Source organism: Populus euphratica, unplaced genomic scaffold (assembly GCF_000495115.2).
Source record: "Populus euphratica unplaced genomic scaffold, PopEup_1.0 scaffold23.1, whole genome shotgun sequence".
Lineage (NCBI taxonomy): Eukaryota > Viridiplantae > Streptophyta > Magnoliopsida > Malpighiales > Salicaceae > Populus > Populus euphratica.
This window is the reverse complement of record NW_011499892.1, coordinates 1,283,587-1,352,688: the sequence shown is the minus strand read 5'-3', so window position 1 is coordinate 1,352,688 and position 69,102 is coordinate 1,283,587. Positions and strand designations below refer to the sequence as shown.

The window sequence follows — 69,102 nt, the reverse complement described above, 5'->3', positions numbered from 1 at the left end:
CTTGTTTGTGTTTCAGGTTGGAAAAATTAAAAAAAAAAGGTTGTTACAATCATGGCTAAGAGATAATGTTTATAATAATGCTCTCTTCTCCCCCAAATTCTTTAATTTTTTTAACTGTTGGGTTAAGGTTTTTAAACTATTTTATATGAAAAAAGAAAAGGATTTAGAGTCTATAAGCTAGGATATCTTAAACCATTAATGTCTGGGAGGAGATCATGGCTATTAACATAAGCTAAGGATAAATGTTTGTTTAGCTCTATAGTTGGTAAATAGAGAACACCGTGCTATTTTTACAAGTGGGAGTAGTGTTTTTTGGGAAAAAATTTATAGGTGGTTTAGTATAATTAGAGATAGAATTTTTTGTGTAGAGTGAAGTACAAGTACTAAGATATAAGTTGACATAATATTTGTGTTATATGGTGAAGAGGTGAGGAAAAAATTAGGGCTGAAAGAAAAGCATTTAGGCATCATTTTCTTTTATTTTAATGAGAAAAAGACAATGAATAGTTAAATTATAGTCTTTTTTAATTTGATCATTAAACCTTTAAAACTTTTAAATTAAGCCCCTAATTAGGCCTTATCTTTCGTATTTTTTACAATTTTATCCATAATATTCTTTAATTAGACCCTTATATTTTTTCTTTATTTACAACGTGGTATTTGGTCTTGAAATTCTTCAATTTGACTCTTAATCAACCTTTAATTTTTAATTTTTTTTTCAATTGAATCCTTGATTGCAATAATTTGGCCTTTTCAAGTTTCAATTGTCTCTAATTTTTTAATTTTTGTAAATTGATGCAAATTAGACCTCCAAACTTTTTTTTTCAATTAAATCCTTAATTAAATAAAGTATACCTATCAAAACTTAAGTTTTTGATCTTAATTCTTTTGATTTTAGTCAAATTGACTTACTAACTGAATTTTACTTTTGATTAAGCCTTTGATTAAATCAATTATGCTCCTTAAAAGTTTGATCAAGTCCTTAAACTTAATGATTTTGCAAGTCTAACCCAATCTCCAATATCTTTCTTTAAATTGATCCCAAGTTCTCGTTGTTTTGTTCTATTATACTCTATATTATTGTAATTGGGCCCCCAACCTTAACCACTTAGTTCAATTTGATCCTTTAACCTTCGTTTAAGTCCCCCGTGTCCATTTTTCATTTTTTTTGGATAGTTTTGGGGAATCAAAAATTAGATTATGACAATAAATATCACTCATATATGATATTTTTGTTTCTTATTTAATCTTTTTTTAGACAAAGATTGTTCTTTGATGGTGTAATGCATATTTAATTTTTAAAAAGATTATTCTAATTCATCTATGAATTTTTTTTATCTTTTGTATACAAGAACTTTATTTTTTTAAATAAATTTTTTTTATTCTTATATAATATTTATGATATGTCCAACCTTGCATGATACTTTTTTCACTTTTATTTTATTTAATTAATTTAATATGTGTGTCTATTTTTAATATCATTTGATTGAATAAAAAATTAATTTTAATAAATAAATTCATTAAACACAACCGAGTAAATATTTCATCTTGATTTTTCCAGTTTTATTTTTAGTTAGCGTTAATACCTTGTTTTTCATTTACTAACTCATATAGTTTTCAATTTATTTTATTACATGCATACATGAGCTTTTCAATTTACATTTAATTTTTTTTTGTACAAAAATGTGTCAAAAAGCTTGCATGTATAATTCCTTTATAAGAGAAAAAAATATTTAGCCTGTGATGGAGTGTGGGTTAGGTGGCTAGAAAAGTAACTAAATCGAGAAGCAATTTACTGTGTAATCTATCACAATTCATTGTAGACTGGAGCAATGCATTTCTTTTTTTTTCTTTTCATTTTGATGTTATAACCTTTTTTCTCTTTAATTTGATCTTTTGATGGCCAAACTAGTCGTTATTTGCTTGTAATTTATAAATGAAAGGTAATATTAAAAGATAAAGGATTAAAGTGAAAAGCATAAAGAAACTAAGTGGTTGTTTCAAAATGTAGGTGAAAAGTTAACTTAGGTTCCCTTACTTTCTAGTTCATACATTTTCAATCCTTATGATTTAAAAATTCACTTTTAGTTAACAACTTCATTTATATTATTTTTCAATATCTAGTTTGAGAAAGGATAATTAGAGTTGTCGGATTCTAATTGAGGAGGAAGAAAATTGTTACTTAAAACTAATTATGACCATGAAAAAAATTGATCTTAGTGTTAATGCATTTTTTTTTATGAGAGTAGTCCCTAGTGTGTTCTATGGCTTTAGTTTTCCTGAAAGAATAAATATAGGCTCAAAAAAGTTTCAAAATTCAGGTTAATTTTTGTTACCTGATTTGCAAGTCGTTTATGTTGTTTTAAAAAAAATTAAAGAGACAAATGAAATGTCATTCATTGTTTATATATATATATGGTGGAGGACTTAAGGAGGCTAAGGTGGGCTATAGCCTAGGTGAGAAAAAATAAATTATAAAATTTTAATAACCCACCCATCTTGATTTTTAGTAATTAGCATAAACTTTCCAATAATCCAAAACTCAAAAAAAAAAAACAAAACTCAAAAAATAAAAAAATCTCTTTGTGTTTTATTAAAAACCATAGAAATCCTAAACATAAATAACTAAGTGGTCGTGAGATAATTAGATTCGCATACCTTTGTAAGTTGGGGTTTTAGCTACCGCAGAACACAAAACTGGTAAAAAAGCTAATCAAATCGATAATTTACATCAAAGTAGAATTATCTAGTGAAGTTTTCATTTTAATAGATATATATATAGTGCAATTATTATTATGCTTGAAAAGTATGGCTCATGAAGGATCTTCTAACTCTATGTAGAGAAGTTGGTGATTGTTTGATTGTAATGAAATCTTTTAAATTTATATTTATCTTATATTTGATGTATAAAATAATAAGGATTATTGATTTATTTTATTGAGCTTTATAGCAAAAATCTCTTGACATCTTAAATGCAATGAATCTTGTATCAACTATTTGCATACAATATGATATTGACATACTACATATGAATACTTTGTATAAAAAGGTTACAGGTCCTTTATGTCATCAATAAGGATCAGTGATAGTTTACTAATATTATCATTATGATATATCTTAACTCAATAATAATTTTTATTCTGAAGATTTCATGAATAAGAGATATAATTTGAGAGCTCAATGAGAGCATTATTAGATTGATATGTATTTGATTGATAAGTTAATTCGTTTTGTTTTGACTTTGTCTGTTCCACTACCACCACAAATGTTCCACTACCACCATAGAATAGATATTTTTAATTATAAAATATGTTAAAACCATGTTTCACAATAAAATTAAAGAGGAGTTCTTAACAAATTCTATAATGCTTTATATTGAATGATAGCTAGCTAAAAATATCAATTTGGATTCGATCATGAATGAATTTTATTTCGCAAAATATTAAAGGATATAATTTTAATAGTGTTTTTTTTTTCTAATTTTATATATTTTAATTTTTTATATCTTATATTATGTATTTAAATTGAAAGTTTATTGTTAACATATTAAATTTTTATATACAAGTGAATAATTAATTTTAAAAAATAATTTATGTATATTTATTTTATAACTTACTATAAAAAAATTCCTGGCTCGGAAAAAATTCCTGCATCGGCAATTGTATATATGAAGTGACATATCATGACTGATAGAATTTGGAACAGAGTAGGGCGTTTAGTCAAAAGATCATTAAAGATGAAATGAAAAGGAACGAATCAAATATATGTACTTTTACCAGCACACTCTTACACAGCAAGCATTGCTTTTCTCGAATTTACGGCCATAATCCATGCAGGAGGAGTCATGGGATTCGCCTTCCTGCTTTCCTTCAACGTTAATCTTCAAGATGTGAAATCACCCTAACATTGTTGACAAAATCAACAATGTTTGTCAACAATGTTAGGCACAAATTTGTCAACAATGTTAGGCACCAATTTGTCAACAATGTTAGGCATTAATTTGGTGCCACCTACCTTACTCTTGTCTTTTGCATGGATGTTTGCCTATAAATAGGCAATGCATTCAAGCATTATAGACACACCATAAGAGAGAAAGAAGAGAGGGTGAGAAGAGAGTAATCCCACAAAATTGTGAGGTATTTGTGAGATAGTAAGTGAGGTGTTTTCTCCTAATAATAGAGAGATTTTTGTTGTTCTCCTATTATTAGAGAGAAGTTGTATTCCCACATTACTTAGTAAAATTCTTCTATATTTGCCCGTGGACGTAGCCAAATTGGGTGAACCACGTAAATTCTTGTGTGTCATTTCTCATTTTATCTTGTCCCTTACCTTTTGTCTTGTCGGGTTTGCATGCCAGCATCCTAACAGTGGTATCAGAGCCTTCTGGTTGGTGTTGTTAATACACAAAATTTATTCGTGTATACGGTTACTATTCACGTATACGGCACTATTCACCTATACGACACTATTAATCCATACGGTACTGTTCACATACGTTGCTGTTGGCGTATATAGAAAGTCAGTGCGGTGATTAAATACAGTCTAGGAAGTTCTGTCTAAGGAGATTGGGTTTTAAGCGGGACCGTTTGTGACCCCTCCAATCTTTCCTGGGAACTTACTTAGTGAAGTATTATTCACACGATACTATTTCTATATACGTTACAGATCTGTGAAACGGTGATAGCTGAATAGATCTTGGTGAATACAATGGCAGCAAAGTACGAGATTGAGAGGTTTAATGGGAGCAATTTTCTCATTGTGGAAAATGAGAATCAAGGCAATTTTAAGGAAAGATAATTGCTTGGCAGCAATTGGGGATCGGCCCGCGGAGATCATTGATGATGCAAAATGGAATGAGATGGATGGCAATGTTATTGCTAACATATATTTAGCATTAGCCGATGAAGTATTATCAAGTGTGGCGGAGAAGAAAACAGCTAAGGAGATATGGGAGACTCTAACAAAGCTATATGAGTCCAAGTCTTTGCACAATAAGATTTTCTTAAAGCGGAGACTTTATACCCTTCGAATGGCAGAAACCACGTCGATGATTGACCACATCAACACAATAAGAACTCTATTTTCACAACTCACTACATTGGGCCAGCAAATAGAGGAAAATGAACGTGCAGAGCTTCTACTTCAAAGTCTTCCTGATTCGTATGATCAGCTCATTATCAACTTGACAAATAATATCCTCTCAGATTATCTAGTCTTCGATGATGTTGCAGCCGCTATCTTGGAAGAAGGAAATAGGCGCAAAAACAAAGGAGACAGAAACAGTTCAAACCAAGCAGAGGCATTATTGGTGTCAAGAGGAAGATCAACGGAGCGTGGCTCTAGTGGGAGTCAAAGGCAGGGGAGGTCCAAATCAAGAAGTAAGAAGGCTGTGAAATGCTACAACTGTGGCAAAAAGGGGCACTTCAAAAAGGATTGTTGGTTTAAAAAGGGTATAGAGAATTCTGCAGAGTCATCAAAATCTCAAGGGTGTGTTGCGAGTACCTTAGAAGATGAAGATGTTTTATATAGTGAAGCAGCGACAATCTCTACAGATACAGAAGAGCTCACTGAGGTCTGGCTAATGGATTCAGGAGCAACATGGCATATGACTCCTAATCGAGATTGGTTCCATACATATAAACCTATCTCTGGAGGCAAAGTGTTCATGGGTGATAATCATGCTTTAGAGATTGTCGGCATTGGCACCATCAAATTGAAGATGTATGATGGCTTAATTCGTACTATTTCAGAAGTGCGACATGTGAAAGACTTAAAGAAGAATCTTTTGTCTATAGGACAATTTGATAGTCTTGGCTGTAAGATCCGAACAGACAATGGAATCATGAAAATCATCAAAGGAGCGCTGGTGGTTTTAAAGGCAAGAAAGACAGTTGCAAATGTATTTGCATTAATGGGAGAAACACATCATGAGGCAGAAGCGTCAATCGCATCAGCCAGTCCTGCAGAAGAGAAGACGATGATGTGGCATCAAAAACTAGGTCACATGTCAGAAAAAGGTTTAAAGGTTCTCTCTGATCAGAAGTTACTCCCTGGGCTTACAAAGGTTACTTTACCTTTTTGTGAGCACTGTGTTACAAGTAAACAACACAGGTTGAAGTTTGGCACATCAACAACTAAGAGCAAATGCATCTTAGACCTGATTCACTCTGATGTATAGCAAGCACCGGTTATATCCTTGAGAGGAGCAAGATACTTTGTATCATTCATAGATGACTTCTCCAGGAGATGTTGGGTGTATCCAATTAGAAGGAAGGCAGATGTGCTTACAGTCTTTAAAACTTTCAAAGCGCGGGTGGAACTTGAATCTGAAAAGAAGATCAAGTGTTTGAGGACTGACAATGGAGGAGAATATACCAGTGATGAATTTGATAACTTCTGTCAATATGAAGGTATCAAAAGGCAGTTCACAACGGCATACACTCCACAACAAAATGGAGTGGCAGAGCGGATGAACAGAACTCTATTAGAAAGAACAAGAGCAATGTTGAAGGCTGCAGGTCTAGGAAAGTCATTCTAGGCTGAAGCAGTCAATACCGCCTGTTATGTGATAAATCGATCTCCATCAACCGCAATTGAGTTGAAGACACCGATGGAGATGTGGACTGGAAAACCAGCTGATTATTCTCGATTGCATATATTTGGAAGTCCTGTGTACGTGATGTACAATACACAAGAAGTTAGCAAGCTGGATTCAAAATCCAGAAAATGTGTATTCTTGGGATATGCTGATGGAGTGAAGGGGTATCGCTTATGGGATCCCACTGCCCACAAGATAGTGATCAACAGAGATGTCATATTTGCAGAAGGTAAAATGCAAATAGAAGAACATAATAGCATTCTAAAGGAGACTACAGCAGTCCATGTGGAAAATACTCAGAATCATGCTTTTTCTGAAGCTGTACCAGAGCATGAAGAGCAAGAACAAATAGAGTCTGAAACTCCTGAAGTTCGGCGGTCGACTCGTGAAAGAAGACCACCGGCTTGGCACTCAGAATATGTTACTGAAAGTAACATTGCATACTGTCTTCTAACAGAGGATGGAGAGCCATCAACTTTCCATGAGGCTATTAAAAGCACAGATGTGTCTATGTGGATGACAGCAATACAAGAGGAGATTGAAGCTCTGTACAAGAATAATACTTGGGATCTTGTTCCGCTACCACAAGGAAGAAAGGCCATTGGCAACAAATGGGTTTACAAGATAAAACGTGATGGCAATGATCAAGTGGAGCGGTATCGTGCAAGATTGGTGGTGAAAGGATATGCTCAGAAAGAAGGAATAGACTTCAATGAGATATTTTCTCCAGTGGTACGACTTACAACAATCAGAGTAGTCTTGGCAATGTGTGCTATATTTGATCTTCACTTGGAGCAGTTAGTCGTGAAAACTGCATTTCTTCATGGAGAACTTGAAGAAGAAATTTATATGCTCCAACCAGAGGGTTTTGCTGAAACAGGCAAGGAGAACTTGGTTTGCAGGTTGAACAAATCTCTATACGGTCTCAAACAGGCGCCGAGGTGTTGGTATAAGAGATTTGATTCCTTCATAATTAGCCTTGGGTACAATAGACTCAGTTCAGACCATTGTACGTATTACAAGAGGTTTGAAGAAGATTTCATCATTTTGTTGTTGTACGTGGATGACATGTTGGTGATAGGCCACAACAAAGATCGAGTCCAAGAATTGAAGGCACAGTTGGCTAGGGAATTTGATATGAAGGACTTGGGACCAGCAAACAAGATTCTAGGGATGCAAATTTATCGAGACAGAAGTAAGAGGAAGATTTGCCTTTCTCAAAAGAATTATTTGAAGAAGATCTTGCGACGCTTCAACATGCAAGATTGTAAGCCAATTTCCACCCCACTTCCTATTAACTTCAAATTATCCTTAAGTATGTCTCCTAGCAATGAAGCAGAGAGGATGGAGATGTCTCGAGTACCGTATGCATCAGCAGTGGGAAGTTTAATGTTTGCCATGATATGTACAAGACCAGACATTGCACAAGCAGTGGGAGCAGTTAGTCGATACATGGAAAATCCTGGTAGAGAGCATTGGAATACTATTAAGAGGATCTTGAGATACATCAAGGGTACCTCAGATGCTGCATTATGTTATGGAGGATCAGAATTTACTATCAGAGGTTATGTTAATTCAGATTTTGCTGGTGACCTTGAGAAAAGGAAGTCCACTACAGGCTATGTGTTCATAATTGCAGGAGGAGTTGTGAGTTGGGTTTCTAAACTTCAGACTGTTGTAGCATTATCCACAACAGAAGCTGAGTACATGGCAGCTACACAAGCTTGTAAAGAAGCAATATGGATGAAGAAACTTATGGAGGAGCTCAGGCACAAACAAGAGAATATTCTTTTGTATTGTGATAGTCAAAGTGCCTTGCATATTGCAAGGAATCCAGCATTTCATTCAAGAACAAAACACATAGATGTTCAGTATCACTTTGTTCGCGAAGTGGTGGAAGATGGAAGTGTGGATTTTCAGAAGATTCGCACAAAGGAAAACCCAGCAGATGCTTTAACGAAACCAGTTAACACTGATAAGTATATATGGTGCAGATCCTCTTACGGCCTAGCAGAAATGTAAGCAGCATGAAGATTGCAAGTATAGAAAGGATAGAAGAAGCACAAATAATCAAGTGTGAAGACTTGATTAACTCATCAAAGTCTTCAAGTGGGAGAATGTGAAATCACCCTAACATTGTTGACAAAATCAACAATGTTTGTCAACAATGTTAGGCACAAATTTGTCAACAATGTTAGGCACCAATTTGTCAACAATGTTAGGCATTAATTTGGTGCCACCTACCTTACTCTTGTCTTTTGCATGGATGTTTGCCTATAAATAGGCAATGCATTCAAGCATTATAGACACACCATAAGAGAGAAAGAAGAGAGGGTGAGAAGAGAGTAATCCCACAAAATTGTGAGGTATTTGTGAGATAGTAAGTGAGGTGTTTTCTCCTAATAATAGAGAGATTTTTGTTGTTCTCCTATTATTAGAGAGAAGTTGTATTCCCACATTACTTAGTAAAAACATTACTTAGTAAACTCTTCTATACTTGCCCGTGGACGTAGCCAAATTGGGTGAACCACGTAAATTCTTGTGTGTCATTTCTCATTTTATCTTGTCCCTTATCTTTTGTCTTGTCGGGTTTGCATGCCAGCATCCTAACACAAGATAATACAAAACGAGCCCCAAAGGCTCACACTGATGTTTGCTGTACAAGAAACAAATCAGACGCAGAAGATTTAAAATATATTATCTGACATGAATACAATCTAAGAGATAACCATAGGTTTTTCAAATCTAAATCTGAAGTTAGTGTTCCTGCAAGCCTTGAGGAAAAATAACATAAAATAAAAATAAAAATATGCAACAGACTGTGCCTCTCGGAGCACTGGAAGCATGTATATTCCTCACGAACAGTATGAATTTCGAGATTGGGTTGCTGAGAGATTATCTGATAAAGACCAAAAAAAAAAAAACAGTGATTTTACAATTTGTACTGAGAATCACAATAAACTAAAATTTTAAATTATGTACCTCGCTTACTAACGGCTAGGCGCAGGCCTTTGCCCATGGCCTGATATGTGTGTGTATTGATCATTCAAATAGATTATTTAAAAATTAATTTGATAATTTTTCTCATTGGATACCATTAAAGTTTTATTTTTTTTATATGATCGGAGCTTGTTTATTCAAAAGAAAAAACATGAAAAGAGAAATTATACTAGAAAATCATTTTGATTTAATAAAATTATATTTATTTCTCTTCTTACAAAAAAAATAATTTTTATGTAATTAAATAAAGAAAAATTAATTTATTTCATGTGACACAAATAAATATATTAATAAATATTTAACTTTTAACTTCTCGGGTGGTTTTTAGTTATAGTTAACAAATCTTTTTAATTTTTCATTTATTTTATTAAATGGATGGATAAAAATTTTAACTAACAATAAAAAATTTCTTTTAGTTTCAAAACATGACATGTTGGCAATGGCTACATCAAAAAATTTAATTTTAAATTTAAACTCAAAACTTATACTTACTATGTCTTTGGTTACACGATATATATATAAACAACTAAAATTTGTTATTCACGTACAAGAAACAATTGATCAAAATCTAATTTATTTCTTTTCTCTTCTCTAAGAAAACGATCGCCAAAAGCCCATTAAGCTTCACGCATCCACCACATTACTCTTTCGCTTTGGTGGCCTCGTTGAGAACTTGGGAATCGGCAAAGAACTAGGTGGTGGAGAACTCGAATACGCAGGATCAGCCCAACGCTCCGACAAAGGTAAATTCTCGTTCACAAAACCCAACTCCTCGTAAAAAGATGTCTCATGTCTAGGAACTTTAACATTAATGGTTATAGAAGAGCTTTTTGAAATGATCTGAAAGCGACCGCTGTCAACAGGATGAGAATTGAAATGAGACTTCACAGTTGGTGATGGTGTTTTTGAAGGGTTGGAAGTGGGAGGAACATGGTTGGTGTTTTTGGTTGCAATAGTAATGGAAGCCTGAAATGGGGTTGTGAGCGGACCCTCGCCGGATTGGCAGGTCCCAAATTTGACCTAACTCTGGTTGAGTACTGATTCCTGTGTTGAGTCACAACAACAGGAGTCTCCGTGATTTGAAATGCTCACTGATTCAGTTGCTGTACTCTTTCAACTGTACCCAATTCAACTAAAATTTCCATCACTTACCGGACTCTCTCTCTCTCCCTTACAACACATCCTCGTTCTCTCCCCAGTAAACATCAAACTCAAAAAAAAATCCATGAATTCCAGCCGGAAGATTCGTTGCTGATATAGGATGCAAGGACCATAGAAGTACAAGGAACCTTGGCTGACAGGTCCAGAAATACATTGAGATGACAGACAAATTGAGAATTGCCCGATCGAGAAATGGCAGTCTCATTATACTTGTGTTAAAAAGGAAATTATTTGACATTTCCTTAGAACTTAACAAAGATTGAGCCTCGCGATATTATGTGATTCTTTGTGCTTCTTGCATACAGATGATACCTCGCGATATTATGTGATTCTTTGTGCTTCTTGCATACAGATGATATGACTGAATTGGCTAGGGTTTCAAGTTTAGCCAAGAGAAGAAAGAGTTTTTTAACGGAAATTTCGTGATTTTAAAACAATATGGGTTTTTTAATCAATAAATTAAATATAATAGCCAACCTATAATTAATTAGATTTTTTTTGTCAGTGTTATATGAATTTATAAAGTTCAGAATATAAATTATAATTTTTAAAATAATCAAGGTAAAATGATAAAACTAAAATGTATGGTCATTTATCTATAACTACGCTATAGACCTGCACACAAAGAGGACAAGTGTCGATTGGAGGAGGGCCCCTAAGGTTAAAAGATAAAGGAGTGGCTTCAAATAAAACGGATCAAACCGTTGGAAATAATGAGGTTTGAGAGTAATTTCTTAAGGTTTTATCTTATATTATATTGTAAGGATACTACTTTAAAAAAAATATTGAAGCATTAATTAAGTCTAAAATATTTCAAAATCTTACATTAAAAAAAGAGCTTTCAATTCCACATTTAAAACATAAGATCTTTAGTGTTTATATATTTAATTTTTATATGAATTAGTAACTAAAAATAAATAAAGTGATAAACTCTTATATATAAAATTTGCCGTGTAAGATTTTTTTTAATTTTTTATTTATGTGTAAGGTAACAACTATGTTTTTTAAATCTTTTATCTTTAAAAACAATTTATTTTTTATTGACATCATGACAACAACTAATCACATAATAGCTCTTTAATTCTACTATTTATTTTTAAAATAATTGTTATATATTTCAATTTTTCTATTTATTTTTAAAATTTTTGATGTAACATATCAAATTTGGACAATAAACATTTCTCGATAACAAAAAAACTATTTTTTTCTTTTTCTTTATAAATTTCATCTGTTTTTGTTTTCAATTTTTAAATAAAAAATTGAAAAATATGTTTATTTATTAAAAAAATAATATCTCTATTCAAAAAATAAGAATACGTTAAGATTATATCTATTTTTTTTATAAAAATTCAAAATCATAGAATATTAATTTTATTTGATTCAAATTAAAAATCATTATGAAAGAAATTATATCGTTAGCTAAAACAAATTACATTAGATTTATAATAAAATTTAAATTTATAAAAATATGAGAATATAAAAAATAATAATTTTAATATTTCAAATTACTAAAAAGTGTTTTGTGTATAAAATAGAGAATTATAATGTTTAAGTTTTTTTATTTGAAAAACATTGAAACATTTATATTAGAAAATAGTGAAGAATCTTTAATTTTTTTTAAACTCGGTATAAATTTGAAAAACTAAAAAACTTTGTTTTGGTTTCTTGAATTTTATTTTTTAATAAAATATTACCTTGTTTATGAACAGTTGTAATATTTCTTTTCTTTTTCTCCCAAATTTTTGGGCAAGTACTTGCGCATCGTATTGGCTGGCCTGCTAATGCACTGTGATTGGGTATGGTCTCATCCATAGAACCTAGAATATGGATAAGGTGATAAGCCTACGTGGCAAAAACCCAGTCCCCTCCTCACAACTCCTCGGTAGAAAACAGAGACTCCCTATGCTCGCTCCTCTTCCCTCCCTTCCACCAAAAAACTCCATGGCTTCACCAACACTCCTAACCCCAACCTCCAGACTCAAACCCCTCTCTCCCATCAAACCCAAACCCACTCCCACCACCGCACTCCCACCGCCGACACCACCACAGCAACAAATCCGAAATCACCTTCTCCGCCGCCACTTCTTGTCCTCGGCAACCGGCATTCTGACTTCCCCGCTGATCCTCCCAGTCACTCCAGCTTTTGCAGCATCGGATGAAGAGTACGTGAAAGACACAGAAGAAGTGATCGACAAGGTCAGGACCACCATGAACATGGACAAGAGCGATCCTAACGTGGCCGATGCAGTTGCTGTTCTAAGAGAAACTTCCAACTCTTGGGTGGCTAAGTATAGAAGAGAGAAAGCTTTACTCGGTCGTGCCTCTTTTCGTGATATTTACTCGGCTTTGAATGCTGTTACGGGGCATTACATCAGCTTTGGGCCGACAGCTCCCATCCCATCCAAGCGGAAGGCCAGAATTCTCGAAGAGATGGACACTGCAGAGAAAGCATTGTTAAGGGGAAGATAAATTAATTTAGATTTTGCTTTTTGGGTTTTTATTTTGCTCCTATCTGAATTTTAATTACTTTATATTTGCTTGAGATCACATGACGAGAGCAAAGATTCGTGATCTTCTTCTTCTCTTCATAATTTCTTTTTTTGACAGATGCGCTCACCGATAATTACTGCTCACTATGAAGCTTCACGAACTGCAGATTAATTTCATTTTATCTTTTATCAATTACCTCTATGAGGTGATTAATCTTATTATACTTCATATATAAAAAATAAATGAAATGTTAGAAGAGTAAACTTTTTAATTAATTTTGATAAATTACAATATATTTTTAGAGATAAAATAAAATTAACCCATAATCTATTTGAAAAAAACAGAGAAAGGGAAATTTTTATTAAGAACATTTTTTAACAATCGGTCATTGTATAATTCAAATTATCATATCTGTATATTTCACGCTGTCTATTTGATTACATTTTTGTGTTATAAAATGTTCTTAAAATTATTTTTTATTTTAAAAAATATCATATTAAACAATTTTGATGTGATAATATTAAAAATATTATTTTAATATATTTAATTTGATTATTTTCTTATTCTTAAAAAGAAAATCGAATTAGAAGTAGCCGGGAAGAACAGAAGAGGTGTGTTCGAAATGTGTGGCCTAATGATCGGTTTTCCGATAGGGTGAAAGACTGGGAATGGGCTGGATGATGATGAGATGGTCAAAGTTCATCTCATTTTCAAATCATTACCGTTTAAATTTAACTTATTTATAGATGCAGCTTGTAATATTCATTAAAAAAATAGTTTTTATAAAATATTAATTCCTAAAAAATTAGTTTTTTATTTTATTTTTAACGGTGTTATGAAAACAATTTAAAAATATTTTTTATTATAAAAAATAAACAGAAAAATAATTTAGTTTTTTCTTTAAATTTATTAAAAGATTCATGATTAAAATAAAGAAAATGAATAAATTAAATTAAATTTATAAATTATTTAAAATAAAAAAAAATTAATTTTAACGAAGAAGTAATTACTGTGGGGGATGCTAACAACACATGGATAGACAATTGTTAAAGAACGTTTTTTATTGTTAAAAATAATTTTTAAAACTTAAAAAAATATTATTTTTATATTTTTTAAAATAAAAAAATACTTTTTAAAATAACCATAATTACACTACTACTAGTAATACAACAGTCCTGTAATAACCCTGACTTTCAAAGTGGAAACTGGGAACTGATAATTTCTGCAAACTCCCTGTCTCTCTAACATTAACATGAAATTAAGAATCTGCATCTCTTGAATGTTGTTTGTAGGCTGGGATATTGATTTACTTTACATCAGATTTTCCCCATTCTCTTCAACTCCTCATATAAGAAGTTTGATTTTCATCCAAAACCCTCACAGAATCCATGAATTTACACCAATTATAAGCTCAGATCTAATAGTTTCAATTTGTTATATGACTATCTTATTTTAATTCAATTATAAAAATTGGATGATAAAAGTAGAACCCCCTTCTTGTAAACAAGAAGATTACTCTACCATGTTTTAGAAAGAAAAAAAGTACGGTTTAATAACCTAGGTAGAAGGTGGTTTGAAATTACAGTTATAATTATTTTTTAAAATATTTTTATATTAATATATATTAAAATAATATTTTTTTTTAATTTTTTAAAATTATCGCATTAAGATGATCCAAAACATATAAAAAAATTACTTTTTAATAAAAATTTTAAATTTTTAAAAATAAATTATTTTATCATTTTATAAATTTAAAATTTAATTTAATTTGCATTTTAAAATACTGTTTGAAAATGAATATGATATGATATGATGAACTAATAACTCATAATCAGTGAAATCTGACATAATTTTTAATTTTTTCTTAAACGATATTATTTTAATTTTTAAAAAAGTTAATTTAACATCGGTTTGATTAAACTTTGAGCCGGGTGATGGGCCTGACCGGTTTCATTATTTTGAAAAAAAGTCCAGGGCAAGGGTCAATACTGTAATTCAAAACTAGAAATAGGGTTTAACGCCCTAATATAAAAACGTATTCTGCTACTGCCCCGACTTCTTTTATTTCCCTTCTCACGGAACCTCCTTCGCATCTCGCCGGCAAGGTAACGCTCTCTCTTACGCTAGCTTTCTCTTTGAGACATTTTTTTCAATATATGGACATTTTTTTCATTATTTTGGGATCTGAATTGTCTTTATTTTTCTTATACAGCTTAAGACTAATTTAAGTCTCCAGATTTAAAAAGAATCATCATCATGTCAGGGTATGCTTTTTCTATGATTTCTTTAAAGAAAGTTCAATGACAAAGGGTTTTGGGTTTTTGGCATGTTATAGTCTTTGCGGAATCCGAATCACTATTTTTCAATCTGTTGCATTTATTTTCAGTGAAGAAGGTGCTGTTCCTCAGAATGAGACTCCAGCTGTTGCTGATGCACCTCTCGGTGAGCCAATGGACTTGATGACAGCATTGCAGCTTGTTCTGAGAAAATCACTTGCTCATGGTGGGCTTTCTCGAGGGCTTCATGAAGGGGCCAAAATGATTGAGAAGCATACTGCTCAACTTTGTGTCTTGGCCGAGGATTGTAACCAACCTGACTATGTCAAACTTGTTAAGGCACTTTGTGCTGACCACAAAGTGAACTTGCTGTCTGTTCCAAGTGCGAAGACCCTGGGAGAGTGGGCTGGTGTGAGTATCTCTTCCGCTTCCTGTTTTTAATCTTGCATCTCTTTTGATTAGCTAACATGTCTGCAAACTCTGTATTGAGATTACTGCTCTTAATGTTAGTTTTTACTACTTGAAGTCATAGTTGTAATAGTTCAACTCGAGAATAGAAATCACTATCTGAAACGTTAGGGATGAAAATGTAAGTTTCTTACAAAGAGGGGGTTAAAATCGAGGAAAGGGAAACATTAATGGCATGTGTGATTACTGTCTGAAATTAAAGGGTCAGATGGTAGATTGTACATGCTCTTTTGTGTGCTCTTTTATGTTTATTCAATTAGCTTCATTTGGAGCTCTAAAGAAACAGTATTTGCTTTGTTGGTTTGTTTAATTTTAATGCGGTGAAGTCCATATTATTTTAATGCTTTGTAGAATGTTCTTTAATACTTCAAACTTGTTTCTAGATTTGTTGATAATGGTCTTCAAATTGTAGATCCCCTTAGGTTTCAACTCAATAAAAATTGTGCCATGGTCTCTTAGGTTGAATGTCATTTGGATTGATGGGTCATTTTTCTTTCTCTTGTGAAAATTTGCAATGTTTCTCCTTGTATAGTAGTTAGTGATTTATCTAATATGGGCTCTTGGTATCCAGTTGTGCAAGATTGATTCAGAGGGGAAGGCCAGGAAAGTAGTTGGTTGCTCTTGCGTTGTTGTGAAGGTAGTAAAAATCAGTTTTGGAGTGCTGCATCTCATTTTTATTTAATTGATTGTCTTTCGAAAGGGATTCATCATATTCTTTTGCTGACTGGTTTGCAGGATTTTGGAGAGGACAGTGAAGCTCTTAATGTTGTCCAACAGCATATCAAAGCTAACTAAGTCATTATGGATTTGATCCTTTTGGATTTTCCCGGAGTCCTTTAAGGAAATTGAGTGTATTTTGTTTTTCTTTATTGTTGTAGTTGAAACATCATCTATTTGCAGTATATCAAAAAATATTATGATGTTTTTCTCGGTCGCAATATTTTCAGCTTCTACTTGGTTAAGTGTGAATTGTACTAGAGAGGCCAAGTTTTTACTTAGAATGGGATGCTAAATGTCTAGAGTGACAGAATTAGAGCGCTTCTTCGTTCATTTTTCTAAATGATACTGTAGTGGGATATTAATTGTCTTTATTGATTTCAACAGGCAATGTTTACGCCCAGGATTTTCTAACCTGAGGAATCCTGTGAATTGTCCGCCTCTGGTTTCCATGCTTATTGTTAATGTTAGTTTTGACTGGTTGAATTTAGGTTATAACTGGATGAAACTTGAGTTGTCACCTGCAAGAGGTGAAAAGCAGATAAATATAAAACAAAATGTGTCAATAATGTCTTTGTTTTTGTTTTAATCTGAGTTCATTAAAAGTGGCTCCAGTATGGGAGAAAAAGGAGGCAAAGCCCACTGGAAACCCAAAAGATAACTGTACAAGGAGCCTGGAACTAGACACCGTGTCAATAAAGGGTTGACTTTCTACAAAATGTGTACATAGTTAAAGATGATGATTCTCGACTTCCTGCTGGAAGCTTGATAGGTTCTGCCCCCCCTGATAGTCAACCTCCAGCTTGATGCTGTTATATCCAGTGGAACATTGTTTTGCTCAGGTGGGGTTTTTTGATTTCAGTGTATGACTTTATTCATAAATGAACTTGTATTGCTATGTGGAATGCATGTCTTTCTATCCTTGTAACATTTTTGGCGTTGATACTGATGTTTGTGCAGATGGTAGATAACCTCAGGTTTTTGCTGTCAGAGGATTAACATGGATAGCAAATATAGAGCGGCATCGATGAGAAGCAAGGAGTAGCTGAAGTAGATTGCAACTACAACCACGGAACTGAGCATGGTTAAGCAAGACAAACAACTCAAGAAATCAACAAAATATTCTATTCTAAAAAACTAGAAACTAAATGAGATTTGCTTCTCTTTACAAGCGAAGCACAACTCCTTTTTATAAGAACCGAACTGATCTCCCTTGAACCAACGAATGAATTCCTTCGCTCAGCTTAGAGAGCAACAGCTTATTGTGGATCGACTTCCAACTTGGGTTATACTCTCACGTCTCTAATGGAACGCAACATAGCACAACAGTTGCGAGGTTTATATCCTATGATGCCCAATTTGAATCAAGCTCTTTCAAATGATTGTTCATGGACTTGGAGAAAATTGCTAAAATTGAGAACTGTAATTTGGGATCAAATTGAGCATGTAGTGGGCAACGGAGAGCATATCTTTCTCTGGTGGGACCTTCGGTTAAAAAATATGGCCACATGATCTTTTTTGAGTCTGGGTTGCCTTCAACAACAAAGCTTTCACAGGTGGTGAATGGAAATGGCTTTTGCCAGATAAGATACTATGAAAGCTATTCAGCATGCTATGGGTGGTATTCTATATCGTACTTGTGTACAAAATGGTAGTGTCACTTGGAAGCTCACCATCGACGGGCAATTTCCAGTCAAAATTTCTTGGGATTAGATCAGGAAAAGGGGGAACAGAGTGGCTTGGTTTCAGTTGATCCGGAAGCCTCACATATTCCAAAACACAGCTTCATGTTTTGGCCAGCTATTTTGGACAGATTTAACTGCGAAGAGAAAGGAAGATTAAAATGGGAAGGGTCGTCAATCCTATTCGTGTCCTGTGTAAAGTAGATGGTGAAGATAGGAATCACCTCGTTTTCACGTGTATATTTTCTAAAAGAGTATGGCTGCAAATTCTTCAGTTTTGTCGAAGTGATTACACGGCTTCTGGTTGGAGTTCAGAATCTTGTAGGGCAATGCAGAGGGCACCATCATTCTGGCTCATCGAATGAAAGCAGTACTGTTAAGAATATGGTTCAAGCTGTCCAATTAAGGCTACAGGATACTAAATTTCTAGGAAGCAATTAGTAATCCAAAGATAACAAGATTTTTTGATCTTTGGAACTTCTGTAAAGCTTAGTTGTTTAAATTCTTTCATCGATAAAAATCAGGTAGGTCGTTCACCCTTTGCTCCCTTTTATTTGACCATCTGCCAAGCAAATAGAGAGAAGCAATTAAGACTATATCCAAACTTTTGGAGACTCTGGAAACTATTGAAGTCTATTAGGATAATCTTTCTAATGTTATTTTTAGGGGGCAAGTAATAATGAACCGCTTTGGTATAGCGAAGAAAAGAAAATCTCAAAATGATGTAATGAACTTGTATTCTGTTATACCTATTGCATCCATGCTTACCTCTTGAAACTTTGTACATCATACCACTTTCGAGTAAGTGTCACTTCATGGCACTTGCGATTGAATGTCAACCACAGACGACTTGACATCATAAACCTCCCATGGTGTCTTGAAAAGCAAGCATGTGAAATAGCAGCTAGTATATCATTTGACGGGGAACCCTGTAAGTCGTTGTGATGGTAAAGCAAGTGGATGCCACACCTTTTCACGACAATTCCAAAACCCATGTCAATCCAGACATCGAGTTGATCCCCTTCTTCCACCTCATCCTGAAATCTCCAGCTCATATCTACTATGCCTTTCTCTTTTATTTCATTCTCAAACAACCAACAGCTCAGCCACATCATATCCTGTTGGACTTCACATGGAAAGAAGGTGACTCGTGGGTCATACATCCAGTCAAAATTTCTTGTTCTGTTAATAACTGTAATGTTAGGGGATAAATAGCAGGATTCAAGGGAATCTTCCCATGCATAAACTACCGATATAAGAAATCCTGTTACTTTACAATCACGATCAAGTGCGGGCACTTGCAAGGATACTGTGTCTCCTTCATTCTGATGGCTGAACCATGCTGGAATATCCTTCACTGGTAAAAAGATGCTGTAAATAGATTTTTCACAAAGAGCCTGTTGCATTAGAACCATGGGATCAGTACATAAACAAGCCAAACAAACATATCTGTGTGTGCTAGCATCAGCATGTGAGCAGGCAGTCACATCAGAGGGAGAGATAAGAAACCTGTAGAGGGCTAATTATAGCAGTTCTTGTCAGATTATTAATTATATGCACTTCAACAGCTGGGAAAGGTTTTTCCGTGACCAAGCCACAAGTTCCCAGAATGTTTTCCACAACGTCCACTCCTAAGGGTTCCAAGTTGAAAAATCCCTGCACGCATTTTAAGTTTCGGCAACCATGCAATTTCAGCTCTCCTCCTCGCCAGAATTTCATGTTAATGTATTGCAGCCTAGGGCAATCATTTGCATGGAATGTTTCCAAGCTTGACTGAAGCTCTGGGATGCACTCCAGTCTTTTGCAGTTGTTTAGCCAAAGTTTTGTAAGCATAGGAAGGTTTCCAATGCTAGCTGGTAACCTTGTAAAGTTGTTCCCGCATAATTTCAAAGTTTGCAGAAGGAATAAGCCTCGAAAATCATGCGGAATCATGGAATCAGATAAGTTGCAGTGTCTGAGATCTAGTTCTTGTAAAGAAGTTGGGAAAATGTTCATTGTTTGTGGAAATTTTCTTGGGGAAAAGATAAGATGACAATCATGAAAAGACAATATTTTAAGTTTTTCTAGATTTCCAATGGTTTCTGGAATAGAACTTATTGCAGTTCCATCAGCAAGAAGAAAAACCAAGGATTTCAAACTCCCCAAATCTTCAGGCAATCCCTCAAGTTTCAAGCAACCTGACACATTTAGCTTCTTAAGTGAACTTAGAGCACAGATGCTCCCGGGAAGAGTTTTAAGGCTCTTGCAATTTTTGAAATTCAGAAAAAGAAGACGACCAAGAATTCCAATGGAGTCATGAACCTCTACCAAACTAACGCAATCTTTAAGTATCAATTTTTCAAGACAAGGTAAGCCTTCGAAGTTAGGAGTCTTGGTGAGCTCATGGGAGTGGCTAAGGTTGAGGAATTTCAGCTTTTTAAGAGACTGCGATAATAAAACATAATAAGATATGTGTAAGATGTTAAATGTTTACCCTTTTGAACTAAATAATATGCTTGTAGGAAAATTGAAAAGATATCATAAGCCACCTTTGTTTCCTCCGAAAACTGGTGTAGACTGCTATAGCGCATATCTAGAGCAATCAAAGTTTCCAAATAAAGATCAGGTGGTATTGATTTCAAAGGGAATTCGAGCCAGCACAGCCACCTTAATTTAGTGGAAATATATTCATAGCTTCCTTCAAGGCATATGCAATTGAGTTGCAGCAGTCGTAGCTTTTTCATCTTTTTGAATGCCTTGGTATTGATTTCAAAGGGAATTCGAGCCAGAATGCCTCGGTACTAAACGACTGTTTTAATCCTGGCAGGTTTAGAATGAGGCCTTCAACTGCTTTTGTACCCTGATTGAAGAAAAATATTGGCTAGTAAAACAAGAAACTAATGCATTCATGGATTTATTTTAAAGATGTGAAAACCTTTACCAATGATTCTCTTACCATTCGGTCGGTTATTACATCAATGACATCTTCTTGGCGCCACAGTCTGCTACGTTCCCCGGGATCTGTAGAAGACTCTTGGCGAACGATCTCTCTTCCCATGTCCCTGAGCAAATCATGCATCGATAACTTATTATCAGGTCCAACTTTTAAAAGGCACCTCCTCATGAGAGTATTAATTCCATCAGCAGGGAAGAAACCACAATCTTCAAGTATGCTCATGATGTAATCCTTGTTATATCCAATGAAGAAACATGCAATATCTAGAAATATAAATTTCTCAGTATCATCAAGAGAATCATAACTTATTTTAAGTTTGTTGTGGATGTCTCCGTTGCCAATCACTTTCAGCTTTTCCAACTTGCTATTCCATACATTGATGGATTGGCCGCACAAAGAAGAGCCCAAGACTTCAAGAGCTAGAGGAATTCCTCTAACATAAGATACAATTCTTCTCATGCAATCCATGTAATTATCAACGGGATGGTGTTCATTAAAGGCATGTAAACGTAGGAGCTGGAGAGAGTCATCGTTATTCAATTCCTTGACCTCGTATTGTAGATACAACTCTGATGGTTGTAGCAGATCCTTGATTCTAGTTGTTATTATCACCCTGCTTCCTGGAAAAAGCCATTCGAAATTTCCAATAATCTTATTCAGCTGTTCCAGTTCATCAATGTCATCCAGAACAATGAAAATGCGCTTCCGACGCAGCCTGTCTCTTATCACGTTCAATCCTCTACTAATGTTGTCTATCTTTTCATGTTTTCTTTTCAAGGTCTCCGAGAGAAGTTGCCTCTGTAAGTAGGCTATGCCCTTGGAAATTGATTCTTTTCTAACATTTTCAAGGAAGCAGCTACCTTCAAATTCATGGAAGACTAAATTGTAAACCTTCTTGGCAACAGTCGTTTTGCCTATACCCCCCATCCCATATATCCCAACTATACGGACATCTACTAGCTTTTCACCTAGCAATGAAATCACCTCTTTTGCACGAGAAAGCAAACCAACTGGGTGTGTAGTGACACTCAAGATTGTTCGGTCAAGTCTGTCTGAAATATCCTTAACAATATAGTCAATATTTTTTGCTTCGTGCCTGCAATTTTATGAATGAAGTGAATACCAAAAGTAGAGGATATAATGCATGTGCATCCAAAGTGTCCATAGAAACAGTACGAATAACAAAAGCACATGAACATGTATTGCAAGCAGGAGCAGCTAGCAAGGCGATAAATCCAAAGCATAATACACACATGACACGACATAGCAGCATAAACCAATAAGCTTAATTATAATATATCACTACATTTCGCTATGTGACAGAATTATATTATATTATATAACACATTAAAACCAGAACACTGTTCTGCAGCAGATTGGTTGCTTCCATCCTCACCCTTTGTGCATGCTGGACACGTGGACTTCTCAACTCGCAAGAACTAACATGCTATTGCTAAGCTTCCTTGCTAAAAGATTTGGGCGGGGGGAGGGACATAGAACCTGGAGAAAATCGGCTAGAGAGGGGGAGAGACGGCATGGGAAGGAGAGAGTGAACAGAGGTAGAAGTTTGATGAACCCAATTTTAATTTTTAACAAGAATGGGCCAAGGAACAAGAAAGAACAATGATGGGTGAAATACGAATAGTGAGGAGCAGGAATATAATTTTGTTGTAATAAATATATATTATGTAATTAATTCCTAAAGTTTAAATTCAATGAGTTTTTTCCAACACAAAGTAAAAGTACTTGTGGTAATTTCAAAACAGAATGATTGATCAATGTAATTGCATGAAATCTCAAGTGATTAGTGCAAGTCAATGTTTTCATTTTTGTAAGAGATCAACAATGGCATCTTATAGTTGATAGCTACTTACCCATCCCAATGTTTTTGTAGATCCAGGCCCTTGAGGCAAGCAACTTCTCTGAGAGCATCCTTCCATTTCTGCACTTTATCCATGTCATCCTTGAAACGCTTTTCATGTTCAGCAAAAGCTTCTTCAAAACTCCCTTTCAGCTCTTCAACGTCAGATGGATCTATGTCATAAAAGACAGGCCAAACAGCATGGCCTCCTTCTTTTCTACATTCGAGGATGTGCACAAGCTCATCAAGACACGAAGTGGAGGATGCATAGCCTTTTGAGAGAATGACAACAGAAAACCTTGACTTCTCAATTGCTTGAAGACAATCGGGTCCAATTTCTTCACCACTATTGATCTCATTAGCATCTCTAAACGTGTGGATTCCATCTCGAACCAAAGCAGAATATAAATGGTCTGTGAAACCTTTCCCTGTGTCTGCACCCTTAAAACTCAAGAACACATCGTAATCCCATTTTGATGAGTTGGAGTTGGAGGAAGCCATCGATGGAGATGGGTTTGTGCTTTCTTTGCAGATCTTGCTTTTAGGTTTAAGCTCTTCCGCAATCTGCCCTAGGGCGTTTACTTGTCAGCCCAGGTATCAGATTTTTGAGATGGCCAATGGTGTACTTCTTTAAGGATTTATTACATACAACAGGCACCACCACGCTTGCTCGCATGACCAGGGGTGACAAAGTTGTCGGTGATGGTATAAAAGGGGTAGCTTAAAATAAATTCACCGATTAGTTAAAGTAACTAAATGCTTGTCGTCCTCCTCCTCCTCCGTGTCGATGTGATTCAATTTGTTGCCTATCCACCACGCCACTCTGCTTTTGGACTTCATTTTCTAGGTTCTGATTCTATCTCGTGTTCATTGAGTGAAGTAGCGATGTTACTTTCCTTTATTGGCTTTTGCTGCCTTTCAAGTTGTATGTTCTGTTAAACCATTATCTACGTAAAAAGAGAAAAAGAAAAAGAAAGGGAAGACCTTGCATGTACCTTTTAGAGGGGATGCATAGCCTTTCGAGAGCATGACAATGGAGAAGAGAACTAAAGCAGAATATTAATGGCCTGCGAACCTTTTCCTTGTGTCGGCGCCTCTAGAACTCAAGATAGAGCCCTTTTGAGGTAGAAGCCATCGTTACAGATGGATTTCTGGTTTCTTTCTTTCTTTATTTTTTTCTTAAAAAAGGCTTTGTACAGAACACAAACCCATTGGTTTCTCTAAACAGATTGCTCTGTATTTTCAACCAAGCAGATTAGGTGCCCCAAATAGCCAGATAATAAAATGACGGAAGGGAAATATTTGATTTACAAACGGTTTGTTTTGTTTTGTTAGTAGAACACTTGATATCGTTATGAAGTTTTTTATAACATGGTTTCCAAAGTGGATCAAGCTCGACTATAGAGGGAAATTTATAAGTCTGGTACCCAAAAAAAAAAAAAAAACACTTGAGGAGTATAGAAATTTAATCGACCGAAATGAAAAGAAGGAACAACACTAACAATATTGAGCAACAACTCAGCAACTTGTGTATTAGCCCAACCAAAAAAACGAGGGACTGTTACACTAGAATATTGCCGGGACAACGACTAGTGAACAAGCCCATATCACTGTCATGAACTTCCTATAAAACAAGCTGAATCCCTACAAATTGCGGACGTGCTGTCTGGTTGCATTTCCACGCTGCCGCTTAGAGGAATCTCCCCTTGGACCCGATGGCCCTTGCATGCTGTGCCCGGCTGATGTGGAGCCTTGCAATGTAGGCCTTTGATTAGGACTCCTAGCATTGTGATAACGAGGAGCGGTCTGCTGTGTGCTGTTCTTCAGCGAGCTAAGGAAGCTACTTGGATTCTGACTGATCCCTCTCCTTCCTGAACAGGACTCGTCAATCTCAGTTGCATGGACCATTGAAGTCAGTGACTCCACGGATTCTCCCGGTAATGAAATCCCAGATAGCCCATCATTGGACAGAATACAAGCCGTAGCATTTGTATAGGCCCCAAGAGCAGGAGGAAGTTCTTTGTGAGGATGCGTCACCTTAAAGAAAATGGATGACATCGTCAAATCAGGTTAAACAATAAGGTTTGATGCAGGAGAAGACCTAATATATCAGTGTGTATTGAAACGAATCCTATGCAGACTCAGAAAAGACAAGGAGAAGGAAACTGAATCACGTACTTTGAATAAGATTGCTGCAGATAACTGCTCTCTCAAGCAGTAAATTTGAGCAACATCAAGGGCTGTTGCTCCAAAATAAAGCCACCGATCCACAACAACCATAACTGAATTATCGGGAGAGGACATGATCCTCTCACCCTGTTGAGTGCCTAATTTGCCATGTATCTCCATTCCATCTTCATCACTTTCAGCTCCATCTGCACTATCATAGTCGTCATCATCGTCCTCATCATCCTCGTCATCATTCTCTGCAGGAGCGACTACAATCTCTGTTGCGAGTAGCAATAATGGCAGTGGACCAATGACAGTACAGTTCCTTATGTGCATACCCCCATCTCCACGAGTTATCTCATCATATATAACCAATGGGTAGTCATTAGATTTCCAAAATGATAATTTAAAATTAAGGGACTGAGGGTGCAACCGAACTTTAGCACCGCTAGTAGTCTCCACAACACGCTTTCCATTTTTTGGTGGAAGGAACCTCCCCACCATTGGATACAAACCAGCCACAAGGACAGCATGGACTATACCTGGAACATGCGCATTTGTATTACAACTAGAGACATTTTCTGGAATAAACCCCTTGCGTATTAGTTCTCTCTGGAGTTGTTTACGCATGGCTTGCAGCATATTCATGGTGCTTGAAGAGATAAAGTATTGTGAACAAAACGATGCTTCTTGACCCCTATTCTTCGCATTGTTCCAGCACTCAAAAGCTGCTAAAACTGCTAGCTGATCACTGTGCCCACCATACAATGAAGCAAGCTCAAACTTAGCAGCAGTAGCTCTCTTCTTTTCATTAGGCAGCATAGGAAGGGTAAATGGATCTCTATAATCAGATGCACATGCCAGTGTCAAAGCTGGGTCAAGGCAATTCATCAGAATGGCAAAGAAAATCATCTTGCTCGTCAATGGATGAACAGGTAAGCAACCGATCTTCTCTCCTAGTTCTGTCAATGTTTCATCCACTGATAACGCCCCAATATCTAGAAGAACAGCAACAGCATTGCGTATGGTTTCTGGAACCGGAGGGTCCAATGTCTTTTGCAAGAAATCTTCTATCTTGCAATGGGGATCAAGCAACTTCACCTGTATTGAGGACAAGAGTTAAAGAAGGAAAGAGAAAATAAGCAATCATAAAAGCTTTCACAACCCATGCCTACATTTAAAGATAGAATTTATAGAAAAATTACCTGTAAACAGAGTTCCTCAATTGGCATTCTCTTGATTTCAGGAACTTGGAAATCTGGCAAAGAAGATTCTCTGAGTTTTGAATATAGATGATAACATATTCCAGGTTGACAGCGCCCTGCACGTCCCTCTCGTTGCTTTGCACTGGCTTTAGATACCCAGGACGATTGAAGAGTTGATACATTGTTATAAGGATCGTAACTTTTTTCTTTCATGCGTCCACTATCTATAACATATACCACATCATCAATAGTAATGGCACTTTCAGAAATATTAGTTGAAAGAATGATTTTTCGGCAACCCTGAGGTGGGCGTTTGAATACCTTCCTTTGCTCCACAGATGGAACCATAGAATGGAGAGAGATTATAATAAACTTGGAACCATCTTTAAAAAACGGGTTTGCAAGTAATCTCTCCCGCGTTCTATTTATATCATCCCACCCTGGAAGAAAAACAAGGATAGCACCATCTTTGGAATCAACACATATTTTCTTTAATAACTGCTCTATAAGAACCACATCAATAAATTCAGGATTAATTGTTGCCATATATTTATCAAGAAGTTGCTGTTGTTCCAAGGAATCAGCCAAGGCATTCTGAGCATGTTTTCTTATTACTTCAGCAGCTTCTTCCTGGTTTTCTCGTTCAGCCCATTTCAGTGCTGTTAATCCACACTTGGACTGTAAATTGCAGTTTGCGCCCAAAGAGAGGAGCATGCAAACATCACTGACCCTACCCTTTCCAGCAAAGACCATCAGTGGTGTCAGTCCACTCGCAGAATGCTGATAATCATACACCTTTGGGGTTCCTTCAGAAGAAACCAAATCTAGGAGGGAATCAAATTCATCATTTGACCAAGCCAAGTTAATAGCTTCATCTAAAGCAGCTTTATCTTCCTCTGTTAATTCATGACCTTCATCCAGGACATTTGGCATAGCAGAATCAAGATGATTATTATCTCTGGAATTTAAGATAGAAAGCACATCCTCCAAATGGAAAGCTTTGACCTGAATAATATTAAAAAAAACAACAACAACAATAAATGATAAGATTATTAAGGATAAACAATTTTAACTGACACTCTTGGAAATGATTTTTACAGGATAAGTGAACCCAGGAACACGGATAATTGGGCAGCCACCAAAATATTGTGAAAATCGTTCAGCATCAAGAGTGGCACTCATCAATATCTGTATGTTTGATTATAAGAATACAATAATTAATTGCTAATCAAAATTGTTGAAGATAAGGAAACAATCCTAAAAGCGTTGATGGATCCTTTTAGAATAGAGCATAAAAATTTAAACTAACCAGCCGAAGATGAGAATGTGAAGGAAGTATGTCCCTGCACATAAGGAAGAAATTTCAGAGAAAATAATCCAATAATGGAAAGTGTACAAGCACACAAAGTGATCAAACATACAGTATTGATTCTAAGTATCTCAGAGTTATATCCAATGTAACAAATTTTCCTCAATTGAAAAGATTCGAGTTAAGGCTCAATTATTGTCATAGCTATTAAATTAAAGCAAGATAAAACTGCTTGAAAATTTTAAAATCATATATGTAGTACCTAATAATTGCCAACATGAAATCAGAGAAGCGATCCCTTTCATGAATTTCATCCTGTACAGCAAAAATTGGGTCATTGGTGAGCAACCCATTGCATATAGATGTATTTATGAAGAAAGTTGAAATAATGGGGATTGAAAGAATCATCTGAATTCATGGAATTATTCTGGAAAAGGCAATGCTAGAATCAGAGTCTGCTGAGTGCTGTTTCATTGTTCTGTTTATTATTTACACACACACACTAGACTACAACAATTAACTATTGCCAAGATATAAAACCATCAAACAGAAAATGCTAATCAAACAATGTCACCCCACACAAATATAACATGATCCTAATCAAGTAAGAGACAATGATATTGAAAAGGAAGATTAGGAAGACTGTAGCTAAATACCACAATAATATGAGTTAAGTCGGAAACATTTTCCTTGGCCGCTGTATTAGCCTCATTACGCGACCCAGTGATGCCCTTGGAAACCAGAATCCTCAATAGAACCCCATTTGTACAGAACACAATTGACGAGTGCTTCCCACCTTTACTTTCCAAACGAATCTAATATTTAAAAATTGAGTCAGCAGCAGTACAGTATATGAATGTAGAACCAATTCCATACATAAAATAAGATGGCAATGAAGAATTTAGGATCCAAGGTGAAGTTTGTTAATGGTTGCTATGCATGATCATGTGGGCAAGATTTAATGGATACAATATTCTATTTTCCAGATTTAGTGTTGCACAAACCCCAAGATAAATTAATAGCTCATGGTGAGACATCCACAAACCCCAAGATAAATTAATAGTTCATGTTGAGAAACAATACCAAGGGTAATTCTGGTGAGAAATTAAAATAACCAATCCAAGAAATACCTAACAGTAGGAAATCTAAAATTTTAACTATCAACATAGTTTAACTTGGATCAAATAGCTTGAGCTACCCAGTACCAACCCCAGTGAACTCCTGATGACCATTTTGTTGCCAGGAATAAAAAACAAAAAAAACAGGGAATAGAAATAACAAATTAAGTCTCATTACTGCATTTGGTACATGTAGCTCGAAACCATAAAAGACTTCATAACAAAACCATGGTGGTACAGATAAAGATAGGCAATAAAGAAAGAGTGCTTGAGCTAGTAGTGTGACAATGTGGAGTAGATGGTAGTGCTAGTGAGGAATGGGACATGGTGTGGATAATGCAGCAGGATGGTGGTGTGGTGGTGGTGGTATGGTATGGGAAGGGTGTTTGGTGTGGTGGTAGGGGAGACTATCATAGTGGTGGTGGCTAGTAGAGGTTTTGTGTGGGCTGCTATGTTAGCAATGGTATGGTCATGTGGGGTGGCTTTCATTCCTATCCTCCTACACACCCACAACCCCTCCCCAACAAGAATGAAAAATATATTAAAATTTCTTTCCCTAACATACACATTTGCATTCCCTATCTATCAGTATTGACTACCAAACACCTAAAGTTGGAATGAAAACTTCATTTCCATTCCCTGAAACCAAGAAGGTCCTTAAGGATAAGGAAAGGACATGGTCTCTCGGGTATCTATCAACAAAAGTGCGTTAGAGACATTGTCTCCTAATGATTTCCAACCTTGTTGTCACTTTTATGAAGTACTAGTAATTAAGAGAATTTTTTTTTACTTGTCTAATTATTCAAATCACCTAGTTAAAGGTTGTGACAGTCATCAAGAATTTGTGAGAAGTACCTTGTATCCAACGCTATCTCCAACATTTTCTCCTCTTTCATAAGAAATTCTCTCAGCAACTAGACAAAAGAATAATCAAGAGCATAAAATTTTGGCACAAAGCAAGGGAAGCAAATATGTTGGAAATATATCAACAGCTAGAACTTCACATGCTTAGCAAGTGGCACAAACCTGATATTGCAGAGATACGTCGAGGTTGTGTACAAACTATTTTACATGCTTCACCCTTTCCCCACATGTGGTCCAAAAGAAATTGTGGCACCTGCGTCATGTTTAACAAGTACAGAACTCAATGATAATGAAAATAATCATAGGTTTATTCAAGGGAATGAATGCCTCATCACATGTGCTTATAAAAGGAGCACCTATTCTATGTAATCATAGAAATTGAATAATGGAATTATGAGTATTTTTTGTTTAGTTTAAGGGGTGGTCTTGTGTTTTTTCTTCCTATTCTCTTTTCTCAAGTGCTCTTTTCTTCTTCCTTTTTATTCATTTTGTCATTTGCTATATGGTAACAATCCCAATTCCACCTAAAACACATCCTAAGTGGATCTCAATTCCACACACATCAAACCCCCTAATTCCCACCTAAAATCTCTATTCCTCCAAACCTAGCTCACTATGAATCCTTTGTGGGATACCATCCAAAGTTGGCCTACATCATCTTTATAGACAACATTCTAAGTTGTAAACCCAAATCCAACCTTTTCAACCAAGCAATTTAAACAGATATTTGCCTAACCTATCCTGCAAAGTAGCTAAAGTTGGCAGATCTCAAAATTTTCCCTACACTACTAAAACCCGTACTCTTCTTCCACTCAATAACTAAATATGGTTTGATTGCAGAACTAAATGCTCATCTGTGAACTTTCAGTTTATACAATGCTCAATCAAGTCTTTCAAATTCACACAATTGGTTGTTTCCACATCACAATGACATCTGGCAGAAAGCTCATATTAATTTTGAACACCTGAAGCAACAAAAGATGTGACAGGTGGCAGATCATGCCATGATATCAAATCTGTAGCAGTGAGATTCTGACAAAATCTTCAACACTGATTTTAATTAAAACAGAACTATCTTTGCTAACTTGTTTAATTATAAACCAAAAACATGCCCCTTCGGAATGATGATTGTATCCACCAATGATCTGGGCTTCGACTATTTTTGGATCAATACCTCCGTAGCTCATTTTGTTGGTTGCTGAAAATAACACAGTAGATGACCAGAAGGTGTCCCGAGCTCAAGAGGGAGAGGTATTGATTGGCGAGAGATACAACATTTTAGAAAAATGTTGAAGCTCTTAGAGAGACACTCTGTGTGTGTGTGTGTGTGTGTGTGGAGAGGGAAAGAGATTTTTTCCCCTTGAGGTAGACTTCAACCTTGTTTTAATATGCGTTTGTCAATCTCAATTCTTATTAAATTTTTTGCAATATTTTTAAGATGGACCGATGCAGAGCAAAAAACAAAATTCTGAAGCCCAAGGACCTATCCAAGTTTCTAAAGTTGAATGATGCAGTCAAACATAGATGTAACATTAAGGAAAAAAAATTGTCATTCAACCATTAAAACCAAATGGGACTTGGACATCCAAAAGACTAGTAGCAAAGCATAACCAAAGGAAACATGATTGCATATCATGTTCACTATGACAACAATAAAAAGCAAGAAAAGCTACTTCTGAAACACAGTTTCTACAAGCCATATTAGATGTACCATAAAGAAGACAGAGCAGAGAATTGGTAACCTGTGTCGTCTTTCCACACCCAGTCTCACCAGAAATGAGAACAACCTGCATAAACAAATTAAGCGACCATTAAGTTTTGGAAAATAAGCTAAATTCAATCATCAAATGTCGCTCAAACAAGCAAACAAGGAATCAGTTTTTAGAAACAATTCCTTCCTCCAACTAAATCCACATTCAATACATATTTGATAGACATAAAGAATTGTCAATAATCAAGTTATGTCTAACGCAATTTCAATTGAGGAGCCACACAGACAAATCATCAATTCTAAAACTTTAGGCATTACCTGGTGAGATTCTATAGTGGATGTAATGACATCCATAAAGGATGCAATCGGAAGCTTAGACCTCCCTTCAACAATCTGCACACATATGATGGAATCTCAGAAATCATTTACTGTCAGACAACTGCTTTGCAAAATTTATAAGATCTTTAAAAGGGAAAGGAATAGAGCTTCACCAATAGCCATCACTAGAATGCATAAATCTTTAAGCTCTACTAGTAGGAGGACAGTAATAAAGATACAGCATTGAAATTCTAAATCAGCGAGTTAAGTTGTATAACCTGTTTTAACTTTACATCCTTTTCTATTCTAGAAGCAAATGATTCAACCTTCTTTGCAATTTCTGCTTTTTTTCTGGAAGGTTTAGAGAAGATATCATCTTTTTTCTCTCGTGTTTTACCAGCAGTTCCACTATGTTTTACTTCTAGCTCTGCTCCAAAGCCGCCTTCTTCAGGAGGGTAGTTTGAAAATAGTTCTCCCAAAACCATTTTTGATTCTCCTGAAAATGTCAAATGAGTGAGGTTTTCCTTCCCCTTTACATCATCTAACTTCTTTGTATTCTTGTAAACAGAAACACATCGCTGGCCCCCACGCCTATACATATTTCAGGTTCGTTAGAAACTATATTCGAATCAGAAGAAATCACTACGACCAAGTTGAAGACAAGAATTTCTACAGGCATATATTTACACTATTCAATGTCAGATAAAGCATAGACACATAAATAAGCACTCACCCAGAACTCTTGGACTTCATACCCATTTTCTTGCACACCTCATGTACCACAGCACGGTCATAGTTTGATAGGTTAGCTTCGAATGTGTAAACTGCATGCAGCATCCAAACATCAATATACTGATCTTCCAAAATAAATTCTCAAGTGGGCGATATCAAATAACCGCATTTTGTAATATAAGGATGGTAAAGACCATTCATTATGTTCTTCCTCGTAATGATAAAGTTAGTGTTCTTCTAATTAATCAGGATTAAATTGAAACATATAGAACTAGACAAAGCCTGCATGATAATTTCTTTGTTCTAAACCGATAATGAAAAAAAAAGAAAAAGAAACCTTCACAGCAGATTGAAAAAAGGAAAATTGTTTTTATTTCATCACACATACACTACGAAATTTAATTATATTAGCTTCATGATCAATAGGCATACTTAATGAACAAATACTACCAGGTTTAATAATATTAGCTTCCTCAAATTAAACAGCATATTTACAAGAAAACAGGAAAAAAACAAAACACACCTAGCCATTATATAGCAACCAAGTAAACGGCATTAGTTTTTCTTTCTAGAATTAAAGAACAACATTCATCACAAAAGTGACAAGTGAATTACTTCTAATGTTTTCTTTAAAAAAAGTGAAGTACCACAATCTGAAAAAAGAATTCCACCATTTTCATCACTTCAACTATAAAACAAAGCAAAACCCATATAAAAATTTTCAGTTTTAAACAATTCCCCCTATGAGAAACACCCAGATTAAATAATTGAAGGAGAGAAAACAAAACAAGGTAGAGACCGAGACATGTTCAGGAGGTTTGTGGTAAAGTCAATAATACCTTGATCGGGGGCAGCACGGAAACTTTCAAGAATTTTCGAGATTCGAATACGAGTAGCTTCTGCGACTCTAGGGTTTTGCTGCTGCGCTGCTTTCTTCTGCTTCTTCTTACCCATTTTTCCTTTCTGTGCTTTGGTTTCTTGACTGTTCATGTTTTATGTTTTTGTCTGCTGTCAAAATAAGGAAAGACTAGGTGTGTGACAACAGTCTTTCTTATGCACGTACACACAGTGTCGAAAAGAAGAGGGTCGGAACAGGGGTATACTTTGAGGGTTCCCTGTCGATTCTTTTATTTCATTGTTGTTTGTAGGGCTGCGCGCCTCTTCGTTTTTAGGGTACCTTCTTCTTGCTTTGGAGTTTTCCCTCGCCCCCCACCTCCACCTCTTATTAATACAGGAGCGCTGAGTTTTCTAGATTAGCTTTTCGAAATTCAGTAATTAGGTTTTGACATGGACAACATGCTTTAGGCTTAGGAAACGAAGCCTAGTTACTAGTTAGTTTTACCCAATCCTAAAAATAATCCTAGTCCAGTCCAGCCAAGATAGGAAAATGGGCCACTCTCACAAACAATACCATGCCAATTTCGTAGCAGGGCCACAAAAGGGCTAAGAGTCCATGTGAAAGCAGGATATGCAGACCTCCCCGCCTCTCTCTCTCAGACACGCCCTCTTTCTATATCTAATCTACGTCTCGACATAACCCCATTCAGTTTGTTTCCCCCACGCAAAGAGCAAACCAAACCCCCCCCTCCCCCCCTCTTTCTCTTCCTTCCCTTCTCTTTATCCTTCGCTTCTTTCTGTAATACACAAAGCAAAGGTACCAGCCCATTTCACTTTTTCTATTTTTTTTTCATAAAATAAATAATAATATCACCATTTGCTGCTTATAATCACTAACAAGTATTTCAAGTTTGTATTTTTTTAAAAAGAAAAAATTGGGTTTCATCCGGTGCGTGCTTTTATATCTTACTTTTTATGTAACCGACAAAGAAACAAACAGGAGACTCTCTTTTACCTTTACCCATTTCTGATTATTTTATATTGGGTCGTCTCAATCGGTTTCATTTTCTCATGATCCGAATCGGCTACCAAACTTGATTTCGATTTCTGGGTATTTCAGATTTTCCTCTTTTAAATCCTAATTTGCACTTATTTTTTGCCTGATTGTGTTATATTTTTTGTTTGCTTTCGTCTCTTGTTGTTTGTGATGGCTTGTGATTTGGGTGCTTGGTTTTTGGAGTAGATTTGGTGTTTTGTGTTATTAAGTGATTGGTGATGATGTATCATTGCGTTAATGGTTGGTTCTGATCTGGGTTTTAAGTTAGTTTTTGCATATGAACTGAGATTAAAATGATTTTGTTATTTTTTCCTGGAAAGATAATTGCTTTTTCATATGGTTTTACGGGTTTTGAGTATTTTTATTTATCATTATTGTAATGTCTTGGTTCAATTATTATTTTGTGTTTCTTGTGCAATTAGTGTGGTTTCTCGTTAATATTTTTGTTTCATGGCCTTTGTTGATCATGAAAGTTTCGGATTTTTCAGTTTGGTTCCCTGTCAAGGAACCAAATGAGTTTTTCTGGTTCTAATTGATGAACATGTCAATTTGACTTGCTGAAATCCATGCTTTTTGAGCATACATTGTCAAGAATTAATGCTGATAAAGACAATGCTTGGGCACTAGATGTCTTTGGTCTCGGTGGCATTGTAGGACTTAAATTATTTATCCTTGGAGATTGTTTAACATGTTCCATGACCGAATCAAAGCTTTTTTCCAGGATAAATATTGTTCCTTGGCATTTGGTTTGCTTCAATGAAGATGCAAGTTCCAAGTTTTACATTTCCTAGTCTCTTAAGAATTTACAATATCAGGTGGAAGTTTAAGCTATCCACACATCAAATGTCTGTCTTTAAATGTGGTGTGCGGATTGGATTTTTGAAGTTAATGGAAGTGTGAGTAATTTATTCCCTCCAAATTTATATAGGAAAAGATTGACGAGTTTTAAGAAAATAATCACTTTTCAAAACTTTAAAATCAAATGTAATTCAAGGACCCAGTTCTTCAAGTGGGGGTGGTGTGGGGGGATGCTGTTTTATTTGATTCAAACAACTGATAAAAGTGCAGCGTGATGAGCTATTGAATTTCTATTACTTTGGAGTCAATGTATTATCATATTCCGCACCATGACATATCAGATTGTAACTTGATAGAGATAAAGAATAGTAATCTGTAATGTGCAGCTATCTGCCTACATTATCTTATGATTCCAATAGATGGCCATTTTCTTAAAGCCAGCTATTATCTAGTCTTCCATTGCATCCCATGTTTAGATGATAACATATTCTCTAATTGATGTAGCTGTCTAGCTTCAAAACCATCATAACAACATATTTCCAAGTTTGTTTTTGCAGAACTCAAATCAGCAGGGCTTGCTATTGATGCTAAGAAGTGAAAATTATAATATACTAAACCTCAAGTTGCAAGAAAAATGAAATTATTAAGTCCATCTTCAATATTTGTTACGTGGGAAATTCTTATTCCTTCACTTTTGGCTTGATTCAGATAATGAAAAGTGAAACATCAATGGAGTTCATTTGAGGTGTTATTTCTTCCTTCAAGCTTCACAGTTATTCTAAACTTATTCTCAAGGTCCGCTTCTTTGTCTCTGCACTTTAGTTTTTCCCTCCAAAATGGTTTAGAAATCAGTTCCCTTGCCTATTTAAAACTGTGAACCAGCAGAAGTTACCAATCATTTAAAAATTCTGTCATTCTTATTCTTAAACGCAGTTAGGTTTGTTGATGGATGCTGTGCTGAAGTTGTACTTGATTCACCAATTTATCTCTTGAACAGAAGCATTTTAAATTTTATCTGAATAGTGAAATTTTAAGTTTCTAAATCTCATAGCAGTGGCAGTTGGAGTGATAATTACAGAAGCTTGTGCAAAGAAACCAAGAGATGAGTTGACCAAGACATCTTTTGAGAAAAATTGACCCGACTTGTATAAGTGAGATTGTTGTTGATTGTCCATAAGATCAGATACTCAAGGGGAGAACTTTTCTATGACTATGTCTCATCCTTGCTCCCAATTTAACAAATTTTACTTGTCTATGTTATGCAGGAAAATATTTATTGTGATACATTGGAGGCATTTTAAATTATATATTCCTTGGTTGTCTAGCTACATTTGCTGTAATATATGGGCTGAGGTGCACATTTCATGGGAGGTGTAGACGATGATGAACCAGCTTTAAAACGCCTGAAATTAGCCTCCGGAAGGTTGACAGGTCTTTCCAACGGTTCATCTTTAACAGAGCCCATAGTTGGATCTTCTAGGGATTTGATGGCTCGTCCCCTACAATCTGAAGGGGATGAAGAGGTTCTTGGTTCGAAAGGAGTTATTAAAAGAGTTGAATTTGTCAGAATAATAGCCAAGGCATTATATTCTCTTGGATATAAGAAGAGTTATGCGCGTTTAGAGGAAGAATCAGGGATACCATTGTATTCATCTTCAGTAGATATATTTACACAGCAAATTCTCGATGGCAGTTGGGATGAAAGTGTAGCCACATTACATAAAATTGGTCTAAAGGATGAAAGCATTGTCAAGTCAGCATCTTTTCTGATATTGGAGCAGAAGTTTTTTGAACTTTTGGATGGGGACAAAATTATGGAAGCTTTGAAGACCTTGAGGACTGAGATTACCCCTCTCTCCATTAACAATTGTCGAGTTTGGGAGCTTTCCTCCTGCATTGTATTTCCTACACATTGTGATTCAGATGGGGCTTCGAATCAGGGCTATGAAAGGACAAAGTCTCGGACCAAGCTGCTGGAGGAATTGCAAAAACTGCTCCCCCCAAGAGTTATAATACCTGAAAACAGATTGGAACATTTAGTTGAACAGGCTCTTACCTTACAAAAGGATGCTTGCATCTTCCACAACTTATTGGATAAAGAAATGTCTTTATACTCGGATCATCAGTGTGGAAGAGATCAGATTCCTTCTCGAACTTTGCAGGTTAAGGCATATTTTCATGATTGGGAACAGTAGCTTTATATGGAGGTCTTTCGCTATTTCATTCTTTGGCTTAAGATTTTATTCCATGCTGCAGAGTTTTTCTTTGTTAACTGTTAGTTTTTGCTTGGTTTGACCAAATTTTAGTTATGCAGAGCTATTATCTTCTTAATGTCGAAATGTAAAAAAATGGTGGGGTTGGAAGAGTAATCAAAGTTGAATAAATCTGTCACGTCATCTTTTTATTGGGAAAGTAAAGAGGGATAGTTTGATTAATGTGATTAATTTGTATGTTTTTAGTAATCCTATTCAAGTTTGAATGAAGTGCTTCTTGGTTAGATTTAAAACTTATTTTTAGTGACATTCTTAAAAAAAAATATATATATATATATATTTTTGTGGAACTGAAAATCCTGAAAGTGCAATGTCTTATTAGAGAAAAGTGCCTGAATTTGTAATAATTTGTTCATCAAACTAACTAATCCCTGTTTAGGTTAGAGAAAAGTGCTTCCTAGCAAGTTTTAGAAGTTATTTTGAGGGGAATTCTGCTAGGAAGATACTTGAACTGCTATCTTCCATGAAGTTAATTTTATGAACCCTTTCTTCTTTAAGTTCTACAAGGATTTCATAAAATAACTACATTGTGTAGGTATTTCTTGATTCAGTCCCCATGTTAGATTTTTTGAATGCCTTTGGCCTTGGTTTACTCTTCATGCCTTTGTCCTTACACCTGCCTGATTCTTCTTTGTTGGTTCTTTTGTTCTTCCACTTTGTTCTGAAGAGTATAATATATGTGGTTTACTCAGTATGTAGAGGCTGATGTACCCTATACTATTCTTAATAGCGTTAAAATGTTAGCCTAATGGCTATTTCTTTTGTGAATGAAGAGCATGCTTGTCCACTCATAAGGATTGTGAACTGATGGTTTTCTTTTATTCTATAATCCTCCTGTTTTGCTTTTGCTTTGGATTTTATTTCGATGGGCAGACCACTCCTTTTCATTTTCAGTTGCTTTCTATTTATTATTGGCAGCACTAGATTGAGTCTTTCTTTTATTCCCACTGGAACAGATATTAGAAGCACATTCAGATGAAGTCTGGTTCTTACAATTTTCACATAATGGGAAATACTTAGCTTCATCCTCTAGCGATCAATCAGCAATCATATGGGAGGTATAATCATTTATTTTTAGTATTTTATGCTGTTATTCAATTGTATTTTCATGTCCCTTCTCCCATATTTTATTTGGTTTTGTTTGCAACATTCTGCCTGGGATATTCAGTAATAGGTTTTTCATATGATGTCAGAAAAAACTGATCTCTCTGTTTATGCATCCATAGTAATCATACACTGTTAAAATTCTTAAATAATCAAATCTTAATTCCCATTACTATTTCTAAGCTTCACAGGGTATGCCTTGTACACTATGTGCAACTCTCTCAACAACCATTGATTTATCCAAAGAACTAGGGACTGCTAAAGGCCCATGTGCATCCATGTCACTCTGCTTATGAAACAATTTTATATGTGCCAATTAATTTGTCATGTTTTCCAGATTGATGTAAGTGGTGGAGTTTCTTTGAAGCATAGATTATCTGGTCACCAAAAGCCTGTCTCCTCTGTTTCTTGGAGTCCTGATGACCATCAGCTTCTCACTTGTGGGGTGGAGGAGGTTGTCAGGCGCTGGGATGTTTCTTCTGGTGAGTGCCTCCAGGTTTATGAGAAAGTGGGCCTTGGCCTGGTATCCTGTGGGTGGTTTCCAGACGGGAAATGGATATTTTCTGGCATCAATGATAAGAGCATCTGCATGTGGGAATTGGACGGGAAAGAGGTAGAATGTTGGAAAGGGCAGCGAACTTTGAAGATTTCTGATTTAGAGATAACGAGTGATGGGAAGCAGATTATAAGTATGTGTAGAGGAACTGCACTACTATTACTTGATAGAGAAGCTAAAGTTGAGAGAGTGATTGAAGAGGATCAAGCAATAACTTCGTTCTCATTATCATGGGATAATAGGTTCTTGCTAGTTAATCTTCTGAACCAGGAAATTCATCTTTGGAATATAGATGGTGATATCAGGCTTGTTGCCACATACAAGGGCCATAAGCGTAGCCGGTTTGTTATTAGATCATGTTTTGGGGGACATGAACAAGCTTTTATTGCCAGTGGTAGTGAGGACTCTCAGGTATGGATTTTTCGGTAGCTTTCTTTTTCTTTAAGTTCAAAAGGTATACAAGAAATTCAGATGTTTTGTTCATCTATTTGTGCGTAAACCATAAAATTTTGTGTGGAATATTTCCTTTTCTATTCTTCTTTAACCCATTTTATCTCGAAAGGTGTTTGGTAATGATCTGGTTAGGTCAATCAAGAGAAGGGCATTATTTGAATCAAATATTGCATGTTAGTTCTTGCCTTTTTTAAGAAGTCAATTTGTTTGTACATTTCTTAGGTAACTGATCGTGTAGTTTGTTCCTAAGCAGTTGAGATCTCATGTAGATCAGAGCCAGAGGATTGCCCATACTGTAGTTTCTTTTAAATTTGTATGATGCTGAAATTATTTATCCTGCCCCGTTAATCATGCATAAAAATCATAACAGATACTGACTAGCTCTAATTGATAACCTAGAGAATAATTTAGAGAAATCTACTTTTCATAAACAACACCTTCAACCCCAGAAGAAGCTTGTAAGGCTTTTGTTTTGGTGTACATGTCCTGCAATGTTTCTGCATATTATTATATCAACAATTTGCCATACCTGTATGGTATTCCATCCTGTTCTTTTTGGAGGGAAAAAATGGAAATTACATTGACAGTTTTGTGACCAGAAACCTTTAGAAATAGCTCAGATGCGCATGGAGAGTTACAGGTATTTGTATATACTCATATGCATTTTTATAAATTTATCAAATGTCCCTATCACTTTTATTTTATTTTTTTTCATAGAATAACATTCCTTTATATGGATAAAAACATACTTGTGAAAAAGTTTGTTCTACACTAAAAACTAAATCACACACAAAATGAGTAACCAGCCAAGATTAAGAAATCATCCATTATCAAAATATAATAAAATAAAATAAAATCTGAATGAATGGAAAATGTCTTGCATTTCAGCTTTATTTTTTAATATAAATGTGTAACAGAAGGCCATTGGTCGATTTTGCTGGGTTTTTTTTTTTTCTTGCACAGAGCACTGATTTATCAGGATTACGCCTTTTTTAGGATATTAATATTTATAGTTAAGATCCTACCATAAACAGCCTCTTTTATGAATAACCGAGGGAAAAACACTCCGGGAATTGTTAGACTTGTCGATGAGGACATTAGGCCTACCTCTTTTTGCATGTTCTTGTTAGTATACTTTTAATAGTACTTATTATTTGACCGGTGATTGTTCTATGGAAATTAGAGTAAGAAATCAAGAGTCTTAAAATATTTAGCCACATGTGGAGTGTTAACACACCACAATATAAATCCCAGGAATCTTGGAAATTTCTGGCCTGTGTTCTCTGTTGTATTGTGAAATTTGTTTCCATATAGGTTGTGATGTGTTCATTGTATGGTATTGTAATTACACATGTAAGAAGAAACTGTTGGAACATTCTGGAATCTCATCTCGTAAAAGAGCCTTTGCTTGTCATGCTATTGTCATTTTGGGCAATTGGTTTATGAATAGGGGATGCAGGTAACTAAGTTCAGCACATTTTGATGAATTTAGGCTTGCTGTGTTTGAAATGTATGTTTATTACAAGGGTAGATAAAACTCTTTTTTTTTATATTTAATTTTATATTCTAGTGACATTCTGAAGTGCTGTTATCATTTCTTTTTGAAGTGCAAATTATCTATATCTGCAGATATATTTGTGGCATAGAGCCTCAAGAGAGCTTGTAGAGGCATTGCCAGGTCATTCAGGAGCAGTTAACTGCGTGAGCTGGAATCCAGCAAATCCACACATGTTAGCATCGCTAGTGATGATCGTACCATTCGAATATGGGGTGTAAATGCCTTGCAGGTGAAGCACAAGAGTGCTCAATGCAATGGCATCCACTACTGCAATGGAAGGACTTGAAAGATACCCAAGCATGATATTTTCAGATAAATACTCATTTTCCTTGACCATTGCTTTCATGTATATACTTTAATTTGTTTCCAGCAGACATTCATATCAAACAAGCATGTGAACTGTGCAGCGACTTGCTGATAATAAATTCCCAATCATTTTTAACCTTGGATGATTTCTTTCCTTAATTTTTAAAAGGCCAAGAAAATAATAATGTTGTTGATGCATTTATTTATATGATGGGGTGATGTTATTATAGTTACAGATTAGACGGAGTATTGATTCCATTCACCTGTATGACCATGTACATCACCTGTGATGCCATATAGTTTCTCTTGCATCTGTAATTCTCGTTGGCTGAAATTGTTGCAAGAAATTTGCAGTGGTTTTCAAGCTCATTGCATTGGTTTTCAAGTCATCGGGATTTGATATCTAATGGCACCATGCCTCTGATGTTATGGTGTAGAAGGCCACCTTATTAATGGAATGTAGATTTTGGCTATTAAGGGCATCTATCAAACCGACCTGGTGTTCTTGTGCATTAGATAGCTGGTCTTATTTTGCCCTGGTGATGAAGAAAACATTTGGACAGAACCTGTAAATTGGTGTGGGTCCCCCCCCCCCCCCCCCCAAGAAATGATTCGATGTGTTTTGTTAGAAAGAGCTATTTGATGTTTTTGTTCTCCATCAAGAAGCATTTTGTGAAGCGTCTTGGGGCAGTAATTTCTATCCTTTAAACACAAAAAGTAACCCGTTACCTTGCATAATCAAGTTTCTTGAACCCCTCTCCCAACTCCCTTAATCAGCACTCTCTTTAAAATCTTAGCGAAAAGGAGAGCCTCGACAACAATTCAAAACAAACATCATAGATTTAAATATGATTTACATACAATTCCTTAGTTAAGTCTCTTAAGCAACACTGAAAGAACTTGCAGTGCTCTCCACGTACTTTCTTGCTCCCTTGAACCACCTCTTGTCTCCAGCTTGTGCCTTGCAAATGTAAAGCTTACCATCCTTCACAGTGGCTGTGATAAGTTGGTGCTTGCCACCTTCATCTCCATCAGCAGTCCTTGTCAGTACTGACAAGAAGAAATATTGCTTCCCACCAATCACTGGAGTTGATGTCTCCAATATGTTAGCTGTTGCCACGTTGTTGGGGTCGAAACCACCCTGCATGATCAGTTCAGATTCACATCATATAAGAACTGTGGGTTGATAAAAACAGAAAATAGCTCGACGTGTGACAATTGCATCCGTTGTTGCCCTGCTAGAGAAGTTGTTTAGCATTTCATACAAACAACATGAGAAATCAAATGAATTATACTGCAAAGTTATCAAGAAATGCTCCCTCTCTCTCTCTCTATCTCTCTCTCTTGGTTGTTTCGACAGTACCTCAGATGCGGTTGCAAACAAGGAGGATTGTTTTCCAAGCAAGAAATCCACCTGCAGTGACCAGAGCAAAATATTTGTCAGTAATATTCTACCATCTTACCAAAATAATTCAGGTTTTGAAAGAAAGCTTGATATTAATTAAAAAAGTCTTTCAACGTCGATTTGAACTCCTATATTAATCTACTGGATTAAGATTAGGAAAGGGGGTTATGCATTACCTTGGAGAGGAATTCCTCAGGGGAACCGTAGTCGGTGATGGATTTCTTATCGGTTGGGATGACCATGACAGAAACGTTGCTGGTGGCATCGAAGTTGTCCTCGTATCTAAGAACCTGACCAGGGAACTCTCTCTCCTTGCTTGGATTCCATTTTGATGGAATTGACAACTTGAATCCATCTCCATTGTAGGGCAAGAAATCTGTGTCTGTCTTTGGCTTCCCGAAAATATTGGCTGCAAATGACCATATCAACTTATTAAGACAAAATTTGATTGATTCTCGTGGAAACTGGATACTTATTAAGTGTATTGGAAGAGCTGGGGAGATTGTCCCCGGAGATATATATGATGGCAACAATTTAAGCAGCAACCCGCATAGAGTCCTCATTCAATTAAGACGACTAAATATTAGGACAAGCAGATTTAAGCCAAGAAATAAATAAGGAGCATAGCATGCATGTATTACCAGATTCACCATAGGCAGCATCAGCAGGAGCTACCTTGGAGCCAAGGGCAGCAGCACCAATGAGCACTGTGAGAACCAATCTGCGAGACACAGCACCATTATCCTCCTCCTGTACTGCCTGCTTTTGGGCTCTGCAAACCAGCTGGGTGGGCTTGAGGTTAGCCACTTGGCGTTGTGATGATGGGGTTGATCTAGCAGGAGTGGTTAGTGCATGGTGGTGCAAGAAGCATGAAGTGGAGGCCATGGTCGTTTTTTTCTTCACTCCCTGAAGGTTGTTTGTTCAGTGTATCAACCTCCGTTTGGTGGGCTTTGTGGTCTAGAAAACGGGTTTGGATGCTTGTGCTTGCGATAAAGCCAAGGCCATTGGACGGTTTTGGATATCGTGTAACGAGAAGAGATCAGATTTTCGATGTGGGATAAGGTTGTAGTGGTTCTGACTGCTGCCACCTGGAATCGACACTCCAACTTTAACTTCTTCTTGCTTTGGGGTCCACCGTGCTTCGTCGTCGGAATATAGATGGATTCTTCACATACAAGTAATTTTCGAAGGAATCCGATCCGCTTCTATTTTCTACCTTCGGCCTGTCACAACTAGGCCTGGAATGAGCCCAGGATATTTTGGGCTCTTTTCTAATACTGGGCTAAGCCCATAGATATAGCGGACTTTTACCCTTTTATATAACAATGGCTTAATATTAAGTAGTATTTTAACATACAAGTATTGTTTAAATGAGGGGCCATGGGCCCGGAAACAAAAGGATCCGTGATAGAAGTAGTCTATGCCAAAAAATCAGAGTGCCGTAGCCCCAAAAATTGCTAAGCTATTGGAAGTTCTAGCCAGATCTTTATACCTAGGTTTGGACCTGAGTTATTATTTATCAGACACATGCCTTGACTCTGAGTCCAGACCAAGATCTTGTTTTTAAGTCTATTAAATTTAATTAAATTATATTAAATTTATATTTACATGGTTTAATTTTTTAATTATATAGATATAAGCAATACTTAAATATTTCTTTTATAAATTAAAAATAATAATTTAACTCGTTACATAACACGAATTAATAACCTAGCATAAACTAACTAGAAGGAAATTTTATTTTTGTCCTTCTTCCTATAAAGCATTATTCACTTAAACAATGCTTTGTTTTTTTTTTTAAGATTTAATTTTTTTAATTTTTATCATTTAATATTAGATTTGTTAATCTCGATTTCATAATCTGGGTCATAAATTTAGAGAGTTAGCTATAATTTTTTATGTATTTTTTAGTTATTTTTTTAATTTAATTCTTTAATATTTGATTAATTTGGATTTAGGCTTTATTTTTTTTTTCTTTCTATAAAGTTACCCGGGCTTATTACTCAAGTTATGACTTTTACAAATTAAACCAGGTTGACTTAAGTTATTTTTTAATTTATTTTTTTAATTTTATTCTTCAACATTGAATTTTTTAATCTTGAGTCGCGGGTTAACTAGGATTTTTGTCCTCCTTGTGTTGATTTTTTTAAAAAAATCTATCCTTTAATATTTGATTGATTTGAGATCAGGCTTTGTGTTTTTATTTATTTTTTATTTTTTATAAGGTTATCTTTGTCTCATTACTAAATCATGAGTTTTGCAGGTTGACCTGAGTTAATTTAAATTTTTTTAATTTCATCACTTAACATTAAATTTATTAGAAATTGAGTTTCATAATTTATTTTGATCTATTTTCTATGAAGTTATCCTAGTTACATAATTTGGGATGTAACTTTGATAAGTTAGCTCAAATTATTTGTTTTTCTAATTGATTTTTCTAATTTTATGATTTAATATTGATTTAATTTAGAATTGAGTTTTATTTTTTATTTTAATTTATTTTTATGAAATTATTTTGATCTCATGATCCAAGTCTTTGATTTAACAATTTAACCTGAGTTGATTCTGGTTGAACCAATATGTTTTTGCCATTATATTTTTTTTAAAATATAATTTTTAATTTTTTTAATTAACTTATATTTTTAACATTATTTAAATTATCTTTAAATTCTTCAAATTAATCAAGTAATGTAAAATCAATAACCATACAATTCAATTCTTTTTAATTATAGAAATAAAGTTTCGGCGCTAATAGCATGTACAACCCACCAAGATCTAAGAGCTCGTTCTGGGTTTTTGGAGGCGGGTTCTCCCAGGTAACAACCCAATAATATAAGGCGGTATTGAATAATCATGCTATACAACGGTTCATGATACGCAATGATTGGTGTCGTTTTGAAGCATAAACACCTGCCAAGGCCACCCCCCCTCCCGTGCCCGGCCTGGTGGTTTGGACCGTTAGTTTTAACTTGTTTATTTATAGCGTGCATGATGAGACAGCACACGTGGATAGAAACAAAGTGCCTTTCACTCGTATTTTGTCCTCTTCCCTTGTCTTCCAAATCAAGCAATGCCCCCATCATTTAAAGTATGAAAAGCTAAGACTCCAAAAGCATCTCGAGAAAGTGATCCCTAAATAAAATGTCAATTGGTCCCAGTAGTAACTACCATGATTTAGGTAGTTCGAAATGGATCGATTTGCATTTTTGAAGAAAATAGGGACCGAATTGAACTTTTCTATAAATCCTAGCAACCTCACTGCCGGGATTCTCGCCGTTCGGTCACCACCAACGTGATCCGGGGCCAGGAATCACGGCAAGCAAGTGATTAAGAAGCCAATGCATGGAGACAGATGGTCTCAAAATAGTTCAATTGGGTACTCATACTTTTAGAATGTTCAGATTAGCACTTCTCTAACCGCTTATTTTATGATAACTGTTGACCGTGACCAGTTGACCTATTTTATTGATTTCTGTATCAATTGACTCGGAGACAGGGATAAGATGTAGACAGGGTTAAGATCACACACACACATATAATAAACTTCTACTTTTTATTTTTATTTTAAATATTAAATATTTATTTTTTATTTTAAAAAATATTAAATCAATATTTTTTTTAGATATTTTTTTTCAGCATTTATTTTGGCATTTTGCTCCACCCAACTTTTACATAAGGTATTGGACCTATTGGTAACCGACTTATAAAACTTTTTTTTTTCCTTTAAGTAAACTGATAAAGATAAAATATACTAAAATAAACTTTCCATGGAAATAAATAATTAAAAAAGAATATCACTCGCACCGCCTTTTCTTGGAAGCCATAAAACAGAGAAGAAAGAAAAAGGATAATAGAGAATGGAATTAGATAAGAAATGATAGAGAATCTTATCTTTGCATAGAGTCTGGATTGTTTGAAATTATTAAATATTGTTGAGATAAATCAGGAATTAATCTGTAAATATCTGTGTATTATCTTTTATAATTCTGCCAGGAGAATTTTTTAAAAAAATTTCAGAATGAAGGGAGATCGGAATTGAAAACTTTAAAGAAAAAAAACCACGGATTGTTGTTAAAATCATGAATTAATTTCTAAAATTGTATAATTTTATGAGCTAATATATATAAAATATATAAATTAATATTTTTTTACAAGTTTTTGTTGATGATGTTTAAATTAAGTAGAAGTAATTTGCATGAATATAAAACTACCGAACTCTTGATTACCTAAACTTAGTAAAATTAGCATAAACTCTTGATTAAATTTTCAGTTTTAAGAATAAATAATATATAAACAGATTGAATGTTGAGAAAAATTACTTGCTAAAATACTTAAAATAAATGCAAATTAATAAGGATGTTATCAATATTTATTCTTAATACTTTATTACTAATTGTGACTTGATATAAACAAAATAAAGGCAATAAATCACCTATTATCACTTATAATCAAGGTTATATAACAAATTTGAAAAGGAAAAAAAATAATATCTTCCTATACTAGGTTGTTGTAATAAAGTTTACACTGCATTTTTAAAAAAATTATTTATTTTATTAAAATTTAATAAATTTTGCATGTTTTGGATTGTTTTAATGTACTAATATCAAAAATAATTTTTTAAAAATAAAAAATATTATTAATATATATTTTAATATAAAATAATATTTAAAAAATAATTATAATTACACAAGCAAACGGAAGAATGCAAAGCTGCTACTGCAAAGCTCACGTAATAAATGAGTAAAGAAAGCCGTAAAGAAAAAGAAGAATGCAAAAGAGCCACTGCAAAGCTCACGTAATAAGTGATTTTTTGGGGATAAAAAAGAGATTAAGAAAAAAAACATTTTTACTCTAAAAAACCACGCAATTCTTAGCTGTTGTGCTAGCTTATCAGTTAATCACAGATTTTTATTAGCTATTGTATTTTTTTTTAGTTTAATTAATTCTATTTAGTTTAATTTATCTAGGATTTGTTTGGAAATGCAATATAATTTATGTTTTTTAAATTAATTTTTTAATTTTAATTTAATATTTTTTATATTTTTAGATTGTTGTAATATATTTATATTAAAAATAATTTTTAAAAATTAAAATAATATTATTTTAATATATTTTTAAATAAAAAATACTTTACATCACCATATTATTGTAATTTCAAAGATAACTTTTTTTTTTATTCACGCACTTATCAATTTTTATACGTACAAAGAAAAGCTTCCTAGGATACCCCACGTGTTTTTTTTTTTTGTTTTCTGGGGGGGCGGGGAGAGATTTTGGCGTCTAGCTACCAACCAACCAATGTAAATGTCTGTTAAAATAAAATAAAAACCAAAACAGGAACTAAGAAAAAGACAAGCCATTACCATTTCGTTAATAATTTGATCGGGAGTGACTTATATGTTATTTTTTAAAATATTTTTATTTAAAAATGTATTTGAATATATATATATATATATAAAATTTAAAATTTTAAAAATAAAAAATATTTAAAAACATGGTTCCACCGAAGTGTTAAAATAAACCTAAAGCTAGATGGCTGTCGGGCAGGCGCGCGCCAGTATTATCTCTCCCTCACCCTCCTCGCTCCCGTTCTCTCTAGACTAAACAAGCAAAAATCAGAAGCAGAATCATAATAAAACTACCACTAATCACCATTTTTAATCAGAGAGACGGGCTGGTGAGGGTGACCTGTTATTAATTCCAATCTTCCGTACGCAGCAACAATTAAATAAATAAACAGTAAAAAACCCCTTCGTTGTTGAGTGCTACTGCTATCTATCTTGTCTAACCTCAACAAGAAATCCAGACTCTGGTTAGTGTTCTTTCTTTCCTAGCTTCTCTCAATTTGATCATTTCTTTCATGGCTTTGCTGCCTGTTGGAGTTTTTACTAACTAGTAGTGATATTAGATTTCTTTCTTTTCAACTGAGCTGTTCTTTGACTTGTAATTACTGCTCCTTTTGTTGAATGCTTGTTTGGGAAATTTGTGTTTATCTCTAAATATATGTTAAACCGGGTGTGCTTAAGTTTGAGAAATGAATTTTAATGGCATTTACCTGCAAGAAAATTGAGGATCCATGGCTGATACTGTGAGAGATGCCATTTTTTGGATGATACAGATTCTTAGCTGACTTAACTACTGATCTTCTATCAACTGGGTTGAGTTCTTTCCTTTTCTTTTCCTTTTTCTTACATCTTTTTCCTTTTCTTTTCCTTTTCCTTTTCCTTACTGGCACATGCTTCTTTCATTTTTGTTCTTGTGCTTGGAATGTTGCTCCTGAACTTGGAATAAGACTCAACTTTATTCCTTTTTAGTAGGAATGTTCTTGTTTGGTGACAAATAGTCGCCTCCCCTTTCGAACAATTTATCCACAAGCCTTTATGATGCTCGTACTTGTAACTGAATTATTGTGGCATTGTTTTTTGTTATTACGTGCTAGTTGAATTCGTTATGAAGTATCCTTTTTGCTAATTTTTTTTGTTTTACTATAATTTGTATTTCTCTTGAAGATTGCAATCATGCCTGAGAAAATAACAGCGGAAAAATTTATCAACAATCTGGTAGACACTATTGCTGATAGTGTTCCAAAGAAGAAATCTGTGTCATTTTTTGAGGAAGAAAACAAATATGTCACTTCTCGTTTCAATCGTCTATTTGGGCGACAGAAGCCTATCCACCATCTTTTGGGAGGTGGAAAATGTAGGGCCGGCTCTCCCTGTTTCTTTGCATTTGTGTTCAGTAAATCCTTATTGCTTTGGTGCCCAATTTCTCACTTTCACCATGAATCATGCAGCTGCCGATGTTCTCTTATGGAGGAACAAGAAGATCTCAGCTGGTGTTTTAATTGGGGCAACAGCCATCTGGGTGCTCTTTGAATGGCTTAATTACAATTTCTTGTCTCTTGTATGCTATGCTGTGGTTCTCGGTATGCTTGCTCAATTTGTTTGGACAAATGCTTCAGGCCTAATCAACAGGTAAGTCAGGTGTTTTCTCATCTTGCTGCATGTTGTGTTCATGCCAGTAATATGTGATTATAATTTCTGTTTCATAATGATTTTTCTTTGTCACAGGGCTCCATCTCAGGTCCCCCGCCTTGTACTACCTAAAGATATATTTGTCAGCATCGGCAGATCAATTGGTGCTGAGGTTAACCGTGATTTGCAGTTTCTTCAGGATGTGTCATGTGGAGGAAACTTGAAAAAGTTTCTTGTGGTAGGTCTTAACTATGTTTTTTTGTGATAATGTTTCCTTCAGCGCATATTGCAAACCAAACAACATTTCTTGATTCTTCAACCAGCTAAACTTTTCTAGCACTTACTGTTAAAATATTCATTACAAATCCATGCGTTACAAATGCATAGAGATGGATTCTGTTTATTTTTCAGGCTCCACTGTTTCATAACACTGTTAGGGATTTGGGATGTCAATCAATAACCAAGAGATGTTTCCTAACTGTTATGAACTCTAGAAAATGGCTTAGAAGCTTTTCTGCAATTGCCGTTTGGATTTTAAATTCAATGAGAATCTTCATCTGGTTCCTTACATGCTGTAAACTGAATGGGTGTCAATAATTAATGTCACTTTATTCATGTGCTAGGTAAATCAGAGAACATTCCTAGGAAAGTTTGGGAATGTTCTCACTGTGAACCTTCTTGCTAGAAACAAGGAATTTAAAATCTTAATGCAGATGGTGATGTGAATAAGGCGGTATGCGGTATAATTTCAGTGGTTTTTCAAATCCAAACGATCTGTTATGCTGATCATCATTTGGAATATTTTGTTAACATTTTCCATCAAGCCAGTATTTTCCCTCCAAATTATTCATATAACCATCCCATCACATGTTTGCCAGAAATTCCAAAACAGAGGATTAGTTAAGGTTTTGATTGCTTTACTTAGCACCTTTTTTTTTCAATCACATTCTCCATTCTTTATTTTAGGTGATACTCCCTTACGTGATGATGCATTTAACAAAATATATAGTCTTTTTTCAATTTATATTTTTTAGTTGCCAGTTCTTTAGATTAGTTCTGGAGATCCTTATGTGAAGATATTCTTTGTGATTAAAATAGTACTCTACCAGCATTATGACTTCAAGTGGGCAAAAATGCATTTTTTTTGCAAAAATTCTGGTCAAATCATGGAAAAGACATGGAACTGTGTGATCCGAAGGGAATGGTTTACTAAGTTGCGATAGATCAATGATGATTGAATAATAATTTTATTATGCATCTTCCATTCTAATAAGAGGATTTATTGATTCACGCAAAATTCTTGCAGGTTGTAACTAGCTTGTTGGTTGCTGCAATTATTGGGAGCTGGTGCAACTTTCTAACTGTTATATATATTGGTTAGTTTCCAATTGTCATCTACTGATGACGATCCCAAGATCTGCAGTTGCGATCAATGATGAATTTTGTCTCATTTTTCATTTAAATGTTTATATTCCTGAAATAAAAAGGGTATAAGACAAGCTATATAATCATCTCTGCTGCCCAGGACAAATATTTGTTTAAATTCACTGGAGGAATAAAGAAAGAAAGTTGTTTGATAACGTTCACATGCTTTTGTCCATAACAAGCTTAATCTGATTTCGGTTTCCCTTTTCAGTTCATCGTGTATTTTACTTTCTTTCCTTTACAAATAGCAGACGATGAATGATTTTTGTGATATGTATGATTTTGAAACCTCTGTTGTTCTTCTCAAGGTTTTGTCGCTGCCCATACATTGCCAGTCCTGTATGAGAGATATGATAATGAAGTTGACGACTTTGTGCACGTGGCGTTGGATCAGCTCCAACATAACTACCGTCAGCTTGATGCCGGATTCCTCAGTAAGATCCCAAAAGGAAAGTTCAAGGAAAAGAAGTACGAATAGATTCACTTAGTGATGTATCAGTGAATTTGGTAGCTGTCCTAGCAAATTTACTTGCTGGATGTCGAGCAAATCATTCATGTAGTATGCCATGTTATTAACTTAAATCTGCCAGAGAATGTTGATATGGTCAGCCTGTGAATTCATGATGTTTTAAAGGAGTATAATTTGGCCAAGCTGATACCAGAAGCACCCAAGCTTAGACAGAAAGTATTTTTTTTCCTGGAAAAATTAAATATAAAGTCGAAGGCACTGAAAACAAAGAACTTGAGGAAAATAGGGGCTTTATGACACTATTTTGGTGCATACAAATACAAAATGTGTGCTGTTCTATATTCCAGCTAAATTTAAATTTAGTTGAGAAAATGCAGGAAATTAATTCCAATCACTGTTAAGAAACTTGTATCCGTCTAGCATCTACCCGGTAAATTTGAAATACGGCTATAAAGAATTAATTTTGTATTATAAAATAATAGTTGACCTTTTTAATTTAACTTAAATTAACACTAAATCATAATTCAATATATATTGTATTATAAATTAGTTTCAATAACTATAATTTAAATCATATACTTGCAAGATTGTGTAACTATAGTTATGTATCCTATATAAAAGGATGCATTTACTGACCCAGCATTTTTGAAGTTAAATGTCAAAAAGGTACTTAATTATACCATTTTTTTCTCGATATGATATCTCATAAAACGAGAGTAAATTATACGAGAGTAAATTATTCGGAAACCCCTATGTTCAGGTTTCATTCGCTTTACACTATGCTGGAAACACAATTGAACGTTCAGGTTTCATTCGCTTTACACTATGCTCTATTTGGAAACACAATTGATGTATTTTTAAATAATTTAAATAATTTTATTTTTTATTTTTATTAAATTTTAATATAGTTTATATATTTTGGATCGTTTTGATGTGTAATATAGTTTATATGTTTTGGATCGTTTTGATGTATTAATATTAAAAAAAAAATTATTAACATATATTTCAATATAAAAATTTAATAAAACATATATAATAGCAGATTGCTCTGCACACTATCTTTTGCAGTTGTGCCCTTGCCGTTTTCAGATATTCACGTAAGCTTTAAATACAATTTGGTCCTTACACTTACAAATATGCAATTAGGACCTTAATTAATAAAAAAATGAAAGACACTCCCTATTAGTTAGTACCCCCAAAAACAGCTGCATAAAGTGCACACAGTAGGAACGAGAAATACTCATTCTAGTATAAAAACAACAGTAGAACTTATAATTCCACTTTCTAATAGTATAGATTAATAAAAATTTTGAGACTGATGGAACACTACTTAGATATCTTTAAGTTGTTGACTTTGATTATAAATGAATTTATTTCTTAGATTAATATTTTAGGTTCGAATTCAAAGATAATAAGGAAATTTTTATAAATAAATGATCTACATAAAAAAAAAATCCCATTAATCCGACTGGAATCTTTGATTAAATTAGTGGTTTGGCTTGGAACTCATTGGTAATTAGTCACACTTGCATTTAAAAATCTTCCTATTTTAGTATTTCGACATACTTACACACAAGTGAGGTGCAAATAATATTACATATGGGATGGCAAAGGAGCTTCAGTCTTCTGTCTGGTTTTTCTCTGCAATCGATCCTGTTGACTTTTGCTTCCCGTATGTGCTATATCTAGTTCCTTCGTTGTTTTCTTAGGCAGTACGCCATCCCTTCCTCTTTCCATGGATTTGTTCATGCTTCTCTTTTGGCTTACATGATTTTGTTGTCTCTGTTGCTGCCGCTTTTGCTGTGGTAGCTTCAATTCACATACTCTTTTTCGCCAGTTTGGCTTCCGAATTGTTGTTTTATTTACGATGATCTATTATTGGCTTATCAAATATATATATCACACACACGCACGCACGCACACACGGGGTTCAAATCAAAATATAGCTGATGATCGCCAAAGTAAGAATTTCGGCCCCTGCCGGAAAACATGGAATAAAGATCAAACATTTTGGTGAATAGTCGTCACTATCTACTAACGGACTCCGCTTGATCGATCGGTAGATAGGAAGAGTTTTCAGCGTGAACAGTCCAAGCTCCTCTGGGGCCAAGAGTTCTGATATTCCTAATGACCATTCAAAGCCAACTTGGCAGATGAAAACACGAGGCCATGGAACTTCAGAGTGTGCCATGACTATTGTCAACCACGTGCCGATCGTGAAAGACGTAAGTCGAACTCAGGTAATAGGGTCCTATATGCCATTTAGGCAAAATGAATGGAATCCAAGTTAACCAAGTCACTCCTTTTTTGCTTTGCGAGATATGAAAGGGAAAGGGCAAATAAGGGAGGACAAGATAACGAGTGCATTTCTTGATGACAGTGGCACCATTCCAAGCTATAAATAGGACAGTACACTGTACACTAGCTTTACAGGTCGCAAAATTTCTTCTTCCTTTTTTTTTTTTTTTTTTCCTAGCATAACCAAATTGCCTTTGGCTCTTTAATTTCTTCAATATCTCTCCAATGGTGATTGTTGATGGCAAGAAATCTGAGGTTTTTAAGCTGGTTATCCCCCTAAACCAGTTTGTTATCAGCCCCTATGCTTGTGAGCAACGTGAGGGGGATGACGACGATGACGACGACGGCGTGGATGTAGCACCTGCTGCATAATTACCTACCTATATAATGGGGATCATGGATATGAGAGGCTTTTTGAGCTCATTGGTGAGGAAAATCTGAGGTATCTTAGGATGTGCATGTTATATATGTATATGAACATGCTGAGTTTAGCTTTGTACTGGTATCAAATGCCAAATAGTAACATTGTAGTTCTAATTGTTTTAAGGAAATTAATAACATTATAATCAGCTTTATATTATTATATATATTACTATGTTATCTCTCCCCCACACTCTCTCTCTCTTTTAAGGAAATTAATAACATTATAATCAGCTTTATATTATTATATATATTACTATGTTATCTCTCCCCCACTCTCTCTCTCTCTCTCTCACACACACACACACACTGTGATCAGCATAGAATCCATGAAGATGCTTGCTTATATAGCTAGCTTGCCAAGGGGTTGAGCTACTGATTCCTAAAAACTAGGGCTTTTTTTCCTCAAGTAAGAAAATACACCATGTGAAAATTGGAAAACTAGGGTTCTTTTGGAATTAATGGTGGGAGACTGTAGACCTACACTTGGCTACTGAGGAAGCCTAAACTTCTATTCCACCATTATCTCCATAGTAAATTTTCATGTTGATGAGCACACGTTGTTGCGAGAGAAGGCAGCTTTACATTTTCTTGGCTTCATTAGTTTTGCAGCAGCAAATACTTCTCATGGGTGCTATATTGTGAATGATTGATGTTATCTAATAATGAGGCATTCTGGCTCACTGATTATTTTTGCGCTATATATATATTTATGATAATGGAGGATATGCATGATTGTGTATGTGCATGTTGTTGATGTATGGCCTACTCATTTTCCAACATGAAATCAATCAAATGGATATTGTTACATGGTGATGTATTGGTCAAGATTAACACTAACGAGACATAACATAATGCACGGCTCACAAAACATACAAGCCCAGAGTTTTTGTAGGTCATGAAGTTCCTACGAGTATTTAGAGTCTAAGCATATATCACTTTTTTTTTTGGCCCTAAGGAAATCATGCAATTTATTTACGCATTAAGCTATAAGGGATGTGTAACTCGCTGAAATCTCTAGTTGATTCAATATATCCATATCATCTATCTTTACATAGAATTTAGGGTATTTAGAAAGCTCAACATGACAATATCTTATGTAGAATGATAGTTTTAATCCTTTAAATTTATAAGCTCAAACCAAACAAACATATTCCAATACAAATAGTTCAATATAAGTAGCATCTAACCACTCCATCTACTTTTTATATAATTTGTAGTAAATATTAAATGCTCATACATTCTGTTAGCATAATTATACCATAGAATGATGTTATGGCATATTCATATCTAATAGATCCATCATGACATCATCCTTTTTCTATTTAATAGTGAACCACTAAATTTTAAAGGCTATTATCCTAAATAATGGCCTCTAAGACATGTGCTACAATATTTCCCTCCTTATCTTATTTTTATGAAAGCTAGTTTGGCTCATAACTATATTAATACACATGAGTTATTGGGTCAAGGCTTCCAATCTTTTAATTTACATTTTTTATTTTTCAAATTCTAATTATCTTTTTTTATATCTTCTTTATTGGACATGCACATAGTAATGTGAGACGTCTTGTGGATGCTTTTATGGGCCACATAGAAGTACCAAATATATAGTCTAATAACAACAATTATAACTTTTAACTTGACCGTTGGATCTGACTCAAATTCAATCATGTGATTCAGCAAGCCTAATCTTTAAAGACTTAATTGACTATAACTAATTGAGGTTGATAAGGCTCTTAATTAGACTTATAACATACAAGCCTAAAGCTCTAATAGGTCATGAAGTTCCTACAAGTATTTAAAGTCCAATCGTAGATTATCTTCTTTTTTATTTTTTCCCTAAGTATATCATGCAATTCATTTCTCCGTTGACCTATAAGGGATGTATCAACTCCCTAAAAGCTCTAGTTGACCCAACATACTCATAACATCCATCTCTAAATAGAACTTAAGGTATCTATAAAGCTTAATATGACAACATCTTCTATAAAATGGTAATTACAATTCCTTAAATTCATAAGGTCGAACCAAACAAACATATTCCAACACTAATAGTTCAACCCAAGTAGTATCCACATGCTTTTTGTATGATTTGTACTAAGCATTGAATGCTCACACATTCTCATAGCATAATTATACCTATATAATGATGTTATGACATATTCATACCTAGTGGATGCCTTATGAAATTATCCTTTTTTGCTTAATAGTGAACCACTCACTTTTAAAGGCTATTATCCTAAATAATAACTTATATGATATATGTTATAACATTTCTCTCCTTATCTTATTTCTATGAAAGTTGGTGTGACTCAAAACTATATTAATGTCCAAGAGTTACTGGGTTAAGGGTTTCAATCTTTCAATTCACATTCTTTTCTTCTTGAAATTCTAATAATCTTTTTTTATATCTTCTTTGCAAAGCACACATATAGTGATGTGAAATGTTTTACAAATATGTTTATGGATTAGATAAACAAGGTAAAGCCCATGATGAAAACTAGATATGTCAAATATATAGTTTGATAACAACAATTATAGTTTTTAATTTGATTATTAAATTAGGCTCAAATTCAGTTATGTGGTTCAGCAGGCCCAATCTATGAAGAGTTAATTAACTAAAACCAATTGAGGTCAAGAAAGCTCTCAAATTGGAGTTATGATATGCTATTATTTGTTGTTTTAATAATTTTTCTAGTTAATTTCAAAGTCTAATAACTTTTCCGACTTAGTTTTAAATTTATTTACTAGATTGGTATTTTACTTCCAATATAAACAATTAACATGATTTTTTTTAAAGATATTTATAAATTAAAGACCTTTTTGAACATATGAGGTTTCTCTATATTTTTCATATATAGTTGAGGGCTATAATTTTAAGGTTTGAGAACTCTTGTTTTTTTTTTTTTAGATTTCAAGACTATAATTTTCAGGGCTTGAGAAATCCTAATGCTATAGGTTGCATCACATGCACTCTATCTTGGCTTTAAAAATCATATTCCTTTATTAACTTAATAAATAAAGAGTTTTCACTAACTATAAAGATGAATTGTTTTACAAGTATTTGTGTAATGTAGATCTAATAAACTCAATCTCTTTATTTATCCATTAACCTTAAAAAAAACTTGATTTTGTGTATTTTTTTTTAACCTCATGAAAGGCACTTTCTCCTTGTAATCAAACAAAAGATGTGAAAACATTTTAAAGTGCATCGTATTTTTAGAAGGAGAATATCCTTATCCAATTTTTCCATTGCAACTTACTTATGTCTTTGAGAATTTCTATATGTTTGATATGTTGTAATTGAATACTTAATGTTTTTTTTATTGAATGTATATTTTTTTTTACCTTATAATGAAGTAAAAAAACCTCAAATTATTCACTAGGCTTTTACACAGCTAATAATGGATTAGGCTATATTTTTATGGTGGGTGTTATCTGCAAAGCAAACATTTTGATACTTGAGTTAATTTAAGTTTGTTTGTTCAAGTGTCAAGCAAGTAAAAGATATTTCAAGAAGAAAAATGAATGTTCATTTCTCTTGTTATAGATATTGCCTAGTCTTAATGGAAAGAGCTCTTATTAAAACTTATAGTAATGGATGTTAATTAAGGTAGCTAAAAGTTGGTCATCCACTATTATGGCTCTTTATCTCCTAGCTCAAGGGAGGTGGTGCTTTATCTAATGTAAATGGCGTTGATATAACTGTAAAGTGATGTTTTATCTTCCATTGACCATAAAAACCATGTTTTTTTGTTAGTGGCACAAGCTTAATTATGGTGATTTGTAGGTGATAGTGACATTTTGTTTTCATATCTCATATAGTGGTTCTTTACTTTGCACTTCCATGAATAAATGTTGGTATGTTTAAAAAAATATTATCACAGGATGTATATTTTTATAGAAGAATTCATGTAAAATAATAAAGAGAAAAATTAGGCTAAAGAGAAAAAAAAGTCAAGTTGGGTTCGCTTAACTATTTGGGCTAACCCCAGGTTGCTCGCTTGATTGACCTAGATGAGATGATGTTCACCTCATCTAAAGGCCCAAACAAGGTGCAGTTGACCTCGTCTAGGCCAGGCCTAGGTGAGCTGGGTCGGGTGACAACTAACTATTTTTTTTATATATATTTAAGTATTCAAAATTTCCCCAAACTATTTTTTATATTTTTACTTTAAATCTCAAAGGTGAGCAACAAAGTAGGTGAAAAATAAAAATAAATGCATATTGCTACAATTTTGAGTAACAAAATAGACGAAAAGAAGAATAAAGGCATGGCGCTCATGTGACTTCAAATTTTAATGGTGAGCAAAAACATAGCTGAAAAATAAAAATAAAAATATAATGCTTAGATTTTAAGCAACACAGTATATGATAATTCAAATAAAAGCATGATGCTCACGTGACATCAAATTTTAAAAGTGAGCTACAAAATAGGTGAAAAAATAAAAATAAATGCATGGTGCTCACTAAAGAGAGATATTTGGTCACATTAGGTGACAACTATAGAGGTATTGTGAATGCAAGTGCAAATGATAACTTTTTCATGTAAATAAAATAAAATGACAAATATGATCATATGAAAACCTTAGCACTTGTAATTATAATGATTTGGATTATTTATGAAGTCATCTGATTTTGTTATATGGAGACCTGAAGTTATGAAAGAGACAATGAAGATAAAAAGCTCTTATGAGGTTATACTGGAGTTATGTTGAAAATAATTAGATGTAGAGCTGATATAAAGTTATATTAGAGAATATAGAGTTCACATAGAGCAACTTTTAAGACCAAGAAGCTCACATGAAGTTATGATAGAGACCATGACTAGACCAACCATAAGATATGAAACTCACCTTCAACTATGTTAAAGACAAAAAAAAATGTCATTACTTTTATTGAAAAGCCATGGAGATAAAACATATATTATATGATTTCTTGTAGGTTTTTATGGTGTGTACAAACTTCTATCTTTTCTTCTTCTAATTTATTTTTTTTATAAATTATTACAGATAACTATTGACAATTAGTCTTTTTATCTCTTTTTAGAGTGCATGACAGTATTCAGTATCATAACCATGATCATAATGAAAAAAAAACAAAATTTATTGGGTTTTCTATTATTTGAATCACTTTTTATAGAATAAGGATATTGTACAAAATCTTTTTCCTTGATAATAGCAAGGACCTTAGTACATGGGGTAACTAGAGTTATGGGTATACCATATGATCATGAATTAACCTTATAATGTTTTTTCTAAATATGAGCCTAGGAGATTCTCTGCGTGGATGTTCTTGTTTAATGATGCTTATTTCTTCCACACAAATATATTTTTTTATGGCTTGTTTCATCACATGAGGTTTATGTTAGAAAAAGTGTACAACCGTTTCTACAAGTAATAATTATAAACTTTATTGATCAATGCTATAGTAGTAATAGGTTCGAGATGATCCTCCATGTTGAGCATCTTCTTATTAAATCTATAAGGATAGGCTCTAAAGCTTTCATGTCCACATTGTGTCATGACAAATAACTCAGTTATGCTTTTTTAAGCTAGTATATTGATGATGTAACATGAGATAAAGCTTGAAACATAGATCATAAAGACCCATAATAGAATTAGGCTCAAGGTTGTGATACCATACCAGAGTAAATCTATGAAGTGTTGTGGAAAATATTTCACACATGACATCATTTTTTTAAACAAATCTAGGGTGCTTCTAACATTCTTTATGTGCTCTATAAAATTCATAGGTTCATCATAGTTATCTAGATTGGCCTTAACGAAGATAAATTCTTTGAAGAGGTGAGTGTGTATAACTCGTTGACAAAATAAAGACTTTTCCATTTAATAGGAATGATGTGTATGAGTTGCTGTTGGTATAGTCTGGTGTATATTATATCTAGATTTTTTAAGATGAAAAGCATATGAATGAGAATGCTCAAATTAAGAAGATTAATAGAGATAGTAATGCTTATGATTTGTCAAGAAGTGTTGTTTCATTTAGAGAGTTAAAGTATAGTGTCTATTTGTCACTTTTTGTCTAGTTTATTCCTAAAACTAGAATTTTTTTATGCACCTAATAATCCTTGCAAGGTAGTTTGATGTTGTGGAGATTAAAGGGTTTAAATATACTACTTGATGATGTTAACAACATCATTTAGCATCTATATCTAGTTTAAATATGCTGCTTGAAGATGTTAACAACATCATTTAGCATCTGTCTCTTAAGAAAATTGTTGGAGGCCCAAAAAATAGGGTTCTGCGAGGTCAATAACTCTTTTCTGTTTTGGAGTTTTTATATTGTCAAACTTAAAAATTTTAAATTAGGTACCAGTGAAGGATGAGAAAAGTTTGGATAAAACACAAATAACGTTTTTATTTATTTAGCTTTTCACAATCAACGTTATTGATGAAATCTAGAAAAACTTCAAATAATTTCCTGAGCTTTTCCATAGCTGGTAATAGATTAGACTATATTTTTATAATGGGTGTTACTTATAAAACAAACTCTTTAATGCTTAAATCATTAGTTTAAGTTTCTGTTCGAGTGTTAAGCAGGTAAAAAAATATTTGAGAAGAAAATAAATGTCCCTTTCTCTTGTTCAAGATAATGCATGATCTTAATGGAAAGATCACTTATTAAAACTTATACTAATGGATGTTAATCATGATAGTTAGTAATTAGGCGGTCACCCATTAGTGTGGCGCTTTATCTGGCATAAATGACGCTAATATAACTTTAGGGTTGTATTTTGTCTTCCATTAACCATAAATAAATGTCATTTTATTTGTTGGTGTCATTAGCTTAATTATATTGACTCAGGTGATAATGCACTTTATTTTCATAGCTCGAGAGTCGTTCTTTGTCTATCACTTCTATGTATAATATTTGTCGATCCATTTAAAAAATATTATCACAGGATGAATATTTTTATAAAAGAATTTGTGTAAACTAATGAAGAGAAAAATTGGGCTAAAGGAAAAAATACCGAGTTAGTTCCGGTGAATTGCACCGGCTGACCCAGGCGAGCTGCCTGGCAATCCATGCGAGGTGAGCCAGGCACGGTGAGCCATTGCGAGGTGCTGTTGCTCAACTGGCGAGACCCAGGCGAGCTAGGCTGGGCGACGCTCAACTTTATATATATATTGAGTATTCAACACTTTGAATATTAATTTAGAGGGTTTTCATTCACGAGATATCTTCAGCCTCTCGAGGTTCGGGTTAACAAAAGGCTAATACAGGGTTTCTGCTCCAAATAAGGGTTACTAGAGCAAATTGTTTGCGGGAAGGCTGGAAATCATCCAAAGAAGTCGAAATATTGTTTGAAGCAGGCCTAGTATATAAGAAAGCAGAGAGAGCAGGTTGAATTATGGCTTGACCTCTTCACGTACGATGTTACAACTGAAGCAATTAAAATTTGCAGAGGACATGATCATACCTTGTGAGGCCAGCAGAGCAGATTGAAGGGGAGGCAGCGAATTTCGCTTTCGACAATGTATATGGACTTTAGATGACTGTCTTTGCTCATGTTCCTCTGTGCTGCCCGCCTGAGTTTCTTCTGGTAGGATATTTAAGGAGTTCGTAGTTTACTTCGGTTTTCTGTCGCTTATTCTGGTTTTTGCCTTCTTGATCTCCTCTAATTAAACAAAACAAAAAAAAGGAAAAAAACCAAAACAAGGCACAAGCACAAGCTTTTCCTTTGTTAAACATCTGTGTACTGTTGATATTGTAAAGTGGCATTTTTCTTATAGAAAGAGTAATTAAATGACATTGTTGGGGGTAGATGTAGCTAGGGGCGTCTAATTAAACAAATGTACTCCATGAATGGGTTGGGGGCTGGGGGCCACTACTCTTCGCCCTCGTGTAGTAACCCCACGTTGTTTTTTATTTTTTTTTTAAAAATTATTTTATTTTATTTTATTTTTTAATATTAAAATAATTAAAAAATTAGTTTTGTAATTTTTTTATAGGGTTAAAGTGGTTTCTGAGTTTATTAGAGTAATTTAAGTTGCTTTAATTTACAAATTTGATGAGTTATTTTTTTAAATTGAACTTGATTTTGTTATAATCTATTTTTTCTCTTCATTATTAAATTTTAAAAAAATCTATAAAATCATGTTATTAAATTTTATATTTATTTTTTTTTACTTTTTTTATAAATATTGGGTTAATTGAGAATTCAATTTTATAATTGATTTTATTTTATTTTTTATAAAATTATCATAGTCTCAATAAAATATTTCGATATTGAGTTAGTGTTTGATTTTATGATTGTTTATTATTGTTATTATATAATTTTTTAAAAAAACTCATTATAATTCTAGTAGAGTTCATAACCCATTTTATAGGTTTGGCTTGCTGGTTTAGGTTATCCGATTTACATATTTGATGAGTTTATCTATCGATCAGATATGTTTTTTTTGTTTTTTTAATTATTATTTTTTTGATTTTATTATTTAATATCAAATTAGTTAGGGAATACATTACATGGTTTTTTTTAATAAGTTTATTATAGTCTCAAATAAATATTTATTTTAGTGTTAATGTTTAATTTTAGAAGTATTTATTTTTATTATATAATTAGATAAAAAAATTAACAAAAAAAGTTATTGAATTCAATAAAATCCATGATCCAGCTCACAGGAAAACTAGAGTTGATTCAATCTATTATTGTCTTGATATATTTTTAAAAAGTTGTCTTCTTAATTTTTTGTAAAAGCTAAGTAATTTTTTTACCCGTGATCCAAGTTATCTTTGTATGCATAAAATTAATCGATTTAAATATAATCAACTCTCATATAGTATAAAAATATGAGTTGGGCAAAAAAGTCAGGACCAGAGGTTTTAAGATTGACTTATTTTGACAGGTTTAATAATATTATTAAAAATTAAATTTTATACACTCTTTATATTTTTTTATATTTAAAAAAATATAATCTATTTGCGACGAAGCATGGGCTAATAGACTAATTTTATGTATAATTGATCAAAATAAATGATATTTAGAAAAATTAAACTTATCAATGCAAATTTTAAAAAGAAAAATGAAATATCCATTATTTGCAGGAAAATGAATTCCTTTCTTTTGGTAAATTTTATGAAAATGATTTTTTTTAATTAAATTAATTTCTAATTGTATCTTAAAAAATGAATTAGAAACTTTTTTTTGTTTGGAGAAAAATACTAAAAAATACTATTTTTTAAATTTAGATCTTTTAAAATAGCAGGATTTTCTGAGTTATCATTCCAAACAAAAAAAAAACTTTCTCTATGCCTCGTTCGCCCATTTTATTTTCCCATCCCACTGGTGTTTTAATTTTTTCCAATATTCGTAGTAATTAATATGGCCCTATGGGAAATGGCAATGATATCTAGTGGTCACCCAAGAAAATCAGAGCCGTTCTTTCTAAAAACTATGGAAAGAAACTTCTTTTCTCAATAAGAAAATATACCATGAATTTTCATCAAAAATAAAATAAAACTAATAAATGTTCGCGCGCGCGCGCTTTAACTTGGAAGGATACTGGCCCAGCAACTAAGAAGGTGTTATTCCACATTAACCATCATAACTCAAACTTTAATTAGATCAAACTATGAAATCAAAATTCTCAAGATGTCCTAGTCCATAACTTGTTACTCCTAATTTTCAAATATGTAAACTCTATTAAAATAATAATAATAATAATAATAATAATAAGGATAAAGATTGAAATTAGTCCGGCTATGAAATAAAATAAAACTCACTTATAAAACAAATATAAATTATTATTATTATTATTTATTATCAACATAATATAAAAATATTAATCATCATCATTATTATCAAATAGATAAAGAAAAAATATTAATTATGGACATATTCCCCATATATAAATATAAATTTATAAATTATTAACTCTCAAGAATAAAGTGAGTATCCAAGAGTGTTATAGCTTTTGTTTTTTAATTTTTTTAAAATATATTTTATTTGAAAAAAAATTAAATTAATGATTTTCAGTGTTTTTTAATAGTTTTAATATACTAATATCAAAAATTAAAAAATATAAAAAAATCATTATATTTTTAAATAAAAATCACTTTTAAAAAACACTCAATACAACAATACCAAAGCCCAGTCTAACAAGGAGTATATGATCCGGGCTCAGGCTTGTAAAAACTTTAACGGAAGCAGTCCAGCCCTGCTCTAAGAGAAACCCAGCCCATAAACTACGATATTTAATATTTGGACCTTTTTCATAAATGCCAAATTACAAATTTGGAAAGGCCCGCCACTTGACTCTTGGTTGGTGGCACAGGTCTGTCGAACGTGGAAAGTTTTAGGACCCAGATACTGCTATGTAAACTTCGCAGATACAGTTCTGTCCAAGTTCAGAAGTCTAAGCAAAGAGAGGAGAGAAAAGGGTTATACAAGTTCTTGAGTCAAAGGGAAGCCATCATCATGGCTATGGCTATGAATGCAAGTCCATGTTTTTGCGTTGCAAGTAATAGGAGATCAGGTAATAGAGTGAGATCTGTTGCCTCTGAGGATCTTGTTTTTTCGAAGATAAAGGATGATAAGGTGAAGTTAGGTGGGTCTGATTTGGAGGTTACAAGGCTTGGAATTGGTGCTTGGTCTTGGGGTGATACCAGCTACTGGAACAATTTTGAATGGGATGGTACGTACGTATATGCTTCTGCTGCAAAATTTTAAACCTCTGATCAGTTCTTTTTATAGAAGATGATATGGACATATGGTAGAATTAATCGTGACTAATTTTGGATTATGCTTTTTTTCTTCTTTTTTTTTATGAATTGCTTTATTCAGTTTTGTATCCTCACATTTTTTTAAAAAAAAATTTATGCATATTTGTTTGCATTAGACTCCAATTCTTATGTGTAATACAATAATATATGTTGTCGCTGAGAATTGCCATGTTCATTTTACAAAGAAATTGTGCAGGTTTTATGCTGGATTTTGTTAATGAAATGATTGCATTTTTTATTGCTTATTGAACTTATGGATACAATCAGAACTCCCATCTGTTTACATTTGCTGATTTCCCCAACTTCAGTACCATCCTCATTTTGACATCTTAGTGCTTACAAATAATGCTTGTTAAATTTTATGGCCTCCCGTTTTATGTATTTGCTCCACAAGTGCTCTACATGTTTGTCTTTGTAACTAAATGCTGTCTGAATCTCTTCTCCATGAAATATGACATTTCCCCTGCTTTGCAATGACGGCAGATAGGAAAATGAAGGCTGCTAAAGCAGCTTTTGATACAAGTGTTGATTGCGGTATAACTTTCTTTGATACTGCTGAAGTTTATGGATCTAGGGTGAGAAGTGGATATTATTTTGAATTTCTTCTCACTAAACGGCAACGGGAAACTTACAGACATCAGTGTGTATTTGGCAGTTCTCATTTGGAGCCATAAATTCCGAAACTCTTCTAGGAAGGTACATCATTAAAATTGAGCTATGATGTCCATCTGCTATAACATCATGATTTTCAGCTTAGTTTATCTTATCATCTGAACTTCATTGGTTGCTTAAAGATTTATTAAGGAAAGGAAAGTAAAAGATCCTGAAGTGGAGGTAGCTGTTGCAACCAAATATGCAGCATTGCCATGGAGGCTAGGACGTCAGAGTGTTCTAACTGCCCTTAAGGATTCCCTCAATCGCCTTGGACTTTCTTCGGTAGAGCTATATCAACTCCATTGGTAGGCACTTTACCAGGCTATGTGATTTCTTTGTGTAACTTCTTTTGACAAAACAATGCCACTTATAAAGTTTTTGTGCTGGTTTCCAGGCCTGGAATATGGGGAAATGAAGGTGGCTCATCTGTTACACCATTGTTTCATTGAGCACTTGACTGCATTTAGCTAATCCCACTCGAAATTCAACTCAACTAGGCCTCATTCTTGCCTGCATATAGCTAGTATAACTGAATTTTATGGAACTCGATCGCATTCTGTTTCAGAAGAAACTTAGTTCAATGGAAGTTCAATTTCAGGATACATTGATGGTCTTGGGGATGCTGTTGAGCAGGGTCTTGTGAAGGCTGTTGGTGTTTCTAATTACAGTGGTAAGTTCCTAATTCCATCAGTTTGAACTGCGAAAAGGAATTTTAGAGTTTGATAGGTTTGACTATTTACTGTAGTCTTTTTTTTCCTCCACCCTCTCCTCATAACTACTTTTGCAATAATTATTGAAGGTACTTACTATACAGCCCATCTTTAATTGAACATCATGGCTTGCAGTCTTAGATTACTCCTCCTTAATTTATATATGATGAGATTTTAATTCCTTAATTCAGCAAGCCGACTTCGTGATGCTTACGAAAGGCTTAAGAAAAGAGGTATTCCACTGGCCTCAAATCAAGTGAATTACAGCCTCATATACAGGGCACCTGAGGAGAATGGTGTGAAGGCAGCCTGTGATGAACTTGGGGTCACTTTGATTGCATATTCTCCTATTGCTCAAGGTGAGGTTCTTATAGCTGTTTCATGCTCTATAATCTTCGTTTGGGTGCTATATATACAATTGTGAGAATTTTCGGGGCATCTGGCCAGGACTAAAAAGTTGCAGGTTCAAGACCTAAGAAAAGTCAAATTACATGGTGGGCATAAAAGGCTCAAAGCTGACATTATCCCTGTTACATTTGTTTTCACTGAGAGGTAATAAGACCTTTGTAATCTATGCAGGGGTTCTTACAGGAAAGTATACACCAGAAAATCCACCAACTGGTCCTCGAGGCCAGATTTACACTCCCGAGTTTCTAACAAAGGTAGAGACTTAAAGTTAAAAATATATATATATATCATCATTAAACCCTACCCTATGGCTGAAGCTCCTTGCGTTCTGCAGCTCCAACCTCTGTTGAACAGAATCAAAGAAATGGGAGAGAACTACAGTAAAACTAACACACAGGTCCACCCTTGTTCTTTTAATCTTTTAACCGGTTCCTTTTTCTTTCAATCTTGTTCAGTAGAAGCTACTTGATTCTTGTTTAGCCATAACTGATCAATGCTTAAGTTTTTAAGTAAGGTTTCGGTCTGTATAGGTGGTATTGAACTGGCTAGTAGCCCAGGAGAATGTCATTCCGATCCCAGGGGCGAAGAATGCTCAACAGGCTGAGGAATTCGCTGGTGCACTTGGTTGGAGACTTACCGGTGAAGAGATCGATGAGCTGCGCTCCTTGGCGATGGAGATAAAACCTGTAACCGGTTTCCCCGTTGAAAAGTTGTAAATTTGCACAAGGAAAAGTAAAATCAGATCATATACAACAAGTTACAATAATGAAGAAATAGACTTTTCTGGTGCTAGTACTATAATTTTCAAAATAAATGAGCTGATGGTCCCTGCTGATTACCCTGCAGACGAGGGTACTCGTCCTTTGGTGTCTATTTTGGTATTTTGATAATAATTATTTTTTAAAATATTTTTTATTTAAAATATATTAAAGTAATATTTATTTTTTATTTTATTTTTAATATCAATTAAATAAAACGTTATAAAAATAATTAATTTAAAATTAAAAAAATGTGACCGCAAAAACAAAGGATTCCGACGGCAGAATTGATCATTGCAAGCAGTAGAGGTATTTGAGGCTTACAAATGGTACATTCTTTCTGGGCTACTCGTAAATGTTAATTTCAATCACCGTTAAATTTTCTATTTCTATATGGTATTCTATTAGAGTTTCTTGCTAGTCGTGGGATTCGAATTTCAAGTTGTGTCTGTTCTTGCCATTTAAATTATTTTTACATTATATATTTGCTGATAATTAAATTAAATATATATTAAAATTAAATATTCTTACAATAACAGCAAATACATCCTCTAATTATAAGTTCGATAGGCATGTTCTTCATGCTTACAGTAATATTCACCCTTCATGCTAATACTCATCTTGATTATAAGTAGACGATCTATCATTTCAAGTGCGTGATATAATACTCGTGATTAATGTGAAATTATAATGTTTAAAAACTATTGTAATAAATCATAACATCATCTAATAAGTTCTATACAAGTATTGCCGGTTAGAATATGTTTTCTTGACATGCACGGCATCATTGATTTGTGTTAGCGGTAAAATTAAGGTGTTCATATATAAAATGAACCTGTAACCCCAGTTAAAATGGAATCTGTAACTTTAAAACATCTCCCAGAATACAGGAACACCTTCCAATTGTTGAGGAAATGCTGATAAGGGATCTGCTGTGGATATCAGCTGTGCGTTCCTTTCTCTGATTTCCATGTGTGATGTCTTTTTCATGGTGTTCGGACGTTGATCTTCATGCCTTGATTTGTCACCGATTTTCTTAATGATCATTGATGGTTGGTCCCCAGATTCTGTCCTCGTCTTGGGTGACTGACCTTGCAGGCCGTAGCTGCAATCTCCTAGCTTTTGGGTCCTAAAGTGTACATCTTGTCATGCCAGAGGGAAGGAGAAAAAAAACAAAGAAAACGGGTGGTGATGCTGGCTGGGTCGTGTTTCATGTTTTTTGTACCGTTGCAGAAGAAGTCAATTTTATTTTTATTCCCGCTCATAAATGTCC

The 69,102-nt window shown here is 34.2% G+C and overlaps 8 protein-coding genes and 1 long non-coding RNA gene across 24 annotated transcripts; 6 read left to right on the top strand and 3 right to left on the bottom strand.

Annotated features, from left to right (window-relative positions):
• Positions 1-12,568: 12,568 nt before the first annotated feature.
• LOC105131469 (photosystem II repair protein PSB27-H1, chloroplastic-like) lies at positions 12,569-13,347 on the top strand. Its single transcript, XM_011034469.1, has one exon. The coding sequence runs from the start codon at positions 12,584-12,586 to the stop codon at positions 13,226-13,228; it is 645 nt and encodes a 214-aa protein (XP_011032771.1). The 5' UTR covers positions 12,569-12,583; the 3' UTR covers positions 13,229-13,347.
• A 1,936-nt stretch (positions 13,348-15,283) lies between these two features.
• LOC105131464 (40S ribosomal protein S12-like) lies at positions 15,284-17,030 on the top strand. Its single transcript, XM_011034453.1, has 5 exons — positions 15,284-15,354; positions 15,462-15,513; positions 15,636-15,936; positions 16,565-16,630; positions 16,729-17,030. Exons 2-5 carry the CDS (start codon positions 15,506-15,508, stop codon positions 16,786-16,788), a joined length of 435 nt encoding a protein of 144 aa, XP_011032755.1. The 5' UTR covers positions 15,284-15,354; positions 15,462-15,505; the 3' UTR covers positions 16,789-17,030.
• On the bottom strand, positions 16,808-24,277 carry LOC105131465 (TMV resistance protein N-like). Of its 9 annotated transcripts, none has more exons than XM_011034456.1 (8): positions 23,202-24,173; positions 21,328-22,423; positions 21,166-21,231; positions 20,921-21,127; positions 19,902-20,816; positions 19,161-19,789; positions 18,886-18,954; positions 16,808-18,741 (listed from the first exon to the last, which is right to left on the bottom strand). In XM_011034456.1, exons 1-7 carry the CDS (start codon positions 23,687-23,689, stop codon positions 18,900-18,902), a joined length of 3,456 nt encoding a protein of 1,151 aa, XP_011032758.1. In that variant the 5' UTR covers positions 23,690-24,173; the 3' UTR covers positions 16,808-18,741; positions 18,886-18,899. The 9 variants fall into 9 exon arrangements, 7 of the variants coding, with proteins under 7 accessions (XP_011032758.1, XP_011032756.1, XP_011032757.1 ...); XR_843441.1 differs by having other exon boundaries at positions 16,956-17,547; positions 17,683-18,954; XR_843442.1 differs by having other exon boundaries at positions 16,956-18,529; positions 18,617-18,954.
• Positions 24,278-24,560: 283 nt separating this feature from the next.
• Positions 24,561-33,869, bottom strand: LOC105131467 (ATP-dependent RNA helicase DHX36). The gene is made up of 14 exons (XM_011034461.1): positions 33,454-33,869; positions 32,616-32,706; positions 32,161-32,473; positions 31,883-31,957; positions 31,596-31,640; positions 30,016-30,106; positions 29,845-29,903; positions 28,528-28,686; positions 28,134-28,186; positions 27,872-27,905; positions 27,661-27,750; positions 26,563-27,567; positions 25,367-26,458; positions 24,561-25,225 (listed from the first exon to the last, which is right to left on the bottom strand). Exons 1-14 carry the CDS (start codon positions 33,602-33,604, stop codon positions 24,833-24,835), a joined length of 3,651 nt encoding a protein of 1,216 aa, XP_011032763.1. The 5' UTR covers positions 33,605-33,869; the 3' UTR covers positions 24,561-24,832.
• A 205-nt stretch (positions 33,870-34,074) lies between these two features.
• Positions 34,075-41,699, top strand: LOC105131468 (WD repeat-containing protein 26-like). Of its 6 annotated transcripts, XM_011034466.1 has the most exons (7): positions 34,075-34,268; positions 35,230-35,404; positions 36,015-36,101; positions 36,572-37,468; positions 38,536-38,637; positions 39,021-39,650; positions 41,322-41,699. In XM_011034466.1, the coding sequence occupies exons 4-7, from the start codon at positions 36,671-36,673 to the stop codon at positions 41,466-41,468; spliced, it is 1,677 nt and encodes a 558-aa protein (XP_011032768.1). In that variant the 5' UTR covers positions 34,075-34,268; positions 35,230-35,404; positions 36,015-36,101; positions 36,572-36,670; the 3' UTR covers positions 41,469-41,699. The 6 variants fall into 6 exon arrangements, with proteins under 6 accessions (XP_011032768.1, XP_011032764.1, XP_011032766.1 ...); XM_011034462.1 differs by lacking the exon at positions 35,230-35,404; XM_011034464.1 differs by lacking the exon at positions 35,230-35,404 and having other exon boundaries at positions 35,864-36,101.
• Positions 41,700-42,369: 670 nt separating this feature from the next.
• Positions 42,370-43,961, bottom strand: LOC105131463 (oxygen-evolving enhancer protein 2, chloroplastic-like). The gene is made up of 4 exons (XM_011034452.1): positions 43,603-43,961; positions 43,138-43,370; positions 42,920-42,970; positions 42,370-42,697 (listed from the first exon to the last, which is right to left on the bottom strand). The coding sequence occupies exons 1-4, from the start codon at positions 43,844-43,846 to the stop codon at positions 42,437-42,439; spliced, it is 789 nt and encodes a 262-aa protein (XP_011032754.1). The 5' UTR covers positions 43,847-43,961; the 3' UTR covers positions 42,370-42,436.
• A 4,521-nt stretch (positions 43,962-48,482) lies between these two features.
• On the top strand, positions 48,483-52,018 carry LOC105131462 (reticulon-like protein B8). Of its 3 annotated transcripts, none has more exons than XM_011034447.1 (6): positions 48,483-48,773; positions 49,471-49,660; positions 49,755-49,935; positions 50,032-50,173; positions 51,242-51,311; positions 51,669-52,018. In XM_011034447.1, the coding sequence occupies exons 2-6, from the start codon at positions 49,480-49,482 to the stop codon at positions 51,836-51,838; spliced, it is 744 nt and encodes a 247-aa protein (XP_011032749.1). In that variant the 5' UTR covers positions 48,483-48,773; positions 49,471-49,479; the 3' UTR covers positions 51,839-52,018. The 3 variants fall into 3 exon arrangements, with proteins under 3 accessions (XP_011032749.1, XP_011032753.1, XP_011032748.1); XM_011034451.1 differs by lacking the exon at positions 48,483-48,773 and adding an exon at positions 48,838-48,862; XM_011034446.1 differs by lacking the exon at positions 48,483-48,773 and adding an exon at positions 49,196-49,356.
• Positions 52,019-53,326: 1,308 nt separating this feature from the next.
• On the top strand, positions 53,327-54,714 carry LOC105131461 (uncharacterized). Its single transcript, XR_843440.1, has 2 exons — positions 53,327-54,069; positions 54,149-54,714. It is a non-coding gene; the product is annotated as an uncharacterized LOC105131461 (long non-coding RNA).
• A 10,165-nt stretch (positions 54,715-64,879) lies between these two features.
• Positions 64,880-67,904, top strand: LOC105131460 (uncharacterized oxidoreductase At1g06690, chloroplastic-like). The gene is made up of 10 exons (XM_011034445.1): positions 64,880-65,211; positions 65,783-65,874; positions 65,955-65,995; positions 66,094-66,258; positions 66,348-66,370; positions 66,552-66,623; positions 66,855-67,022; positions 67,243-67,325; positions 67,406-67,468; positions 67,602-67,904. The coding sequence occupies exons 1-10, from the start codon at positions 64,995-64,997 to the stop codon at positions 67,785-67,787; spliced, it is 1,110 nt and encodes a 369-aa protein (XP_011032747.1). The 5' UTR covers positions 64,880-64,994; the 3' UTR covers positions 67,788-67,904.
• The last annotated feature ends 1,198 nt before the right edge of the window (positions 67,905-69,102 follow it).

Excerpts from the sequence above, each read along its gene's own strand:
- LOC105131469 (XM_011034469.1), top strand. The coding sequence starts at position 12,584 with ATGGATAAGGTGATAAGCCTACGTGGCAAAAACCCAGTCCCCTCCTCA.
- LOC105131464 (XM_011034453.1), top strand. Across the intron at positions 15,937-16,564 it reads CCCTGGGAGAGTGGGCTGGT|TTGTGCAAGATTGATTCAGA; the intron begins GTGAGTATCTCT and ends CTTGGTATCCAG. Across the intron at positions 16,631-16,728 it reads GCTCTTGCGTTGTTGTGAAG|GATTTTGGAGAGGACAGTGA; the intron begins GTAGTAAAAATC and ends ACTGGTTTGCAG.
- LOC105131465 (XM_011034454.1), bottom strand. The coding sequence starts at position 23,689 with ATGGCTTCCTCCAACTCCAACTCATCAAAATGGGATTACGATGTGTTC. Across the intron at positions 22,424-23,201 it reads CTACAAAAACATTGGGATGG|GCACGAAGCAAAAAATATTG; the intron begins GTAAGTAGCTAT and ends ATAAAATTGCAG. Across the intron at positions 18,955-19,160 it reads GATGTACAAAGTTTCAAGAG|ATGGTCAAATAAAAGGGAGC; the intron begins GTAAGCATGGAT and ends TTTGCTTGGCAG.
- LOC105131467 (XM_011034461.1), bottom strand. The coding sequence starts at position 33,604 with ATGAACAGTCAAGAAACCAAAGCACAGAAAGGAAAAATGGGTAAGAAG. Across the intron at positions 31,958-32,160 it reads AGGATGTAAAGTTAAAACAG|ATTGTTGAAGGGAGGTCTAA; the intron begins GTTATACAACTT and ends ATATGTGTGCAG. Across the intron at positions 27,751-27,871 it reads CACATTCTCATCTTCGGCTG|ATATTGATGAGTGCCACTCT; the intron begins GTTAGTTTAAAT and ends TCAAACATACAG.
- LOC105131468 (XM_011034468.1), top strand. The coding sequence starts at position 36,671 with ATGGGAGGTGTAGACGATGATGAACCAGCTTTAAAACGCCTGAAATTA. Across the intron at positions 37,469-38,535 it reads TTCCTTCTCGAACTTTGCAG|ATATTAGAAGCACATTCAGA; the intron begins GTTAAGGCATAT and ends CCACTGGAACAG. Across the intron at positions 39,651-41,321 it reads GTGGTAGTGAGGACTCTCAG|ATATATTTGTGGCATAGAGC; the intron begins GTATGGATTTTT and ends CTATATCTGCAG.
- LOC105131463 (XM_011034452.1), bottom strand. The coding sequence starts at position 43,846 with ATGGCCTCCACTTCATGCTTCTTGCACCACCATGCACTAACCACTCCT. Across the intron at positions 43,371-43,602 it reads TGCTGCCTATGGTGAATCTG|CCAATATTTTCGGGAAGCCA; the intron begins GTAATACATGCA and ends GGTCATTTGCAG. Across the intron at positions 42,971-43,137 it reads CTGAGGAATTCCTCTCCAAG|GTGGATTTCTTGCTTGGAAA; the intron begins GTAATGCATAAC and ends TGGTCACTGCAG.
- LOC105131462 (XM_011034446.1), top strand. Across the intron at positions 49,661-49,754 it reads TCTTTTGGGAGGTGGAAAAT|CTGCCGATGTTCTCTTATGG; the intron begins GTAGGGCCGGCT and ends TGAATCATGCAG. Across the intron at positions 49,936-50,031 it reads GCTTCAGGCCTAATCAACAG|GGCTCCATCTCAGGTCCCCC; the intron begins GTAAGTCAGGTG and ends TCTTTGTCACAG.
- LOC105131460 (XM_011034445.1), top strand. The coding sequence starts at position 64,995 with ATGGCTATGGCTATGAATGCAAGTCCATGTTTTTGCGTTGCAAGTAAT. Across the intron at positions 65,996-66,093 it reads TCCGAAACTCTTCTAGGAAG|ATTTATTAAGGAAAGGAAAG; the intron begins GTACATCATTAA and ends GGTTGCTTAAAG. Across the intron at positions 66,259-66,347 it reads GAGCTATATCAACTCCATTG|GCCTGGAATATGGGGAAATG; the intron begins GTAGGCACTTTA and ends GCTGGTTTCCAG.